The sequence below is a fragment of the Lygodium microphyllum genome, chromosome 21 (assembly GCF_053477565.2).
Source record: "Lygodium microphyllum isolate KBCC chromosome 21, Lygodium_microphyllum_v1.1.10, whole genome shotgun sequence".
NCBI lineage: Eukaryota > Viridiplantae > Streptophyta > Polypodiopsida > Schizaeales > Lygodiaceae > Lygodium > Lygodium microphyllum.
In genome coordinates, this window is record NC_141155.1 from 132,638,472 (window position 1) to 132,710,560 (window position 72,089).

Sequence of the window (72,089 nt, forward strand, 5' to 3'; positions counted from 1 at the left end):
TTTAAGCTTTAGTGATTGTGTAAAAAATTGTGAATGCAAGTGATAAGACAACGTTTCTTTTTGCATTTCTTAGCTAAGGGTGAGTGATATACCATGGAATAAGGGATGTCACATTGTTGCTACAAAGTTACCTTCAACTTCCTATAGCTCACATTCAAATTCAATAATTTTTATATATGCAATATCTACCTATGTTAGCATAGGTATGCATGTATGTGACACTTTTGGGGACCTATTAGACCTTGCAATAGGTTTAAATTGCACTATGCTTTTCTTAAAGGAAAAGGAGATAATGGATAATAAATGAACCATAGGGATATAATATCACAATATAGGTAATAAACAAGGTGCGTGTGTGCGCACACGCACGCGCGCGCGCGCGCCCACACACACACACACACACACACACACACACACACACACACACACACACACACACACACACACACACACACACACACACACACACACACACACACACACACACACACACACACACACACACACACACACACACACACACACACACACACACACACACACACACACACACACACACACACACACACACACACACACACACACACACACACACACACACACACACACACACACACACACACACACACACACACACACACACACACACACACACACACACACACACACACACACACACACACACGTAATCTAGTGGACACCTAGGTAAATTGCTCATTTAATCATAGTGCGGATCTAGGTCCAAATCTTGCTTTTTATCTCTATTTCTAAAGGATTGTACATGCGTAGAATTTGAACAAAACAACTTTCCTTCACCACATATTAAAATTACCAATTGAGCTTCTCTCTCTCTCTCTCTCTCTCTCCCTCTGCCCCTATGTTCCTCAAATCTATCTCTTTTCAAAGGGTCTCGACTTGTTCTAATTTTCTTATCTTGCATCTTGTCCTCTATTCCACTTTTTTCTACTCCATTATTCTCTCCCACTTGTTTTTCTTAAATTCTTCCACCTTTTACTTATTTTCCTCTTCCCTTACATTTGAAGGTTGAGAATCTTGTATCTTCCACCCTAGTGCCTTTTGCTAAAAAGTCAGCACTTGATTTTAAGCTTCTCTTAAATTGCAACATCAATATGCATCTTCACCCCAAGATGCTTTTCTTAGACTTTTTTTATTGACAATTGTCCTTCTCGATCTAGATACTATATTCTACCATTTACATTCAGTCTTGATATGGGATATATGTGTTGCAACTCTCTAATAACTATTGGCTTGGCTTATGGATAATAATGTGGATGCATATGTTACTAATGTACTATTGTTTGAGAGAAGCTGTATCATAGGCTATGAGGACTAATGATGAAATTCTTATCATAATCATTATGTTGTAAGAAAAAGTTTGTATGAAGTTTTCTTTATTTTGAGAAAACTCAAATAATTGTTAATAAATTAAGAATGGTTTCATTTTTTCTAGGGTATACTTTTGCCATAACAAGTCTTTGACATGTTGGTGTTTGCATGTGTGTGAGCCAATCTTGCATGTTGGACATCGATCTCTCATGCTCTCTCCATTTTTCAAACACTATTGCCTCTCAGTAAGGAAAGTATGTTTTCCATTTTCAGTTATCCCTATTAATCTATACTAGTTTGTTAAAAGGGATAGAAGGTGTTAGGCTTATTTGCCAACAAACACAATAAGGAACACTACTACAATTGGTGGCCCTAAATATGACTCTTTATAGTCTAGCCTTAAAAAGGGATAGAAGGTGTTAGGCTTATTTGCCAACAAACACAATAAGGAACACTACTACCATTGGAGGCCCTAAATATGACTCTTTATAGTCTAGCCTTAAAAAAAATGCAAAATAGGAGCTAAAATAGTATTGTAGATGTGTCTAGTGTTTGTAGCAATTTAACCCAAACATTTCTGAAAGGCAACATAATGACATGTAGACAACATTAAAAATAAGCACAATACTACAAAGCCATGCTAGTTTAACTTTATTCAATGTGAGGATTCTTGCAAGAAATTTCATTGGGACCAATTGCATTTCCATCCATGTGTAGAATGAGCACAATCTACCAAAGAATACAATCACAACACTTGTGCGAGAATTCAAGTAAGCCACATCCAATCTTGCATAAAATGATTATACCCCTCATGTTAAGTGACATGAACAAGGAGCTATGTGACAATTAGCAAGCATGCCCAGAATCATAGAGTCCCTTTCTCCTTTGTATTTCTTTGGGGCCTAGGGCTTGTACTTAGTTCATCATGAGAATTATCATCTCGATCCTTCTTATCTTTCTTTCTACATCTTCTGTGATCACCTTCAATGTCAGTCTTGGCTTGATCCTTTCCCATAGCTTTTGGTACCTTGGTGGTTAGCAATTCCTTCATCATCTCCCACATGACCTCCATTGGATTTGTGTTATCCAATGGCACAACCCCACCTTGAGGTGATGCTTCTACCTCATTGTCAGGTTCAATTGCATATCCTTCTTCCTCCTCATTTGAAGGTCTACTTGGCCCCTGTTAACCCCAACACGAAGAAAGCAAAGCAAAAGGAAATAAAAAAGACGCAGGGCAAAGGCGGAAAAAAGGTAGCCCGATTGAAGAAAGAATAGGAGAAAAGGCCAAAAGCGCAAGGGCAACCTTAAAAGTCTAAGGCAAATGCAAAAGGGGAAAGGTGCATTTTAAAATAAAAAGGCGCACCCTGAAATTTTGTAAAAGAGCGCGGGCTCTCACCCGTGCAATTTGTAAATGTAGACGGGCGGTGGAAAGGAAGCTAGGAAGATAGAAGGACAATGGGAAAAAGGGCCTAGGCTATGGCCGGCCATGTAAAAAAGGGAAAAAGGGGATGACCGCCCAAAAGGGATTTAGGGTTTTGTATATAAAGTTGAAAAGTGACTGAGAAGCTCATTCTTGTGTGTGGCCAAAAGTGGCTCTCCTCTTCTTCTTCTTCTCCTTCTTCTTGCTTGCTTGAGCTTGTGCTTGAGAGAGGGAGTGTGAGAGTGTGAGGGAGTGAGTGTGTGAGGGTGACGGACCAAGGAGGAGAAGCTCTCCATCTTCTCCTCTCTTCTTCTCTTCTCTTCTTTTCTCTTGTCTTGCTCGTGGCAATGGAGCTTGGAGCGTGGAGCTTGAGGATGGAGCTTGCTTGAAGCTTGCACTTGGATCGTGGAGCTATCGGAGTGCGCGGGAGAGGAGGTAACTCGAACGGCATGGAGGTAAGCTCACTACACCCGTAGATATGGATGGCGCGTCGGCTATGTGAGAGGTAGCCATTAGTGCTCGGCTTGGAACGCTTGAAACAATAAGCGGTCCGAGGGTCTTGGCGGTTGAGCAAAAGCTCCCACATTTTGGTTCCGTTGCCGGGACCAACGGATTGGATTCAAGCCTTGAGCGCTTGCGCGCTTCAAATGAGCATCAAAGTAAGGGGTTTCCCCTGAACCGGTGCTTGAGATAGGTAGGAAGGGAGGGTGTTGAAGATGGTATTTGATCTCCTTAGCAAGTAGGTTTTTTGCTTTCTTGAGATTTATGTTGTGGAATGAAGTAGTGTAGGTATTTACTTTGTGATTTGGATGCATTAGGGTAGGAAAAAACAAAGAAAAAAAGAATAAAAACAAGCATCAGGGTTTCTGCTATCATAACAGGGCATGAGGGTTTGATTCGTTTGTCGATTTGTATTTTGGAGTTTATTGGTTGTCCCAGGTAGATAGATCTCTTCCCCATCACTCCAGCATCATTCCTGTTGAATCTTGTAGCTTGTAATAATCAATATCTTAAGATTTTGGACGATTCCATGCTCGAAAGTGCGTTCGGGTCGGCGGGATCGGACATTCGATCCAGTGTCCGATTCCCAGAATCGGACGTCCGATTTTGACAATCGGACGCTCGGACCAACCCGTCCGACTCCCAGAATCGGACGTCCGATTTTGACAACCGGCCGATTGGACCAACCCGTCCGACTCAGACCACTCAGACTCGGACCACTCGGACCAGTCCATAATCGGATGCTCGGACAACATCGAGGACAACCGTCCGATCGGACCACTCGGACCAACCCGTCTGATTTTGGAAGTTGGACCACTCGGACACTCGGACACTTGGACAACCCAGAATTGGACCATCCAGCATCAGACCGCGTCCAGAATCGGACCACCCAGAATCGGACTAGTCCGAAATAGGACCGGACCACCCTGTCCAATCCGATTCTGACAATCGGACTCCTGAAAATCAGACATTTGAGAATTGAACAAAAAAAAAAGAAAGTCAAAATTGGACAGGAATCTAGAACACAAATTTTGACACATCTAAACCCCGAGATTGACCCCAAAGGCTACGTAGAGCTAAAGGCACATCACAGATCCATCACTGGGCTAAAATTTAGAGCACATAGTTCAAAATTTGGCTATAAATTGTCCTCCAAATTGTGCATGGCTTTTACCGTAACGGCCCTACGGGCCGGGGGGGACTGCCCCCCCGGACCCCCGCAGAGGGGGCTCTGCCCTCTCCGCACCTCCCCCGAGTAGGTTGGAGAGAAAATGCCCGCCGTGACAGGTCTTGCAAATTGGACCCTAGTGAAGTAATGGCTCTACAGGAGCATGGATTCTCACGTGCAAAAGAGCAGCCAAAAGCCCATACCCGAACAGAGACAAACAGAGACCCTAGAACCTCAACGGGCCAATCTAGCCATCAAGGGCAAAAAGGCCACATCACTAGAACATAAAGACATTGTGTTCATACCATGTCTAGTCAGAGCGAAATGCAACATCAGCAAGCTACAAATGCCAAGATGACTAGACATGACACTCTTGACGAGAGATGTACCTTGAGCAACACTGCACAGACAACCCAAGACATTGATGGAGAATTCACGTCTGGTCATGTAAGTGGGGACTCAAGGGCATCTGTTTAGAAGGCTTAAATTTACAAGCTAGGACCCGAAAGATGAAGACATAGTACCATCGGCTTATCTTAGGGTCAAACTCACCGCGAAAAGAGAGCATACTATCGATGCTCTGATTGATGAAGGAGCAGATTTCAGCATCTTGACCTATGAATCATGGACCCTACTAGGCCAACCAGAGCTCACACCGACTAGTGCAACTCTTAGCCCTTACGGGGGACAACCACAAGCACTAATAGAGAAGTGCAAAATCCTTGCGACAATTGAAACGGAAAGCTTGCCTATCCTATTTCATGTTCCTCTAAATAGTGCTAGCTACGGGAAAGAAACCCCCCTAGGAAGACCCTTCAAGAGGGCGACCAAGTGTGAGGCCGACTATGTAGCATAGAGGATACACCTGACACTACCAGGTGTGAGGATAGTTACAACCTTTAGCAAGGGTGACCTCATCAAACCTCAAGGGAAAGGCAAGGAAGGTGCTGACATAATAGTCAAGCCTACTAACGAGAGCAATGACTTGTTGGAAAAACTGATACAAGCACAGGTCGAACAACGAGAACCAGTGAGTGAGGCCAGGCCTGAAACAAGAAGGTTAAGAGACAATGCCAAGGACGGGCTTTGGACTTACAAATATCGTAGAAGACCCCAAAAGAAGCCCAAGCCTTATAGACGCAGGCATCGATGGAGGGTCAGCACAACGTCGCGATGGATATCCAAAGCGTTGCTATATGCTCAAGGGTACTACGCAGGTAACCGATGGATTTGGGTACCAAAATCCCCTGCTAAACCGCCTCTATCAACTGAAGGCTAGAGTGCATCAAAAGCAATGAAGCACAGGAGGGAATCTAAGAGAAACTCTAGGTCTCAAGGCAAGAAACCAGACATGATGGTTCGAAAGAAAGAGCCTCAGCCTAGCATGCTAAATAGACAGATGTCATATGTGGCCATTGAGCATGCACAAAAATCATTAGTGCCCAAAGAGCCTTTGATTTCCCAAGGGGAGGACAAGCACCATAGGCACAACATTGCTCAAGGCAAGGCTGATCGCTTAACAAAGCAAATGGCACAATCGCCTAATAGTCTCGAGCAAATTCTCCAGTCAGTGCCAAGCCCACGTAGGAGTCCCAAATCTCCTACATCCTCTTCACCTAAATGGACACGGGAAGCATGGCAGCAGCAGCCTTGTGCCGCTGCTCAACCTACACAAGTGAATGTGCAAAGGGCAACAAAAGGCATGACAGTTTCTGATCTGCCCAAGGACTTGATACTGCAGTGTACCAATGGTAGCCAGTCCACTAAACTAGCTACTACTACTTTCAATCAGGGACCACAGCAGTCACAGCCCTTGGCTGTGACAATGCCCCTTGTGGAATGTGTCTTTAGTAGTTTACATGTGGAGGAGGTGTTGCAACCAAATCCCTCGACAACTCCAGCACTTTCAAAGTGCCTAAAGCCTAGGCTTGAGGAGAAACCTCTCAAAGCCGAGGTCAGGGAGGTGGCGCATCGAACCACTCAACCTGGCAAGGCTATTCAGCAGGACACGGCCATGTCCCATAAGGACACACTAGAAAAAGAGAATGTTGAGGCCCAACAAGCACATCAACGGTTGACCCAGTCCAAGGTCCCGAGTCATTGAGAGATGCACCTTCACTGACCAAGAAAAAGAGGAGAAAACAACAAAGACAACATCAATCACAGGTGGTTATGGACCCCAAGAGCGATGGAGAGCTGGGGAAAAAAGCATCGAGTCCATCCACCAATGAACCCATTGATGGCTCTCCTAATAGCGATGAAACTTTAGTCACATCCGTGTGCTCTGAAAAATCAAAGCAGTCGTTGCCATCAACAGTTGCTTTCAACACTCAATCCACTGACAATGGAACTCACATCGACCAATCAAGAGTGGATACAACGTCATCACAATAGGGTGACAAATCTATACCAGTCACATCCGAGAAGAACCATGACAAAATAGCAGCAAAACCTCAGGAAAAACATGAGAACCCCAAGAGCATAAGAAATCCTAGTGTTGACCAATCTTGCTCATCTAGGCCTGAGCCCCCAGCCATGCTAAAGCCTAAGGAAACTCTTAGAACTTTGCATGAGATAGCAACCGAGCAAGCCCTCGTTGAACATAGAAGTATCACAGAATGCTTAACTGAGTTGGATGCTAAGCTCAAAGTGGTCGCACGTGTCTACGTCCTTGCGGACATGGGCACAATCCCCAAGGAGCAGCTTGGAGATTACTTACCCTTTCCTCTATCCTGGGAAGAGCAAGAACATCTTGATGAGCACTACGACAGGCTCCTGCATCAACACATGCGACTCATCTCTGACGAGGAGACTGACGAACTGCGCTTAACCGTCACGTTCAGTGAAGTGCTATGTCGATCGAATCTCGTAGACATAGAGCAACTAAAGCGACTGACAGCAGACCAGAGTCAATTCGAGCAGCGTTGGTGTGAAAGCCGCGTTGTAATGGCCGAACTAGGGGCTCAGATCATGACAGTCTCTGAGGAGCGATTGGCCAAATGGCGATCCCAAAGGGACCCAACCTATGTGGCACCAACTTCCCTTCGAGTGCTAACTGGCATTCGGGGTGCGGACTTAGCTGCAACTAGCCTAGAGAGCCCTTTGATTGATAAGGTTCTCACTGAGGAGGAGTTACACATTGCCAGTAGACTCAGACAAGGGTCCATGCTGCTCGATGTGGCAAAATATCTATCGGTAGTAAGTAAGCTGCCACGAGTGTTGGATGCGTGTGCTACGCTCCAGTACAACCCCGAGTTCTACAATTGGTTCTTGTCCTCGTGAAGTGACATGGATTTATAAATATGTATATAAATAAACAATGATTTTTGTATCACCCTGTATAGATACTATCAACACACACAAGCAATGATAGTCAAGGGCATGGAGAAGAGTTGGGTTTGACAGGCAAAGCTCCTCAGATCCTCCTCTCATCACACTTTTAAAAGTCGTGTGACCATTCCCACCTCCAAGTGAAGGGCATGCAACCCTCATTATTGCCATAGGAAGCCTTGACCAACGACTCCGATGGTGTAGATGGGGCACCGTCCCTTTCTATACACCTTTCCCCCTTTCTAATCTATCCTTCCGAGGAGGAGCCCTGCCTAAATCCATGACCGCTAGCCAATGTAACTCGGCGTAAACCAAGATCTACTAATGGCAGGAGGCTAAATATACATCACGGGGGCCATCCCTGTGCAACAAGCACTACATGCCCTACCCCTCCCCTTCTTGTCCTATGTGCTTGATAATCTGCACTATAACCCCTTACATATGAATGGCCTTATCATGTGACAAATCCTAATCCTTGATTCGCATCTTACAACCCCCCTGCAAGGAAAACATGAAGAACCAAGGGCAGTTGGCTTGCAAAGACGCTCTCTGCTACCGACGGGAACATGCAGCACACGCCCCTCCGCCGGTGCGCTACGTGCCCACCCTCAAGAGGTATGCGAAGAAGCGAGGCCCTAAGCGACACTGTCCCGGACGAAGGCCGAAGAACCCCCGGGCCAAGAAAGTCGAGACTCGAAGCAACGCGCAGCATGTGGCAATGCCAGTTGCACAGACCCCCAACGCACGCTCGGGCACCAGGTGCTCATGAAGTGACAAGGCGGCCAAGGATAGGGCAGAATTTAATGAATTGTTTAAAGACATTCTGGAAACGGTAGCGGCCCGGGACTACACCATTTATGTCCCGGCTGACATGTTCCCTGCCCAACCACACGGGAGCCCCGCACCAGCAGAGCCCCAATCGCCCGACCACCCAGACTCGCCCCGCCTCGTACAAATAGAGTAGCCCCATGTTATATGAAAGGCTTATCAAATGCTACCTGGCCATGACTTTTTATCTTTAAATGGTTAGGTCTTGACATGTTTCCCAATTGTACAAACTTTTCATATCTGTGTTTAATATGTTTCACGTCGTTAGCAAAAGAAAAAGTTAATTAACGTAGGTGATAAATATCTAAGTCAACACCATGGAATTCAGATAAGTGATGTCTCCTTGCGTTGCACTGGTTTATAATAGTTGCGGCATATACCATGCATGTACTCTCATGAAGTGACAAGTGGATGTAGGATGATACAGGTCTTTGTGTGAAAGTGTTCAATGCCCGATCACCGCACGACCACCAACCCCACAAAGAACCATTATGGAGGAACTGACAGGAATACCAAGAAACAAAAGTCATGATGGAAACGCCACTGGATGAGAACCCAAGGACACCTCTGCAGAAAAAGCACATATGACACCTGAGCATGGCCAAAGCATAATCATCGATTACCTCCTCCTTCTTGGCTAAACTCTATGTTCGGCAAGAGCCACGCTTTCAACAAGGGCAAACATCTCTTCATCATCCAGGATGTAATTCGCAAGATGCTCTGCCCTTATCCATGCACAGCTCACTCCAAGTGCTACCTCAATTGTTTGATGTCTCACATGTTACGAAGAGGTTTGCAAAATCTCAAGTGTATCTCTTCATCTCAACAACAGTTCCTCTAGCATCAAGGCTCGTGACACAATCATCTCTGTAATATCAATTCTTCATAGCCTTTGGATCCCAACATTTCTCAATCCAAATGAAAGGCTAACAGCCTCAATGTATGGCATTGATTGTATTCATTTTTTTCCACCAAAAAAAAAAGAAAGAAAGAAAGAAAAAGAAAGAAAAAAAAGAAAAAAAAAACCACACATGATCACAGCACCGCACCTAGGGGTCCTCAAATTAGGTACATCCAGTGACCTTGGTTGGCTGGCTCCGTCCCTAATCCCCTACCCCTTTGTACATCCCCCACAATTGTTCAGGGTACATTAAGGACAGGACATACCTAGGGAGCTCGCCTCGCCTATGGTTAGACCTGTCACCCTGAATCACTTGCACAATTCTTTTGCACTCATCTTAATGCCATTACAATCAACAGTGGTAAGCAAGGCATGAATGACAATGGAAAAGTACACCATACTTTTCAAGCACTACAAGTAGCCACTAGCTATCGGAGGCTAAGACATCAAAGAGCTCAATTATGCTACATTGTCATGACCAGACCATAATGATGTCTCAAGCAATCTTCAAGTGTACTCCCCGTCTTCATCGATAAATTTTTCCATCAACTTAGCCCCTTGCTTCACTGCCCATTGCTATACCAGGAACCAGGCCGACAGTCTTCTAACTAAGTAATACCTAAATATGCACGTGTACTCACTTAATATTCACACTATAACCTATACATGGTTTGGGTCCTCAAGTGCAGGACAATACTCCAGGCTTGCTTAGAGTTCGACCTGTCTCCCAAACTAATCAAAATATGTCTTGTGCACGATAAGAAGACTGGCACTACCCCTTAGGGAGAGACCACATGAGAGGTTTTCCAATTGCAGGTATTAACGACTCCAACGAAAGCACCGTCACCTCTACATCAACACTCAACTCTAAACTCTTCTCCTTTACTTCATCATGCAAGACCACCAAAAAATCATCACGAGGAGAATCCACCATGAGCATCCCAAGAACACAACACCTGTGCCAGCTATGAGTAACCATTCCCAACAAAGAGTAGCCATATCGCCACCTACAACAATCATATCACCAGCCAATCAGAACAGCCAAGTGCCACCAACGACCTTCATCTACACCAACATCAGAACTCCTCCAAGGCAAGCCACAATAGTCTCTTCCACCTATGTCTTCGGTGGAAACTCCGCATGCTACCTACGATGGTGAGTGCCATGGGACTGGCACTCGTCTAGGAGGGGGGGTAATGTTAACCCCAACACGAAGAAAGCAAAGCAAAAGGAAATAAAAAGATGCAGGGCAAAGGTGGAAAAAAGGTAGCCCGATTGAAGAAAGAATAGGAGAAAATGCCAAAAGCGCAAGGGCAACCTTAAAAGTCCAAGGCAAATGCAAAAGGGGAAAGGTGCATTTTAAAATAAAAAGGCACACCTTGAAATCTTGTAAAAGAGCACCGGGCTCTCACCCGTGCAATTTGTAAATGTAGACGGGCGGTGGAAAGGAATCTAGGAAGATAGAAGGATGATGGGAAAAAGGGCTATGACCGGCCATGTAAAAAAGGGAAAAAGGGGATGACCGCCCAAAAGGGATTTAGGGTTTTGTATATAAAGTTGAAAAGTGAATGAGAAGCTCATTCTTGTGTGTGGCCAAAAGTGGCTCTCCTCTTCTTCTTCTTCTCCTTCTTCTTGCTTGCTTGAGCTTGTGCTTGAGAGAGGGAGTGTGAGAGTGTGAGGGAGTGAGTGTATGAGGGTGAGGGACCGAGGAGGAGAAGCTCTCCATCTTCTCCTCTCTTCTTCTCTTCTCTTCTCTTCTCTTGTATTGCTCGCGGCAATGGAGCTTGGAGCATGGAGCTTGAGGATGGAGCTTGCTTGAAGCTTGCACTTGGATCGTGGAGCTACCGGAGTGCGCGGGAGAGGAGGTAACTCGAACGGCATGGAGGTAAGCTCACTACACCCGTAGATATGGATGGCGCGTCGGCTATGTGAGAGGTAGCCATTAGTGCTCGGCTTGGAATGCTTGAAAGAATAAGCGGTCCGAGGTTGGCGGTTGAGCGAAAGCTCCCACAGCCCCACTCCTTGGACCATCAAGATTTCCTCTTGGTAATCTCTATTCCCACCTTTATTCTTGTTATATCCACCCATGTTGATGGAACACAACTAGCCTTTTTTTCTGAATCATTCCCATGCTTGGAGATAGACTAGACTTTGTGTGAGGAGAGCTCTGATACCAAGTGTGATGCACTAGGAGTGCGAATCTAGGAAGTGGAGTGCTTTTCCCAACTTTTTGTGCTTCACCCACGGTTGGCACTATGATCCCCCTGAGAGCAAAAGAGAATAGCTATATTATGAAGATGCAAGGCCCAAGTGGAGGGAGGAAAACTTGGGCATTTCCAAGATGATAGTTTGTTATAATGCTTGTTTGTACACTTGACCTCACTTATACAATGTGACAATAAGATGCTCATAATCATAGAAGTCAAGATAGAATCCACATCACCACACGACTTTAAGGAAGGGTAACCTTAGGATTTTTATAATTATTCAAGATAGATTCTTATTAAACTGAGTTTTTCACACTCCTCAACCAAGATGTGTAAGCTTCATTTAGTGAAGGCTATGATGTAGAAAGGATGTCCTTTGTATAGAGAAATCTTGTGATTAAGAAAGTCTAAAATATGTCTTTCAATAAGACCAAACTAATATTCTATAGGTTTCAAGGTCATTTAGTTGTCCTTTTGTTAATTGCACCATTTAATTAGGAAAACACATCCGTCTTTCATTGTTACTATTGGGGGGTTAAAGGCCTCTTGTGCCTTGCTGCCTACATTTACATGTACTTATCACCTGCACACCTGTACATTGTGATTCTTTATTCTTATTGTGACAATAAAATAAGTGAAGGTAGGTCACACATTGTGATTGTTGGACTTCCCAAACACTCGTCTCTCTCTTCTTTGCTTGAACCTCTATAGATCTTGCTTCCTTCTTGCTTTCACTTGTCCTTCCACTTCTCCTCCACCTTTCAACTAGTATCAAAGTGGGAATTCAAGGAGCTTCATTTGTATTACATTTAGCCTAAGAAGAATAGCTTGCTTGCAGTAGCATGGCAACTCAGTCCACACACTCCCAAGGTCCTTGCATTCCATTTGCAGGTATCCTCTTGAGGATCCATTGAGCATTGATTGAGGCTCTCTTGTAGCCCATCTAACTAGCAATAGTAGTAGATAGACCATCGTCATTCATGCTAAAATCTAGTAATTTTTTTACGACCCACCTCTCTTAGATTGATGTCAATGTGGTGCTCTTGGCATCCTTGGAAACTCTTTGGCACACTCTCAAGATTCATTGGATTCAACTTGGATACTATTTGAGGAAGAACATATTAGTCATTGCCTTGGTGTTTACGATAGCTTGTTGTATACTACTTGTGGATAGCATACGCTTCACTATGTAGAGCTTCACTAATGCTAATATACCTATGTATTCATGTTGGGATCATGTTAGATCATTGTGGATGCTATTTTGGATTGATTTGAGCTTCCTTTTCTCAGTCACCTAAAGATTTTTTGCTATAATATATAGTAACCAGCAAACTTACAAGTTGCAAGCTTATGCTTTGAATGTCTTCATGGCATTTGGGAATGCTACATGCTTCTATGGATGCTTGCCCCACCACTGATTCTATGTATGGGATATGCTTACATAGAGCTTTGAGCTTCATTATCATGCTCAATTTCATACTTCTTATAGTGTCTATTGTTTCAAAGGTTTCTTTAGTGGTTTCCTAGTTACGGGGTTGAAGACTCATTTCATGTTTATGCTCTCGGATGTATTGATTTTTAAATGTCTAGTTTTATGGATAGCAATGCTGAAAATGATTTATGAGCAATTTCTTTGAGAGTAGATGCCTTGTTTGAGCACTCTAATGCCTACTATTTGTGGATAGCTATAAAATTTTTAGATCCCCACTTCTTGCCCTCACTTTTGGCTCAACTTTGGGACTATCTTGTTGTGATTACATCAGCCTATATTCTTGTAATTTGTAGTCACTTGCAGACATAATGGCAGACACTTCCAATGCATCCAATGAAAGTGCTATTTTCAACATCGAGAAGTTGGATGGTAACAATTTCTATATGGCAGGTTGTATTGGTGCAAAAGAAGTAGGTTAGGCCATTGAAAACCAAGGTCATAAAGCGAAGAAATTGGGATAGGATTGGGATGAGCTTGATGAGTTATGTAAGTCTAGTATCATATTCTCTTTGTCTAAGCAGGTGTACTTTAATGTTATTTCAACTAATGGTGGTGCATATAATTTATGGAAGAAAATATGTGATCTTTATGATAAGAAGAGTCATGCACCTCAATTGTATTAGTTGAAGAAGCTAGTGGACCTTTGCATGAAGAAGGGCACCCCTATGTCTACTCATTTGAATGAGTTTCACTCTATTTTTAGTCAACTTAGCTTGCAGGGCATTTGATTTGAGGATAATATAAAGTCTTTATTTTTGCTTGTCACATTAGCAAAGTCATGGGATACATTTTGTACTACTATGAGTGCTATTCCTCCTAGTGCTAAATATGATTTTAAATGTAGTGATGTAGAGAGTGCTTTAATTACAGAAGAAGTAAACAAGAAGAAGATGCAACATGCACTTCTCATGCAATTATATCTAGAGGTAGAAATGGTGGAAATGGGAATGGCAATCATGGTAGAGACTCACAACCCAACAGGGGCAAGTCTGCGCAATAACATAGTAAGTCATGTGGTTGTAAGTCCTCTTTAACATGTCACTATTGTGGGCATCAAGGTCACATTACGCTACAATGCCATAAAATGTGCGAAGATAGGCATAATGAAAAAGGCAGAGGGAAAGTGCAGATAATGCTAAATCTTTTGACGATAGTAGCATTGTGTTGAAGTCCAGTATGAAGATAGAGGAGATAAATGCCTCGGAGTACAATTCCAACATAATGCTTCATCACTTGATGCTACTCAATGGACTGATGATTCATCTTTTTACTCTCAGTGTTGGATTCTTGATTCTGGGGATTTATTCCATGTTACTCCATATTGTCATTAGTTTCATAGCTACCCTATTGTTATAGGTTCTATTACACTTGTGGATGACACTAAATTGTATATCATTGGCATAGGTAATGTTTGTTACTAGTGCTCCTTTTGTGCTTCATGATGTACATCATGTCTCGTCTTTGACTAAAAGCCTTATCTCACTTGGATAGTCAGATGATGAATGGCACCATGTATCTTTTGGTGATTTTGCATAGAAGATCACGCATGATAGTCTTGTTTATGATAGAGGTGCCAAGGTTAGCAGTCTATACCCTATGCTTGTATCTAGATCTATTGATCATGTCTTTTGACTAATCTTCCTCATGTATCTCTTTGGCATTGCTATCTTGGACATATGCCCCTAAAAGAAATGAAAGTACTTACTCATTTGCAATATCTTGTGCCTCTTGATTACTCATCTTTTGATTCATGTGATCATTGTCTTTATGGTAAGCAGAAATGTAACTCTCATAAAAAATTTGACTCTATGTGTATCGATGAGGGCCTTTGGATCTTGTTCATTTAGATGCTAGTGTTCCATTCCCTATCAGCCACACTAGGTGGTGCGAAGTACTTTTTTACATTCATAGATGATAATTCATGTAAGATTTGGGCCTATCTTATTAAGGAGAAATTAGATATTTTGCTTACATTTTAGTACTTTCTTATTATAGTTGAGAACTAGTTTGGGTATAGACTAAAATACCTATTGTTTGACAATGGAGGTGATTATATCTCTAAGGCTTTTGAGTAGCTTTGTGATGAAAGGGATATTAAGCATTAGTTGACAACCTTGTACACCCCACCCTAGAATGGTATTGGAGAGTGTATGAATAGGACTATTCAAGAAAGAGTCCATAATATGCTTAGTCAGGTAGACTTACCATAGTACTTTTGGACTGAGGGAGTTACTACTGTTGTGCATCTCATTGATAGATACTCATGCATTGCTCTTGCTGGTAGAGTTGCAAAGGAGATATAGTATGGTGAACCTCCCTTGTATGCACACTTGCGAGTCTTTGGATGTGAGGCTTTCTTTCATATTCTTAAAGACAAGTGTAATAAGTTGGATTGGAAATCTGTCAAATGTATGTTTCTTTGATATGGTGATGTAGATGAGATGGACCATCGCCTTTGGTATCTGCAGACTTAGAAGGTTATGTGTAGATATGATATTATATTCCAAGAGGAAAAGATGCATATGAGACTAGAGCAGGTGCTTGAGGTATGCAGGATGATATTTAACAAGGAGCCTCTTGTTACAATAGAGCTAGCCCTAGTTAGACAGTCTACTATAGCTTATGATGGTGTAGTGGCCCAAGATCTACATGTTGTGTAAGATCATGATATTTGATAGAGAGGACATGGCGTACATGCCCCACACCTAGTCTTGAGATGCTCCACTAGAGCCTCATGTCCTCTTGATGATTTTGAGCCATCTATGTAGTATATCATGGTGATAGATGCTAGTGAGCCTCTGACTTATGAGATGAGGCTATGCATGGAGGTGATAGTCATTCTTGGGAGAGGGTCATATAGTCTAAGTATGATTCACTATTAAAAAATCATACATGGGATGCTTTTCCTTTGCCCAATGGGAAACATGCATTTCCATGTAAGTGGGCATACAAGTTTAAGAGTATCCCTGGTTGCCCCAAGCCAGCATATAAGGCTAGATTGGTTGCTAAGGCTTTTAAGCAAGAAAAGGGAGTTGCTTTTGATGATGTATTCTCTATTGTGGTCACGACATCTACCATACGTTTGATATTGGCCTTGGTTGCATATATGGATCTAGGCTTATAACATATGGATATGAAAATGGCTTTCCTTCATAAGGACTTGCATGAGAAAATTTATATGTAGCAGCCTAAGGGCTTTGAGGAAAAGGGTAGGGAACACCAAGTGTGCAAGTTGAGGAAGATGCTTTATGGAATGAAGTAGTTACCTAGCAAAAGGTATCATAAGTTTGATGACTTTATGCATTCACATGCCCTAATCCCTATAAAAGAGTAAAGTACCTTCATACTTTAGCCAATATTTAGCCTATTAGGGCTAAGTATAAAAGGCTAAGTTGTAACTAGCCAAGCATATTTTTGCTCCACATGATCAATATTTTGCTAAAGATTGATCAATAGGTAGTCTATAGGTTGCTTGAGACATCAGGGATCATTCTCTCAAGGTTTCATAAAGAGATATGGCCATGGCAAGGAGATATGAGAAGAAAAACCCATGGAAGTTTTCAACAAGAAGCTTGGAAAGAGGAAAGAGAAGCTTGCTCCAAAAAGTAACCATGATTTAACCCTTCTAAACCTTGTTTAGGCTTTAAATAAGTCCATGATCCTTCAAAATGGCCCAAATTGACCTCGAATCACCAAAATGACCTTGAATATGCCATTATTACTTCATATATTCTTCAAGACCATCAAATTTAGTCATGACTTACTGAAAAGACCTTAACTAGTCATGGTTTTAACTGTGTCAAATCCAATGACTAATTCTTGTCCTCCAGTTACTCTGTGCCTAATCTTGTAACTAGATTCACCATGAAAATGACCTTCCCATTGGATCAAATATGTGCTCTAATATCGATGTAAAGAAGCTAATTCCCACAAGAAACCATTAAATCGAAAATACAAAGAAATAGACTAAAATGCCAAGAAACCATAGCCAAGGTGGCTAGGCATGAAATGATATTACCATGAATGGTTGAGAATCAAGTGATGGAGGCTACAACATGGGCCTTTTATTTCATACCTTAGCCAATATTTAGCCTATTATGTAAAAGGCTAAGTTGTAACTAGCCAAGCATCTTTTTGCCATTTTAAACATTTCATATTTGCGGTCTCAACTTCCCACCATCTAAGATGGTGCATACTCTTGGCCACCATAGCTTGGGGTGAATACCATGCTGCAACCTCTCATCACTTGATTCTCAGTCATTTATGGTAATATCATTTCATGCCTAGCCACCTTGGTTATGGTTTCTTGGCGTTTTAGTCTATTTCTTTGTATTTTTAGTTTAATAGTTTCATGTGGAAATTAGATTCTTTACACTCCTGTAGTGATATGGATCCATGTCTTTACACAAATAAGGCCCATTATGGTAGCCTTATCACTTTGGTACCATATATTGATGATATGCTGATTTTGCTGAGAGTGCTCATGATGAGCTAGATGCTTTGAATACTTAGAGCAAGAAGAGCTTTGAGATGAAGTTCATGAGACATGTCTCTCATATACTTGGTATGCACATTATGTGCAATCGCTTTAAGAGACTCCTCTCCTTGTCACAGAAGGAGTACATTCATAAAGTTCTTAAGTTGTTCCATATGCAAGGTGGTAAGCCTATTGGTTGCCCATTACCTTCTCATGTGAAAGTTAGTCAGTCATATTGTCCCTAGTCATATGATGAGATGGCCAAGATCTTGTATGCATCCATAGTGGGTAGCCTTATGTATGCAATGATAGCCACTAGGCTTGACATAAATTTGTAGTGGGAGTTGTGGCTCATTATATGGTGACACTTGGTAGGTGACATTGGGACGCTGTGAAGGGTATCATGAGATACCTTGAGAGCACTACAAATATGTGCATTTTTTATGGTGGTAAGGATACTCGAGTTGTGGGCTACACGGACTCTAATTATGCAGGACATGTAGATTGTAGGAAGTCCATCTCCAGCTATGTCTTCATCTTTGCTGGATGTATTGTTTCTTGGATGTCTAGGATGCAGAAATGTGTAGCCTTGTCTACTACTAAGGCTTACATTGTAGCCACTGAGGCTTGTAAGAAGGCCTTATGGTTATGCCATTTGGTGGCAGACCATGGTATGACTATGAGTATTGATGAGTATCAATGAGTATCAATGATCCTTTGGCTCTTGTTCATTTAGATGCTAGTGTTCCATGCCTTATTAGTCACTGGGTGTGGCGTGAAATACTTTGTTACATTCATAGATTATTATTCACATAAGATTTGGGCCTATCTTATTAAGGATAAATTAGATGTTTTGTTTACATTTTAGCGCTTTATTGCTTTGATAGATCCCCATGCACTACTCTTGGGTGGTAGAATTGCAAAGGAAGTATGGTTTGGTGAACCTCCCTTGTATGCACACTTGTGAGTCTTTGGATGTGAGGCTTTCTACCATATTTCCAAAGACAAGTGCAATAACTTGGATTCAAAGTCTACTATTGCCCTTGGGATCTGACTTAGAAGGTTATATGTAGACATGATATTATATTCCATGAGAAAAAGACGCATATGAGACCAAAGCGGGTGCTTGAGGTAGGCAGGGTGAGATTTCATGAGGAGCCTCTTGCTACAATAGAGCCACCCCTAGTTAGACAGAATACTATAGTTGTTGATGATGTAATGGCCTAGGATCTACATGTTGTGTAAGATGATGATATTGGACAGAGAGGACATGTCATACAGGCCCCATAGCTATTCTTGAGATGCTCTACTAGAGCCTCATATCCTCCTAATCATTTTGAGCTCTCTATGTATTATATCATGGTAACAGATGCTGGTGAGCCTCTCACTTATGATGAGGCTATGGGTGAAGGTGATAGTCACTCTTGAGAGAGGGCCATGCAGTCTAAGTATGATTCACTACAAAAAAATCATACATGGTATTTTTTTTCTTTTTCCAATAGGAAAAATGCATTGCTGTGCAAATGGCCATACAGGTTTAACGATACACCTTGTTGTCCCAAGCCAACATACAAGGCTAGATTGGTTGCAAAGGGTTTTAAGCCCGAAAAGGGAGTTGATTTTGATGATGTATTCTCTATTGTGGTCAAGACGTCTACCATACACTTGATATTGTCCTTGGTTGCATAGATGGATCTAGAATTATAAGATATGGATATGAAAATAGCTTTCCTTAATGGGGACTTGCATAAGGACATTTATATGTAGAAGCCTAAGGGCTTTGAGGAAAAGGGCAGAGGACACCTACTGTGCAAGTTGAGGAAGAGTCTTTATGGACTTAAGTAAGTACCTAGGGAATGGTATCATAAGTTTAATGGCTTTATACATTCACAAGATTACTACTCCCGAAGTATATAGATCCTGTCTTTACAGAATAAGGCCCATGATAGTAGCCTTATCATTTTGGTGCTATATATTGATGATATGCTGATTTTTTGAGAGTGCTCATGATGAGCTAGATGCTTTGAAGACTCGCATCATCAAGAAGAGATTTGAGATGAAGGACATGGGACACATCTCTCATATACTTGGTATGTACATTACGTGTAATCACTCTAAGAGACTCCTCTCACTACAAGATATAGACCTTATACCAATGTTTAAAGCAACGAAAATACAAACAACAAAATTTGCCCTTGTCGTCGCAAAAAGCGTCGTTATTGACGACGCCATAGAAACGTCGCTATTGGCGTCGCTATATGCGTTGCTATATGCGTCGCATATAGCGACGCCAATAGCAACGTAACCAGTAAATTTGCGACGCACATAGCGACGCCAATAGCGACGCAAGCAGTAAATTTGTGATGCAAATAGCGACGGTAATAGGGAATTTTTTTTTTGTATAGCACTGTGTGCTGTATGAGAGCCATACAAAATAGTTTCTGCACTACTGTATACAAAGCGCTTGCAAACAAAAAGAATGTATACTGAAATCATAAAACTGATACATGAAATAAATACATGATCGCATAAAAAGCGATTGGTACAATCATGACAGGATATCACTAATACATAGAAAATGTCTACATAGATCAGACGACTAAAAAATAAAGGTGTGTGAGCTCCAAGGATCCAAGGGCGAGCTACAAATCCTCGTTCCCCGAAAGCTCATCCCGCCGCAAAGGAGCATCGAATGGATTCTGCAGAAAAAGAATCGGTTGATCGATGCATTGAGACCGTGCCTCTCTGCATATCGAGTTTCAAGGCCTTGCGGATCGCGATTTGTAATGGAGTGCTGCAAAGAAAACAAAATGCTAACTGTTAGAAACATGATTGTCAGTACAAAGAATATTTCAAAAAAACAAACAAGCAAAACAAAAGAGAAACTTACAAAGTCCTCCAAATATGTCCTGTGGCCGCCACTCCCAAGATGATGGACCACCCCGGCCTCGAGTCGTGCCCTCGCCGCCTCGCGTTGCTGACTCCGACGTCCTGGCGAATCTGTAGCCTCCTCCCTCAGTCGGCGCCAATCGTCTGCATCTAACCACTCGGGCTTTGCAGCTCCACTCTTGATTGCCTTGCGTGCGTCGGATCATCTATGTGACATGTATGCACGCATGCAATCCATCATCCAGCCTGTAGAGAATCTATCTACTGCGACTGGCACCGGAAACTCCTCGTGCAAGGATGCTACTATGTAGTCCTTGCTCCCCTCCGGTATGTTCTTCCAATGATCCAGGACGTTGTGCCGAAAAACTTGTTGGCACAACTCTCTCATGCGAGCCATCACCCTCCTCCCCTCATCATTCATGATGATAGCTCCTGACCTACTATCAACCAGATATCCATAACCCCTAGGAGTCTGCCTAAGATGGGTCCTCTCCCATCTTCGTTCACGCTCCTGGGCATATCCAAGAGACCCCTCTACATCCGGTGTACCGACGGGGGTAACCTCTCTTGGAGTGGCACTCAAAGGGGTGATGGCTGCGCAAAAGCCGGAGTAACTAGAGTAGATGTTCCCACAGGTGTGACAAATCCTGGAGGTGATGCAGCTCCAGCTGAACGACGAGACGGAGACACCACATCCGTGTCTCCACAGCAACATCCCCCTGATCGCGATGTAGTCCCTCCCTCTGGTCCAAGTCGTGAGCGTTGAGATCGTCTGCTCGAAGTTGAAGCATCTGATCCCGCTGAAGCAGATCTAGTAGAGCGCCCTGACGAAGAACGAGACAGCTCCTGGTCTGCCATCTCTCTGAATCTCACGAGTTGCTCTGGAGACATGCATGCCATCATGTCCTGAAACTCCTCATCACTCATCTCTCGACTCATCCTAAAAATGTCACCTGCACAGATAAAAAATGGTGTTAGAATAATCAATTTAAACTATACGAAGCACAGTAATATAAATCATTTTTAAAAAATCCCTCTTAAAATGCATATCTTATGTACCTTTATAAGAGATCTAAACAATGAATTGAGTAAGTGGATGCTCCAAGAATGAAGTATCCTATGGTCCCATGTTAATCTCCTGACACAACTTTGCATACACTCTAAGGTCGATAGACATGTCACCACAAAAGAATGAGTCTGCCTCGTTTTCAAAAAATTCTTGGACTCCTGTATTTCCATCATTGCTAGCCGATGCGGGCTCCAAGCTTGCAACGACCCCTCTATTTGCATATTATCTTCATCTATGCCCGGAACATCGCTTTGATCATATACTCTCGCACTTTGAGGAGTTGAAGGTATAATATACCACCATCGAGGTTGTCGGGGGTTTGGATAGAAGATTACCTGTTCACAAACACGTACAAAGTGAGTTCAAACCATTGTGACATAAACCATGTCGTATTACAATTAGCAAGCAAATGACTCTATGCACCTGTTCATAATGGGCCGGCAACACAAAGGTGTCGCGCAAATCCGTCCATTTTTTTTCGGAATCTATTTCGAGAAATCTAGATGGACCTCGTCGAACTATTGCTCCAGCTCCTCCAAGTACCACTTTGAACCACTACACATCGAATAGTATCATGGAGAAGCTATGGTAATCCATCGTAATAATACTTTGCAAGTTTCCAAAATACTCCATCTTATCCACAACCGTGTTTGGATCCATTGCTCGTCGCTGGCTCTCTTGCTCAAACCTTGCCATGACACCACAGTCCATTGTGGAGCGCATTTTGTCAATACACTCCACGCGAAAATGCCGTCCGCGCGACCACGCTGCACTATATATTTTTTATTATACATTGAAACACTCAAATTAGATGTCGCATATAAAATTTAGATACGACATATTTTAAACCCCTCATCACCTTTGGACTACATCCCCTCGAGAATTCCCACTCCTCCATTGAGACCTCTGTCCCTTCGCTGGATGCTGCGGTCAAGGCTCCATGCAACCATTGTGTTGACATAAACCGTGGCATCTCCTCCATGCCTTTGGGATATCGAATCGGTCGATGATGCGTACTACGTCGGAATTCAGCTTGCGCTTCCTCTCGATCTTGCCTTGCAATCTGGTACTTGGCGAGCCACGTCTCCATGGAGGCATGGTGCAACATACAAAAGCGATTCACCTTCTCTTCCATTGAGGCATCCATTCTTTTTTCTACCCCATTTCCAACCACCATATCTTTAGTCAGTCTATCATCGTCCTTCAGTGTCCATAGCATTTCATTGTCTGGTTTCACCGTTGGTAGCCATGGTGAGATATGCACTAACGCCTCTGACACCAACCGACCTTCGGCCATGCTACCTTCTAGCCGAGCTTGTTGTCGCACAAAGCCTTTCAGGGTTTTCATGAAGCACTCCAGGAAGAATATCCATCGGGTATGGATAGGTCCAGCAATCTCCACTTCGTCCACAAGATGCACAAGAAGGTGGACTTGTATCGTGAGCATGCTAGTGGGCAGGTATTTCTCAAAGAGACAAACCGTCTCCACTACTCCCCGCCTCGGGATTCAATAGAGGACGTCTTAATCTCTTTCTGTGAGATCCATTGCACCAAAGTTGACAACTTGTAAATGGCCCCGCGAATTTCTGGAGTAAGGCATTCTGTGCCACAAATGAGAAAGCATTATGAATAATGGCCACTTTTCAAATTGCAAAATGCCCACGCTAATTACAATCCATTCTGTTCACAAACCTGACATATCTTATGCCAATCATGGGATTTTAGCCCCGACAATTGGTCATCTTTAGAAAATGCAGACCTGAGAGAACGCAACATACCCGTCGGAGTGCGGATAGACTTGATTACTTGCTTCACAATGCGCTCTTCTTTGGTGGACAAAACCCAAGGAGCGCGAGGAAGCTGCACTCCACCATCAGCACTCGACTGCGGCCAAAGCGCCTCCATCTTACCTACCTCCTTCAAATCCATTCGTGACCCTATAGTGTCTCTCTTTCTTGTGATGTGGTCCCATAGCAAGCTGCCCACATTCTTGAAAATATGCATGGGATCCAACAAGTGGTTGACCTGTAAGCGGGTCCAATATGGCAACTCGTAGAAAACAGAGAATCGTTGCATTCCATTTGGATGTGATTCCGGGTTTACCATTTTCAGCTCATACCAGCTTGCGGTGTTCATACGTGTTGGAGGTCGTCCAAGAAAACCTTCCCTGAGTTCATGATCCTCCGGCAAGAAAGCGGTGTGTCCTTGATATACCATCTTCTTCATGGTTCGTGACCTTCGGGACTCTAACTGTGGCCCACACAATGGACATGCATGATAACCTGAGGTAGCCAGACCTGTAAGGCGAGCCACGACCTAGTGAATACTTGATTGAATGAGATAAAATATAGATATTACCAGCGAGAACGGAGGTTTGCTCACCTGAGCACTCTCCCAATCCCGAAAAGTCATACATCGTCCATATGAGAATGGCTCGAATGTTGGCTGACAGCCGACCATCGCGCCTGCTCATATCTTGCACAGTGACCCCCTCCTCCCACAAAATCTTAAGCTCATCGACTAATGGACGAAGATACACGTCCATATTTTTTACTTTGTAGTGGCTTGGGACGAGCAAGCTAAGGATGAGATGTCCTTTCTTCGTAGAAAGCCATGCAGGGATGTTGTAGTTGACAAGTACTATAGGCCACACATTGTAAGAAGTTGAGTGCAGACCGAATGGGTTCACACCATCCATTGCGAGACCGAGCCGAAGATTCCTTGGCTCTCGCGCAAAGCCTGGGAAGGTAGAGTCAATGTGGCTCCATGCGCGTGAATCCGCTGATATTCATTGAACTCCATTCGTGGACCTATTCTGCACATGCCACATTGTCAAGCTTGCCATGCCGGACGTGCGAAATATGTGGTTTATGCGGGGGATGAGCGGAAAGTGTCTGAGAACTTTTTGAGGGATGGTTTGCCCTTGCAAGTCCTGTCGATACCTGTGAGCACCACACTTTGGACATGTCTCCATAGTCTCGTATTCATCTCGAAACAGTATGCATTCGTTGATACATGCATGGATGTTATTGTAGTCCATGCCAAGCTTCCGTAAAACATGTCGTGCATCATCACGAGACTGAGGCATGGTATTTGTAGGTGGTAATATATGATATTTCAATAACTTGAAAAAATCATAAAACACTTTGAAAAAGCACAAATGTTTGTAATAATAGTGTAAAAAAAAAATCAATGAAGCCTATGTGCAAGGTACCTGAACAACTCGATCACACTCTTATCGCTCCACCCGTATTTTGCTTGCACACTTAAGAGTGCAAGAAATGTTTTCAACCGAGATACTCGACACCCATCATATAATGGTATGGATGCTTCCTCTCTAAGCGGATCAGATGTCTTGACATCCATGGGAATCAATGTATCGATCATTGCCTCCATCTCAGGCTCCAAGATTTTAGGTAGGTCGGAAAGGTTGTCTGTCTCCTCTCGCATTAACGGTATAGATGGGCCTTGCGAGTGGTGGATTGGCTCCTGCAATCCATCCATCGCACGTCCACAAACTCTTCTAATTGGCCGCAAAGGGTGCACTCCCCCTTGGGTCGAGACATCACCCCCCTGGATAGAAAATTTGCCAACAAGACCCAATCTTATTGTGTATGGTTTTCAATTAGCTTGCGAGTACAATGCATGATTAATATTAACTTCAAATTACCATTTGCTGAAAATCCGCAATCGCCTAATCAATGATCTCAGATTGAAACTCGCCAAATCGTCGTACGTGTTCTATAGACAATCGACGTTTTTGTCTAATTGCCAACTTGCATTGAGAGCAAGGACATGGGACACGCTAATTAAGATACGCCTCACGATCTTGAATAATAAGACCTTCTTCGTTTTCCATCTTATTTACATTACAACAAACGAGGCTCAAATGGATAGCTTTATGGAGATGTATGTCAAGTTGCAAGTTGACCATAAATCTTGCATTGTACATAGTAGTTGAGAGATTTATTGATGTTATATCTCGGCCCTATATCATGCTCAAGGATTTGTTTGTCCCGGTAGATAATTATTCGTTATTGTAAAAAACTGCACTAGAGGGCTTTGAGTATAAGTAATCCATTTATGAGCATCATTGAGGATCTCTTAGTCTAATAATAAATCAGTCTCAACAAAAAGCATCTTAGAAATGTGGTTTTTTTGTCCTAGGATCGCGTATTAAAATTAATGCCATCTATGAAATTTATCAACTATACTAATAAAATTTGTTTCAATCAATTCTACTCATAGTCATAAGACCTGAGAGAAAATATCCTATACTCAATTTAAGGGATTCTTCTTCTATAACAATACTTTTGGGTTCATTTTGATGAAGTACTGTAATGACCATTAGCTAGCGTATCATTTTCTTTTAGTCCTTCCGTTGACTAGTTGGCATGATTTCTAATTTGTTATGCCTATAAAGTTAATAAAAAAATAATGAATTATGCATATCACAATTAGATCCCCTACTTGGACATTATTATGGACATGACCAATTTTAAGCCATCTTAAAGAGTCACCAATATACGTGGCCCATGGCAAAGCACATTGCATACCATTATCGATAAGTCTATTATCGTGCATCTTAAATCTCCTAATTAGACTTTATAAAGTGTATGACTAATTTTTAGCCCTCTTAAGGAGTCGATGTAATGGTACCCATAAAAAAAGCAAAGTGGATACCATTACCATAATCATGGATATGCTATCATTCCAATATATGTTATCTTTCTCTTTCTCTCCCTCTCTCTCCCTCTCCCTCCCTCTCTTTCTCTTTCTCTCGCATTTCCTCTCTCTCTCACAATATATCTTAACACTCTCCAAAAGCAAAAGGGAGAGGGAGAGAGAGAATGCACTCTTCCTCCCTCTCCCTCTCCCTCTCCCTCTCTTTCTCTTTCTCTCCCTCTCTCATTTCCTCCCTCTCCCTCTCCCTCTCTTTCTCTCTCTCCCTCTCCCTCTCCCTCTCCCTCTCTTTCTCTCCTTCTCTCTCATTTTCTCTCCTAAACAAGCAAAAAAGAAAGTGATTTAAACCTTTAATAAGCAAAAGGGAGAGGGAGAGAGAGAATGCACTCTCCCTCCCTCTCCCTCTCCCTCTCCCTCTCCCTCTCTTTCTCTTTCTCTCCCTCTCTCATTTCCTTCCCCTCCCTCTCCCTCTCCCTCTCCCTCTCTTTCTCTCTTTCTCTCTCATTTCCTCTCCTAAACAAGCAAAAAAGAAAGTGATTTAAACATTAAATAAGCAAAAGGGAGAGGGAGAGAGAGAATGCACTCTCCCTCCCTCTTCCTCTCCCTCTCTTTCTCTTCCTCTCCCTCTCTCATTTCCTCCCCCTCCCTCTCCCTCTCCCTCTCTTTCTCTTTATCTCCCTCTCCCTCTGTTTCTCTCTTTCTCTCACATTTCCTCTTCTAAACAAGCAAAAAAGAAAGTGATTTAAACCTTAAACAAGCAAAAGGGAGAGGGAGAGAGAGAATGCACTCTCCCTCCCTCTCCCTCTCCCTCTCCCTCTCCCTCTCTTTCTCTTTCTCTCCCTCTCCCTCTCTTTCTCTCTTATTTCCTCTCCTAAACAAGCAAAAGAGAAAGTGATTTAAACCTTAAACAAGCAAAAGAAAGAGAGAGGGAGACTCACCGATGAGATATGGCGAGTGTGGGGCAGCTCCTCTTTGCAATGAAGGCTCCTCCTCTCCTTCGCAAACAACGGCGGCGGTGGCGGCGTCGGCAAGTCTTCTTCCTCTCCTTCTCTCACGACAGTCGCTCTCCCTCTCAAAATACACAATGTGCAAACACGAAATGAAACCGCGCTCGGTTTCGGCCCACTTTTTTTCCCTGTGGAGCGCAAATAGCAACGCCAATAGCGACGCCACTACCCGCCGTCGCTAATCGGCGTCGCTACTAGCTCAAATCCTTGTAGTGTCTCCTTGTCACAAAAGAAGTACATTCATAAAGTCCTTAAGTTGTTCCATATGTAGGGTGGTAAGCTTATTGTCTACCCATTATCTTCTCATGTGAAAGTTAGTCAGTCACATTGTCCCTAGTCACATGATGAGATGGCCAAGATTCTATATGCATATGTAGTGGATAGCTTGATGTATGCCATGATAGCCACTAAACTTGACATAAAATTTGTAGTGGGAGTTGTGGCTCATTATATGCTGACACCTGGTAGGTGACATTGGGATGCCATGAAGGGTATCACAAGATACCTTAAGGGTACTATAAATATATGCATTTGTTATGGTGGCCAAGATATTGGAGTCGTGGGCTACATAGACTCTGATTATGTAGGACGACATGTAGATAATAGGAAGTTCATCTTTGGCTATGTCTTCATCTTTGCTGGATGTATTGTTTCTTAGATGTTTAGGATGTAGAAACACATAGCATTGTCTACTACTAAGGTTGAGTACATTACAACCATTGAGGCTTGCAAGAAAGCCTTATGGTTAGGCCATTTGGTGGTAGACCTTGGTATGACTATGACTCTCTTATATTGCATTTAGACTCTATGAGTGACATTTAATTTGGCTTATAATCCAATATTTCATGCAAATGCCAAGCACATTGAGGTATGTTATTACTTCATCAAAGAGGTCGTCAAGGATAAGTAGATAGAGGTTGTCAAGCTCTTGACTAACAAGAATCTAGAAAATATGTTCACTAAAAGTCTCCTAATGGAATGCTATGCTCTCCTTAGAAAGATGATGGGTGTAGGATGAGATGCTGTCTATTCCTCATCCTATTGTACTTCTATGTCTACTTTGTACTTTGTCATTTTTTCTTATTTTCTCCACAATTGGATACATTTTCCTTTAAGTGGGAGGTTATTGGGGATTAAAGGATGCTTGTACTTAGCTACCTACATTTACATGTACATCTGTATACTGTAGGTGGTGGTTGTCTATCGCTGTCACTTTATTCTTTATTCTCACTATGAGAATAGAATAAGGGAAGGCAAGTCATACATTGTGACTGTTGGAGTTTCTATACACAGGTCTCTCTCTCCGTTGGTTGAACCTCCAAAAAGCTCTTACTTTCTTCTTGCTTCCAATTCCACTCCACCTTTCACTCACCCCTTGCACAAGTGAGTGGAAATTTTTTATAGATTTTAACATATAAATTCTCATACGTGCATAAGAGAAAATTTGTTTGGAACAATCCTTAATCACATAAGAAAGAGTAGATATCACCTCCCATTGGCTATATAAAGAAGATTCTTTGGTTAAGGCCATAGCGTAGATATCACCTCCCATACCAAGTGGTTTATGAGATTAAGAGGTAATGCGGCCCCCATGATTGCAACTAGACCATTGGATATTTTGTTTACTTTTCCATCAGGAGAATCTCCACCTCCTTCACTAAGCACTCACTTTCTCTAGTATAAGCTCCTTGTTCACTATATATTCATCTTAGATATCCTTTGCCTTAGTGTCTTTCACTTACTTTGTTCAAGTTTAGCCTCAAATTTTGCAGTCAACTAAATATTTGTATTTCAGAGGTTAAGAGATTTGCTTCTATGATCGTTGAAATATGTCCTCACATAAGAAATTTGATTGTCCATTCTTTGTATGAAATAATGATAAATGAAAGTCATGCAATGGAGGTTAAGAATCATGGAAATGAAGGTTCATGAAAGTGGAAGGTAAAGGCTTAATGGAGACTCAAAGGTTGTAGTCGAAGTCACCATAATGGAAAATGATAACAAGCCTTATAAAATGGAGGTTTTAAAAGACATAATAATTGCAAGATTGGAAAATGGATATCTAAAATGACACACAATAACAATTCAATGCAAATAATAGTTTTTAATATAACTTTGTGTACAAATGAACTGAGAAATAGAGTAATTATGAGCCACTTTATGTAAAAACATGTATGCAGTAAATGTTTTTGTCACATTTACTATGTATAAACATGAAGAGCTATGCAAATGGAAGGTCAAATACTATAAACATGAAGGTTTGAACTCATAGGTTAGAATAATGCAAGTAATGATGACATGATAAATAAACATCACAATGCCTATTATTAAAGTTCTCTAAAGACATCATGTGCAATTTCAGGCATTAGGAGATCATGAAACTAATTGAGATATAAAAAGAACATTTTGATGTAAACCATAGGACAAAAAATGATCTCTAATTTCAAAACTTTAGAGATTTGAATTGATTGAGGTATAAAAGGAACATTTGGATGCAAAATCATCATGCAATATATTCATTTCTAAACAAGTAAAGGAAACATATAGTGATAGCACAATTGAGATCTTAAATTTTTTAATTGCCTCATTGCAAGAAATTTATTTTTTATTTCATAATATGATAAACTTTCTTCCAAATTATCATAAATGGAAGATGTCACACTAGATTAAAGTACTCATTATAGTGGTAGTATGTCACATGAGTGCTCATCAATGTTAAGGAAATATGTACATTTATTTTTGAAACTCTATCTTGAGTTAATGCTTAGCTTGGCGACTTTGAAGCTTGAATGCACTGTCATGCAAATATTCACTTTCAGATAACTCCTTCACCTTCACTCAAGCTTTGAACTTACCATCTACTCTTGCTTTGGCAAGCCCTTGTGACTACACTAGCTTGTGTGGAATGAGTTTGGAATGTTGATGCTTTTGCCTCTATTTGTTCTAATATCTTGTGAGGTTTCTCTATTTAAGGCATGGAATGTATGTAGGGAGTAAATATGATAATCAAGTGCATATATATTGGCTTGAAAAGCCATTGTTGTGGTCAAAATGGTTACTAGGGTCATAACTAATAACGAGTCCTTAAATTGGTGACGAATATCACTAGTATCTCTAAACCAGAACCAATTGAATTCCCAATTGCTCAATCATAGCTTCTTGGAATTACAAATATCCATTCTCTATGATGTTTAGTTTAGGTTTTGCTTGTAAGATATGTATGTCATAGTTGTCACCCTTGTTAACTAGGACAAGAACTTGTGATGATCATTAGCTATAGAACACCCGAGGAAAAGGATGTATTCTTGGCAAGGATTTCACAAGTAAATTTTTTTTCTGAGATTTGAATGTATAAGCATGTACATGAAATCAAGAAAAATGGAACGACTCCAATATCGAGTTTTTTTTTAAATAAAAAGAAGTGTTTACACAATTCAAAAAATACAATTCCGAGAGGTAGTAATACACTTGAGAGCCAGTTATATAACACCTATTAGCAAATCAAGGAGTGACACCACCTAAGCAAAAATCTTAGCACATTCCCTCTTATTTGTCACATGACTTGCCTCAAGGTGTTTGCTTTTTGACACCCGTCTCACAAGTGGGCGCCTTAGCCTACTAGCAAGTAACAAAAGGGAATCATTATGCCTTGGATCTCAATGAGCCAAACATGGCCTGTATATTTCCAAGACCGATCCTCCTCGTCTCTGTGTTATTCAATCAAAGAATGGCCAGGGATATCGAATGATCATGAAGGGTTGTGGCCCAACCAGCTTAATCAGGCGGTGCGCCTTGTTTACTTTAAAGGAAGAATGGCAGGGGATAATGTGGCTCAAGCAGCTTAATCAGGTGCAGGTGCCTTGTTGTGATGATGCCTTGATTATCTCCCAGATAAGAGCTTTCACATGATCCTGCATTGGCAGTTGGAGCTTGCTACCTCTTTATCAGCATTTGCAAAGGCTTTCCCATTGCTGCTCATTCCATCTGCGACAGCAGGCTCCTTATCGGCCTCAACCGGTGTTGGCGGCACAGTCATTGATAGATTCTTATCAATGATGATCAGTGTGCCCTTTTCGTTCTGCTGATCACCATCAACGTGTTTCTGATCTGGTCGGATCAATTTTAATTCATGTTTCTTATAACCATCTTCAGTCTTCGTCACGGATTCCTCCATATTATATCTAGCAGCCAGCTCTTCCTTATCCACAGCTAATGATGCAGCCCTGTACACAATATCATGAATTATTGAGCTACAAAAGATTATCGCATTCCTACTCTGATCTTGTGCTGAAAAGCTTTGCACGGGAGCTGATGGGCAGCAGGCCAAGCTCTCATCAGAGGCTTGATGCTGGGAATCTGCACAAATGGAATTGAAACATCTGTCAACTAGCATAATACTCTAACAGATTGCTGCCTTGCATATAAAACCGCCTACTTATATGACTTTGGCGGTTGATCAATTCTTTAACATTCAATCATCCCTCATATTCTGTAAGTGAATTGCTTGCAGTGTCTATCAAAATAATCAAAACAACGTGCTACCTCGCATATAAATTGCCTAGTTATGTATTACTATGACTTGACTCGACATCAACTCTTTGATTTCAATTACGCCTCACACTCTCTAAGTAAATTGCTTGCAATGTTTTGATGCTTTATTGATTCGGAAAGTTAGTGGAAGGCAATGCAAGCTCACCTAGCATTGTGAATAGTTTTTCATGGGGTGATGATTCAAGCTTATCCTGAGGTGAGAGAATAGCAAATTAGTAGGCAACCAACTGGTAATATGCAAACAAAGCGAATTGCTAAGAACTCCAATCAGAGCCACATACATGGGACTAACAATGTGCAGCACTCCCATGAAACACAAAGTCCGAAAGCATGTAAGGCTGGTGAGAGGATGCAAACTATTGTGAACAAACTGCAACATGAAGATGTGCAATCTTGTCAGCTGCTTCTTGAGATACCCTTTGATCTTTTGCCTTATTTTACCGTTGAAGCCTTTTATCAATCCAGAAGTCAGTACATCACCTAGTATTGTGAATTGTTCTTCATCAGATAATCATTCAAGCTGCTATTCTGAGTAGCAAATCAGTACTGGTATAGAAGGAAAGCCAATGATTAAGATTTCCAGTCAAAGCCAGATACATGGGGCAACACTGTCTTTGTGCCTACTCAGGAAACAGACAGTCCAAAACCTGTAAAGCTAACTGGCTATCAGTTGTTATCACGCTCCCCACATTCCTCCATATGCCATAATGCACAGTTGCTATGATATTAGTTGGTCACGATTCTTCAAGGTATAGAGTGTACATATTTGTCCACTGCATTCCTAATCCCTAGAGAAAGAAGTCCATAGAAATTTACCATACCAGATAATTTGATAAATGATTGGTTCTGATGGTGATTCTTTCTCTCACCTGGAACACTCTGCTGAAAATGTATGACACCTAGAGAAATTGAGACTTGAAATGCCACCTTTACTAAATTTAAGAAGCAATTACATGACCCTTTGCATTGCAGACTAAGGGTTCGCTAGTCTCATCAATCGGCCATGTCTTGGATGCAAGCTAGGAAAAAGAGTGTATCAAAGGTTGGGAAACAAAAGACAAAGAGAGTGTAGGAAAGGAGCTGCTTAGCCTATTAAATATTCCCATTCACAATCCACCTTCTCATCTCTATACTGCAGCTACTTTGGTGTCAGTTTGTCCCTTGAGACTCCGGCCTTGAGTTTTTACCTTGCTACCAGAGTGTCCATTTCATTCTTCAAAGTTCAAGCTCTCTGTCACGGATTCAATTTTTGTAATGGATATATGTTCGTGACATTAATTTAGGATAGCTTATTGGTCAATTACCTGTCATGGATTCCTGCATGCCTATCATTGTTTTATGTTTGGAAATAATGGGGAGACTATCAGGGTGGCGATTTTGGCAGATTTAGGTCAAGTTTCAGGGAAGAACTTCTCATGCAAGATTTGTGGGGTGAATTCTGGACACAAGGTTCAATCAAACCAACATAAAAAAGTAAAGATCACCTTTCACTTATACGTTTTAATCATTTCGTCAGGTATATCGATGATCCAAGATGATCCTTGCACTGCATGGCTGAGGAATAGAGCTATCAGTGGCTACTTTTATGCATTGCTCAGTAACTGTTGCTTTATGGACCTAAAAGAGACCACATCCAACCCTCCTCCATTATAGGAAACCAAACAAGCTCACTTGCAGCTAGAGCTGGGGATATGATGGGGCTATGACCAGGTGGGAATGGGTTGATGGTACATGAGTCTATGTGATTGGCCAGGTAGTGTTTGCTGAAGATCGAGTCAAGAATGCTCAAGAATGCGATTGGCCAGGATGTGTTAGCACTTGTAAACCTATGCTAGCACCCTCAAAAATGAGGGTGCCAGCAGGGACTTCCTGGGGTCAGAGAGACCCTGCAAACCCCACTCCTGCTGTGTGTGGCCACGTGTGAGGGGGGTTTGACCTACCCTCCAGCCCCCACTAAAACGCAGTGCAACATGACTCTAAGCACATGTCATGCACCAAGTCCACAAGTCAGACCCTCCAAGACCTGTTACATTTGATTTTTTTCCTTGTTTCTTTTCTCAGACTCTGTCCTCCTAGCTGATCTCCATCTAACATTAGTTTAAACATCACCAGCAAAAGAGGGGTGAATGTTACCTTCAAAATCATGCTGCTTCTGGTTCTTTCCAGGTTCATACATCCTCTCCAAACTTGAAAACGCACTGTCTGATGGAGAATAATTTTTACTTGTGCGATTCACTACTCTAATAACACTTTCTTGCTTGGAATGTGCATGCCAGCCGTCTGTTGGAGAAATGTGTGCCAGAAACTCTTTTGTCTCATCCTTAGCATCTCTGCTGCTTATTCTGTTCACTGCAATGCTATCTGATTGGATTATAGCAATGATTTTCTCTGAAACAATATCTGTGTGACTTTCAGCATTAGGGAGACTCTTGCTTTCTGATCTCGTAACAATATTACTTCTGGGTTTGACTTCTGGAATATCAATAAAATAGTCTTTGACATTCCCCTCCGAAGCTGGATCACTGATCATGATAGGATCGACTAAGTGCGATTGTTGAAGTTTAAGTGAATTGTAGAGATCACTGAAAGTTTCATGCTTCTTCAGAGTTTCCTGATCTAGAGAACACAATGATCTTGAGCCGGTGTAACCATTATCCTGATGTTGGACCTTTAATGATGCATCCAAGAGATGGGACCTGTGCATCTCGAAATGGGGGAGCTTCTGTTGCTTTTTGTCGTTGAATTGAGCAGATAGATCTTCCTGGATGTCTACAAAGATCTCATCTGATGATGTTTTATAGTGACTAGAAAACTTGCCATCTTCCCTTTCACAATTATCATGATCAATCTTTAAATATCCTTGACACACTTTGTATCCAGATTCAGGATTCTCCCTAAGCCTCGCCCGAGTTCTCTTTACCAATTCTTCTAGCAGTTGAATGTTGGCACCGACATTTTCATTTCTCTCTTTGTTAATGTAGGTCATTGCAGCACTGCTCACTGTGCTAGTAGTACTGGCCTGGGACATTGCAGTACCAGCACTGCTTTGAGGACCATCATGTGCAGTCGGCTGCAGAATATCTTCTGAACTGCCATATTTGACCTGTAAGCAGGCACATGACATTTGACTATGGATTGCCAAAATCTTAAAAAAAAAAGAAAACAGATTTGAAAAACATCAAGACATACAGCTTGTTCCATGGATAATTCCAAGGATTTCCTTGCGGTCACATTTCTGAGGGCTTCCACATGTGTAGATGTGTCAGTTGACCTTATTTGCCGTTTTAGTGGACTCTTGGTAATCCTACGCTGGAAGTTTGGAGTTGCTGTATTACGCTGACTTGCTAAATAAGAGTGGTCTACAATACTAATATCTGAAGATGAGAGGATTGAAGTTTTACTACTCCATGACTGACTGCCTGAGGAGCTAAAAACTCTAGAGCTGGACGTGGAGCTTGACAGTGTCTCTGAGGAAGTGTGCCTCCTAACTCCAGAAGCTCCATGCCTTGAGGTGACATTTATATCCTCCCTTGGGTAATTTGAAATGGAAGTACGAAGGTTAGATGGTGGCTCTGAGTTCAGATCAACTTCTGAAGACCTGTAAACTTTCCTTGGTGACAATGAAGCTCCCCGAATACGCCCTTTGGAGACCAAGTTTCCATCCAGGGATGATGACATTGCACTTGGTGGCAGATTCGATCTTTTCAATGTCGGTGTGGATGACCTCCTTGATGCTGTATGCAAGTTTCCATCCAGAGATGATGACATTGCACTTGGTGGCAGATTCGATCTTTTCAATGTCGGTGTGGATGGCCTCCTCGATGCTGTATGCAATACAGTACATGATTCTCTTGCCATTGGTTGTGAAGGTCGATGTTTAGGAGACTGACGTCTTGGCAGGTGTGCTGATGTTCTACTCTTGACATCAACATTTGTGCTATATGCAGTGCTTGATTTATGAGGGCTTGGGTTTTTGTGTGAATTTTTGTTGTGCATTTCTACTGTAGGATTGCGCATTTCCCTTGCATTAGTTCCTGGAAACTGAGCAAGCAACAGAGGAAATAACTTTTAGCCTGGGTCATGTTGCATCTAGAAAAGTGGACACATAAATGTGCACAACCAGAAAAGGTCAAAACACAATCTTATGCTGTGAAAGATAATTACTTTTGAGAGTTTCAGTATGTTGTTTTGTGTACGCCATGGTTTTTTGTTGGGGCTCTCCTTATCAAGGTTGGGGAAGAGAGGGGTGGCTGGTGGAGTCACAAGCCTGTACAGTTGCAAAGAGCTGACGGTTAGAAAATGGGTTAATTAGTGATGCAGTGCTCATTAGAGGAGAAGCCTGCTTGTCCTGTCTGACAACTGTATGATTCTCAGGTTAGTAAGTAAGTTAAGGCCCAAGTCTAACTTGGAATTGAAAGCCAATCATCATGGAAGGTGTGGCTGTGTTGCCAAATAGTGCTGGTGCTATAAAAGATCAAAACCCCCCCTTTTCATGTTATCATGCAATGAAATGGCAAGTTCATCCATCTCATGTCATACATTGTTGTAATCCTTCAACCATTCAGTGTTCAGGCTAGACTACGATAACCCCAAATTATTACTCATTAGCCCAACACTAGATTTTGTATGGCACACATTCACTGACGCTTCACAGCAGATTGAGGTTGAAGGTCCTTCTCAGGTGTTCTCAGGCACTAGATCCATGGAACACCAAATCTCCATCCTCGATCCCTGTCTCTCTTACAAACAGACATACATCCATGGTGCTGAATACACGAACTTCGACAATGGCTAGTAATAAATGGCAAAGGTTAAAACAAATATCAGTCTGAAATACAAAGTCAAAGAGCTCACTCGTCCAGAAGTCCCACACCCTTAGTTTGCCTCCTTTTGTAGATATACTTGACATGTATGTAGAGCTCTAGTTTACGAGTTCCATCAAAACAAGAACAAGTAAAATAATTACCAACTGGAATCACAGGTAAAAGTAATTACCAACTGTAATCATTTTTCTCTGGGTCCAACGCGAGGAGATCACTCCCTCTAGGTCTCCATGGGGGTGTAGATGCAGGAACCATGTGAAAACCAGTGAGGCCACCATACTTTGAAGCTGTTATCATAAACTTCTCAACTTGGTCAGATGGATTGATCAAAAGCTCAGAAACTTCTCACATATACTTTGGTGGCTGCTTAATGCATATCTGAGCACGCATACATGCTAAGACGTTCGACTATTCTATCCAAGATTATCTTTGTCTGAATATGACTGCTTCTGGCATGCTTGTGATTAGGTACTGCTAGTGAGATTCCTAGCCATATGCAAAGGTCCAAGGACAGTTCTAACTCTCATGGTGGACTGCAAAAGTTTCTAAGACCATGCATACATGGAATAAGGAATTTCTTAGGTCAATAAAACAAACTGTTGTGAGGATGATCAACTCATCTTCACACTATGAATACAATGACTCACTGCACATTAAACCAGGCATGCTGCAAGTGTAATTGAGAAGCAGTTAAAACAAATCATAATAAGCTTACACAAAGCAAGTTCGATGTCATCGTTTGACGGATGCAGGAGGAAGTTCATGCGTTGTTGACGGCGCATGTCGTGGAACAGGACAAGCTCCTCATCTGACCTGCTACATGAGTTACTGCTGTCTTCTTGCACCCAAGCCTCCGTGTGAGCAATTCGCCTGTTCACTTTCCCGTCTCCATTATTCTTCATATTGGGCCTCGGAATATAGCAGGATCCAATCCGGATGCTATGTTGCAATATGGCAATGGAGTCCGGCTGACAAGCCCTTCACGAGTGTAGTTATAACGAATAGTGTCTGCTGAGCTGGGTAGGCAATCATGGATCTTATAGAATAGATTGCATGACACGAAATCTTAAGTGGACTCCTGTGGATGTCTATCACCACTGGATGATTAAGTCATGTACACTGGGTGCCTTCATCAGACTATAGCTTAAGCTTTCGTCACACACACACACACACTCTCTCTCTCTCTCTCTCTCTCTCTCTCTCTCTCTCTCTCAGTCCAGACACAGACACAGGCGCAGAGAGAGAGAGAGAGAGACAGAGAGAGAGAGAGAGAGAGAGAGAGGGAGGGAATTTGAAATTTTCATGGACGGCTGCATGCGGCCAAAAAGGGTCGATTATTTTTAGAAGGCCGGCAAAGGCCAATTATATGCCTTCCCTTCTGTACACATTCTCATCGTGGCCCGAGAGGCAAGTATGTATGTGCATTTTCTGCGCTAAAATTTGCACCCTTTCATTTGCTTCTGCTGCAATCAAAGCTGTTCTCCTTCTTCTAATTATTCTCCTACCATTCGAGCTAGTAAGTTTACGAAGCGGGGCATCATCATCATCATCATCATCAAGCCAGCAATGGATCTCCAGTTGCCGCTTTTACAAGAGCTTCCATGATTGTTGATCTCTGCCTTACGGTTTATGGCAAACGTAGTACAGAGGCAGCGGCAGCTGCTGTTGCTTCTTAAGGCTTTAGCGAATACGGAAAGGAGCTTTGTTTGCGGAGGAAGAAAATGGCCTGACATTGCAATTTGCAAACAGACACAGACAGACAGACGCACAGAGAGAGAGAGAGAGAGAGAGAGAGAGAGAGAGAGCAGTATCGGAGATGTATCGTCATCTCCGTCACCATAATATTTGTATTCCATCAACCGGCCACGTGCTATGGAATTAGCTAATTACCCCTTATTAATGCCTAAACTCGGCCATGCAAACGTCTTAAGTATTATTATTATTATTATTATTATTTTGTTTTTTTTGGGGGGGTGATGGTGGTGGTGGGTGGGTGGGTTTGTCCAAAGATTGCTTCCAAAAATGGTAACCGGAACATCTTAGTAGACCCAACCCTTACAAGTTACAAGTAGGGATGCTTTCCCTTCCAAATACTAGTCCCTGCCTAGTATCCAGGCTTGCCGTTGCGCAGTTTGTAGAATTGCAAAGCTCATGAAGCTTCATATTGTTCGCTTTGTATTTTCGTGAGTAAAAGAAAGTGGTCGTGCTATTAGAATTACAAAATTTGGTATATTTCACGTGCAATGACATGCTTAATATATTCCTATACCTATCCTAAATGACTCTGCAAGATGTAGGAGTTGAATCCAAGACCTTCTAATCACCATGTGTTCAACTTAACCAACTGAGCTACACCGTTTGCTCTTTCTCTCTCCCCCCCCCCTCTCTCTCTCTCTCTCTCTTTGCATCTTTGCACTATTGCAATACTCTTAGTGCACCTGATCTATCTATCGATGTCAATACATCTTGCTATGTCTCACATAAGCACTTGGTCTTTAAAAACTTTCTCATGTGTGTAAAGACACATGTAACACTTCTTAGTAAGAGAAAGGGTAAGAAACAATAATGAAGCCTTTTAAAAACAATAATAGTTCTTAATGATATTTGAAGATAGTGCATGAGTCTTTATGCCGCATGAGGACATGAATCGATGCAGATGTAACTAATGCACCCTAGCCAGACATGAGACATCAAAGAACTTGTGATGCCCAAAGCACCATGGGATCCTCAAAGAATGTGTTTTTTGGAGTGAGAATTTGGCCAATGGGCCCAAAACACAAAAACATTGAGCATATATCCCATATTGTACCTCCACAAAAGCTTGTGTTGAATGATATAAAATAATAGAAATGTGGGAAGCTACTTAACAACGTGAGCAACAGTTTTCTGCATAATGGCATCTGATAAAAGGAATGTGAAGTGCTCTTGCAACACGTACAATTGGGTAGATGAACTAGGATAATACCAATAGCTCGAGGTAGACATTTGAATCATGACACTCAAACTTGAAACATAACATACAACAAAGTCCCATAATATTTTGAACAGTCATCAAAGAGCAAGTATTGTCAGATTTGAAAATCAAAAGCTAATGTACACTTTATTTATATAAGATTCACCAAGTGCTTTGGCTATTAAACACAAAATACTAATATGAGTGAAGCACTCAAAATGAGGCTATTGTAGTTGTATATGTGCAATGTCTTGAATGAGAGTACAAAAGAGTGCAAGCAATATTGAAGCAAAGAAACTTAAAATTATGCACTTCTCTTTATTAAAATATCTTTCACACACGAACTGCACAAATAATGAGAATCCCCAATTAAATGTTATGATGCCATGGAAGAATCCCAAATATTCAAGCAATAATGAAAAAATATTACAAACTTTGGTGTAATGATTTTTACTTTACACCACAATTAGAAAGAAGATGTCGACACATCTCCGCCAACAATCCATAGAACCTAGCCATATATATATTTTATGTAGAAACTTCCTTTTGCATGATGGACATTTGCTACAAAAAACAAAGAAATGATAAATGGCATTCTTCTCAAAGTTCACTTTATTTCTCTCCCTTTGGGAAACACAAACCATATGGAACACTTCTTTGACCATGGCATCCATGTATCCTCTTGTCTTGGACGTAGGTTCACATGTTCTTTTCACTTTGAGCCACAACTCACTAATGATAGTATGAAGGTTAACATGCATAGCCTATATACATCGAAGAACGTCATAAAGAGATACCATTTGAGGTCATATTTCTTTGATAAAACATTCCATGGTGGCATGAACATGATCACTAAATTTTTGGATTTCTTGCTCAATTTAGGAGGCTCCCATGACATTGAAGAAGCCTTTGCACCCTCTAAAGTCCTTGGACACTTGAGGGTGCCGGCATGTGCTTTCCTATCTATTGTTGATTTCTTTAGCACCTCCGTCATGTGACCACTTCATTTGCACCAACAACCTTAGCATTGAAAACTTAAAGACAATCACTACAAGATATAGGCCTTATACCGACGTTAAAAGCGACGAAAATGTAAATAAAGAAATTTGCCTCCGTCGTCGCAAAAAGCGCCGTTATTGGTGACGCCATAAAATACTCGGTATAAGCGTCGTTATCAACATCGCTATTTGCGTCGATATCAACGTCGCATTTGATACCGACGCAAATAGAGACGCGACACTAATAACAACGCCAATAACGACGCGTGCATGTAATTTTGCGATGCTAATAGCGACGGTAACATGGAAAAAAAAAATTGTGGCAAGGCAGCCACATATAGCACTATGTGCTTTATTTGGGCCATACAAAATAGTTTCTGCACTGTGTACAATACTTGTGTAAATAAAGACAAAGTTACTTAAATCATAACACTAATACATGAAATAAATACATGATCGCATAATGAAAGCAACTGGTACAATCATGGCAAGATATCACTACTATATTAGAAATTGTTTACACAGATCAGGCGACCAAAAAAGAATGGTGTGTGAGCTCTAGGGATCCAAGGGCGAGCTATATATCCTCGCCATCTGAAAGCTCGTCCCGCCGCAAAGGAGTATCAAATGGACTCTGCAAAAAAAGAAACAACTACACATCAGTCCACCATACAATAATGCATTCTAATTAAACATGGTAACTACAGACAAGAAATATGAGTGACTTACAGGGCCGCCACGTCTATACAATCGGTCGATCAATGCAGTGAGGCCGTGCCTCTCTGCATATTGAGTCTCAAGGCCAGTCAGATCACGATTTGTAATGGAGTGTTGTAAAGAAAACAAAATACTAACTGTTAGAAACATGATTGTCAGTACAGAGGATATTGTAAAAAAATAAGCAAGCAAAACAAAAGAAAAACTTACAAAGTCCTCCAGATATGTCCTTTGGCCGCCACTCCCAAGATAATGGACCACTCCGGCCTCTAGTCGTGCCCTTACTGCCTCCTGCTATGCTGATTCCAACATCTTGGAGAATCTGTAGTCTCCTCCCTCAGTCAGCGCCAGTTTGTTAGCGTCTAGCCACTCAGGCTTTGCAACCCCACTCTTGAGTGCCTTGCGTGTATCCGATCCTGTATGTAACATATATGCACGCATGCACTCCATCATCCAGCCCGTAGAAAATCTATCTGCTATGGCTGGAACCGGAAACTCCTGATGCCAGGATGCTACTATGTAGTCCTTGCTCCCCTCCGGTATGTTTTTCCAATGATCTAAGACGTTGTGCCGAAAAACTTGTTGGCACAACTCTCTCATGTGAGCCATCACCCTCCTCCCCTTATCATTCATGATGATGGCTCTTGACCTATCATCGATAAGATAGGCATATCCCTCTGGGGTATGCCTAAGATGGGTCCTCTCCCACCTGCGACCACCCTCCTGGGCATATCCAAGAGACCCATGTACATCTGGTGTATCAACCGGGGTAGTATCTATATGTGTAGCACCCATAGGGGTGCCACCTACAAACGGCTGAGCAAAAGCGGAGTAACTGGAGTAGATATCTCCACAGGTGTGACAAATCCTGGAGGTGACCTGAGCCATGCTCCCTAGAACCGCCATAAGAGCGAGGAGTAGCATCTGTATCCCGTGCCGACCGCGGACTCACTGCCTCTGTATCTCTGCAGCATCCCCCTGATCACCCTAAAGCACTCCCTCCCTCTGGCCCAATTTTGGAGCATCAACCTCATCTGCTCAAAGCTGAAGCATTTGATCGCGCCGAAGTAGATCTAATACAGCGGCCTGACGATGTCCCAGATAGCTCCTAGTCTGCCATATCTCTGAATCTTGCCATCTGATCTGGAGACATGTGTGTGAAGATATCCTGCAACTCCTCATCGCTCATCTCTCGACTCATCTTGATAATCTAAGTATCCAAAAAGGTCACCTGCACAGACAAAAAATGATGTTAGCATAATCAATTTAAATCATACAAAGCACGGTAATATAAATCCTTAAAAAATTATCTCACTTAAAATGCATATCTTATGTGCCCTTATAAGCGATTAGTCAATGAATTCAGTAAGTGGATGCTCCAAGTATGAAGTATCCTATGGTCCCATGTCAATCTCCTGACACAACTCCGCATACACTGGAAGGTCGATAGACATGTCAACACAAAAGAATGAGTCTACCTCGTTCTCAAAGAGTTCTTGGACTCCTGTATTTCCATCATTGTTACCCGATGCTGGTTCCTCTACATGCTCCAAGCTTTCGGTGGCCTCCACCCCTTGCAATATCGACCCCTCTATTTGCATATTGTCCTCATCTATGCTCGGAGCATCCCTTTGATCATATACTCTCGCACTTCGGGGAGCTAAGGGTATAACATACCACCATCGAGGTTGTCAGTGGTTTGGACAGAAGATTACCTATTCACAAACACATACAAGAGAGATTAAACTATTATGACATGTACCATGTCGTAATACAATTAACAAATAAATAAGTTCATGCACATGTTCACAATGGGCCGACAACACAAAGGTGTCGCGCAAATCCGTTCATTTTTTTTCAGAATCTATTTCAAGAAATCCAGATGGACCTCATCAAACTGTTGCTCCAACTCCTTCAAGTACCACTTTGAACCACTGTACATTGAATAGTATCATGGAGAAGCTACGGTAATCCACCATAACAATACTTTGCAAGTTTCCAAAATACTCCATCTCATCTATAATCGTGTTTGGATCCATTACTCGTCGTCGACTCTCTTGCTTGAACCTTGTCATGATATCATAGTCTGTTGTGGAGCGCATTTTGTCAATACGCTCCACACGAAAATGCCGTCTGCACGACCACGCTGCACTATATATTTTGTAATGTACATTGAAATACTCAAATTAGTTATCGCATATAAAATATAGATACGACAAATTCCAAACATGTCATCACCTTTGGACTACATCCCCTCGAGAATTCCCATTCCTCCATTGAGACCTCCACCCCTTTGCGAGACACTGTGGTCAAAGCTCCATGCAACCATCATGTTGACATGAACCGCGGCATCTCCTCCATGCCCTCAGGATATTAAATCGGTCGATGGCACGTACTATGTTAAAATTCAGATCGCGCTTCCTCTCGATTTTGCCTAGCTTGCTGGTACCTGGCGAGTCACTTCTCCATAAAGGCATGGTGCAACATACAAAAGCGATTCACATTCTCCTCCATTGCAGCATCCATTCTTTTTTCTACCCCATTTCCAACCACCATATCTCCGACCAGTTTATCATCGTCCTTCAGCAACCATAGCATTTTGTTGTCTGGATCCACCGTTGGTAGCCATTGTGAAATATGCACTAGTGCCTCAGATGCCAACCAACCTTCAGCCATGCTATCTTCTGACCGAGCTCATTGTCGCACAAAGCCTTTCAAAGTTTTCATGAAGTGCTCGAAGAAGAACATCCATTGCGTATGGACAAGTCCAGCAATCTCCACTTCATCTAAAGATGCACAAGAAGGTGGATTTGTATCGTGAGCATGCTGTTAGGCAAGTATTTCTCAAAGAGATAGACCGTCACTGCTCCCCGCCACGCGGATTCAATAGAGGACGTCTTAATCTCCTTCTGTGAGATCCATTGCACTAAAGTCGACAACTTGTAAATGGCCCCACGTATTTCTGGAGTAGGGCATCCTACGATCGCGATTGATAGTACAAATTGCCACGAGAAAGCATTATGAACAATGGCTACACTCCAAATAGCAAGATGTGCACGCCAATTACAATCCATTCATTGTACAAACCTGACATATCTTATGCCAGTCATGGGATTTTAACCCTGATAATTTGTCGTCTTTAGAAAATGTAGACTTGAGAAAATGCATCATACACGTCGGAGTGCAGATAGACTTGACTATTTGCTTCACAATGCGCTCTTCTTTAGTGGACAAAACCCAAGGAGCATGAGGTAGCTGCACGCGACCATCAACACTCGACTGCGGCCAAAGCGCCTCCATCTTGTCTATCTCCTTCAAATCCATTCATGCCCCTATAGTGTCTCTCTTTTCTGTGATATGGTCCCATAGCAAGCTGCCCACATTCTTGAAAATATGCATGGGATCCAATAAGTGGTTGATCTGTAAGTGGGTCCAATATGGCAACTCGTAGAAAACTAAGAACCGTCGCATTCCATTTGGATGTGACTCCGCATGGACCATTTTCAACTCGTACCAGCTTGCAGCATTCATACGCATTGGAGGTCGTCCAAGCAAACCTTCCCTGAGTTCATGACCCTTTGGCAAGAAAGCGGTGTGTCCTTGATATACCATCTTCTTCATGGTTCGTGACTTTCGGGAGTCTAACTCTGGCCCATACAATGAACATGCATGATAACCTGAGGTAACCAAACCTGTTTCAACACGTCTATCCAGTGAATACAAACTTGAACGAGCTATGATAGATATTACCAACGAGAACGGAAGCCTATTTACCTGAGCACTCTCCAAATCCCAGAAAGTCATGCATCGTCCACATGAGAATGGCTCGAATATTGGCAGATCGTTGACTATCATGCTTGCTCATATCTTGCACGGTGACCCCCTCCTCCCACAAAATTTTAAGCTCATCGACTAATGGACGAAGATACACGTCTATATTTTTTACTTTATAGTAGCTAGGGACGAGTAAGCTAAGGATGAGATGTCCTTTCTTTGTAGAAAGCCATGGAGGGATATTATAGTTGACAAGGACTATAGGCCACACACTGTAAGAAGTTAAGCGCAGACCGAATGGGTTCACGCCATCCATTGCAAGACCGAGCCGAGGATTCCTTGGCTCTCGAGCAAAGCCTGGGAAGGTAGAGTCAATGTGGCTTCATGCGTGTGAATCCGTTGATATTCATTGAACTCCATTTGTGGACCTATTCTGTGCATGCCACGTTGTCAAGCTCGCCATGCCAAACGTACGAAACATGTGGTTTATGCGGGGGATAAGTGGAAAGTGTCTAAGAACTTTTTGAGGGATGGTTTTCCCTTGTAAGTCCTGTCGATACCTGTGAGAACCACACTTTGGACATGTCTCCATAGTCTCGTATTCTCCTCGAAACAGTATGCAATCGTTGATACATGCATGGATGCTGTTGTAGTCCATGCCAAGCTTTCATAAAACATGTCGTGCATCATCACGAGACTCAGGCATGGTATTTGCAAGTGGTTATATGTGATATTTCAGTAACCTTTAAAAAATCATAAAACACGTTGAAAAAGCACAAATGTTTTTAATGATAGTGCCGAAAAGAAATCAACTCAGTGTACGTACAAGGTACTTGAACAACTCGGTCACACTCGCGTCGCTCCACCCATATTTTGCTAGCATACTTAGGAGTGCAAGCAATGTCTTCAGGCGAGATACTCAGCACCCATCATATAATGGTATGGATGCTTCCTCTCTAAGCGAATCAGAAGTCTCGACATCCATGGGAATCAATGCATCAATCATTGCCTCCATCTCAGGCTCTAAGATTGTAGGTAGGTCTGGAAGGCTGCTTGTCTCCTCTGGTATTGACAGTATAGATTGGATAGTACCTTCCAAGTGGTGGATTGGCTCAGGCACTCCATCCATTGCACGCCCACGAACTTTTCTAATTGGTCGCAAAGGGTGCACTCCTCCTTGGGACGAGATGTCACCTCCCTAGATAGAAAATTTGCCAGCCATACCCAATCTTCTTGTATATGGTATTCGATTAGCTTGCGAGTACAATGCATGAGTGATATTAACTTTTCTTACCATTTGCTGAAAATCCAAGATCGCCTAATCAATGATCTTAGATTGAAACTCGTTGAAGCGTCGTACGTTTTCTATAGACAATCGATGTTTTCGCGTCTAATTGCCAGCTTGCATTGAGAGTAAGGACATGGGATACGCTAATTAAGATATGCCTTGCGATCTTGACAACAAGACCTTCATTGTTTTCCATTTTGTCTATGTTACGACAAAAATTTTGTTTTTGTTATCATTTTTTCATTCTTTCTTAAATTGTTTGAGAAGGGATTTCTTCTCTTGTAACTCAGCAAAAATTAACGTGTGTAAAGTCTCCACCCATCCACCCATAAATTAATGTATATATGTTGGAGTGTTTCCGTCTCGTGGTGTTGCACTGGACCTCGCAACGACCATGACCACAACCACAACTACCACTATAATAAACAAGAAAAGAAGAAAAAAAACAACAACTACTACTACTACTACAATAAACAAGAAAAGAAGAAAAAATTACTACTACTACTACTACTACTACTACTACAAAATAAGAAAACTAAACAACAATAAACAAGAAAAGAAAAAAAACTACTACAACAACAACAACAACAACAATTTCCTTTTCTCTCTTCCTCTCCCTCTCTCATTTCCTCTCCCTCCCTCTCTCTCATTTCCTCTCCCTCACTCACCCTCTCCCTCTCTTTCTCTCTTTCCCTATTAGTTTTAATGTTTTTTCTCTCTTTTTCTCTCTCCTCTCCCTCTCTCATTTTTTTTCTCTATCCTCTCCCTCTGTCATTTCCTTTTCTCTCTTTCTCTCCCTCCCTCATTTCTTCTCCCTCCCTCACCCTCTCCCTCTCTTTCTCTCTTTCGCTATTATGTTTAATGTTTTTTCTCTCTCCTCTCCCTCTCTCATTTCCTCTCCCTCCCTCACCCTCTCTTTTTCTCTTTCCCTATTATGTTTAATGTTTTTTCTCTCTCCTCTCCCTCTCTCATTTCCTTTTCTCTCTTCCTCTCCCTCTCTTTCTCTCTTTCCCTATTATGTTTAATATTTTTTCTCTTTTTTCTCTCTCCTCTCCTTCTCTCATTTTTTCTCTCTCCTCTCCCTCTCTCATTTCCTTTTGCTCTCTTCCTCTCTCTCTCTCTCTCTCTCTCATTTCTTCTCCCTCCCTCACCCTCTCCCTCTCTTTCCCTATTATGTTTAATGTTTTTTCTCTCTCTTCTCCCTCTCTCATTTCCTTTTCTCTCTTCCTCTTCCTCTCTCATTTCCTCTCCCTCTCTTCCTCTCTTTCCCTATTATGTTTAATGCTTTTTCTTCTTTTTTTTCTCTGTCCTCTCCCTCTCTTATTTCTTTTTCTCTCTACTCTCCCTCTCTCATTTCCTCTCCCTCCCTCACCCTCACCCTCTCTTTCTCTCTCTTTCTCTCTTTCCCTATTATGTTTAATGTTTTTTCTTCTTTTTTTCTATGTCCTCTCCCTCTCTCATTTCTTTTTCTCTCTTCTCTCTACTCTCCCTCTCTTATTTCTTTTTCTCTCTACTCTCCCTCTCTCATTTCCTCTCCCTCCCTCATTTCTTCTCCCTCCCTCACCCTCACCCTCTCTTTCTCTCTTTCCCTATTATGTTTAATTTTTTCTCTCTCTCCCTCTCCCATTCTCTTTCCCTATTATGTTTAATGTTTCCCTCTCTTTCCTCTCCCTCCCTCTTCCTCTTCCTCTTCCTCTCCCTCCCTCTCCCTCTCGCTCTCTTTCTCCCTTTCCCTATTATGTTTAATGTTTTTTCCTTCCTCTCCCTCTCTCATTTCCTCTCCCTCCCTTTCTCTCTTTCCCTATTATGTTTAATGTTTTTTCTCTCTTCCTCTCCCGCTCTCTTTCCCTATTATGTTGAATGTTTCCCTCCCCCTCTCTTTCTCTCTCTCTCCCTCTCCCTCTCACGCTTTCTCTCTTTCCCTATTATGTTTAATGTTTCCATCTCTCCCTCTCCCTCCCTCTCCCTCTCCCTCTCTTATTTCCTCTCCCTCCCCCTCTCCCTCTCCCTCTCTTTCTCTCTCTCTCCCTCTCCCTCTCCCTCTCTCTCTTCCTCTCCCCCTCCCTCCCTCTCCCTCTCCTTCTCCCTCTCTTTCTCTCTCATTTTCTCTCCCTTTCTCAATACACATGAATTAAACCAAAAACAAGTAAAAGAGAGAGAAAACACAAAAGCAAAGCAAGAATGGACAATGCACTCACCGTAAAGGCTCGAAGAAGAGTTTGGGGCTCCTCTTCGTGACAACGGCTTCTCTTCGCCCTCCGTACACCTCCTCCTCCTCTTCGCCCTCCGTACACCTCCTCCTCTTCTTCGCGAACAGCGGCGGCGGCGGTGAGAAGCCTTCTTTCTCCCTCTTTCTCTCTTTCTCTCCCTCTCAAATGCAAGATGTTCGCTCTCCCTCTCGCTCTCTCTTTCGTGAATGCGCGCAAAATAATGCGCTCGGGTTTCGGCCTGCGTTTTTTTCGTCTGAGTACCGTCTCTATTTGTGTCGCTATACCCTCATATCCTTGTAGTAAATGAATTATATGCCATTTTTGTAGACTATCTATAACATCACTATATTTACTCTTTATCAAAAGGTTAATCCCACTATAAACGTGAAGCATGAAGAGAGCTTGATTTATAGCAAAACCAAAGTATACCTCAATACTTCTTTTGAAATGATCATTTAGAAAGCCATCCAAACGCAAACATTGATGAGTTTGTCAAGTTGTGCCCATTGAAAACATTTGAAGGAAGGCAATCAAGAAGGTCAAATTTTCCATATCCCATTGAATGACACCAAGTAGACAAGGTTCTTTGTTGTGTTGTTGCTACCTCTTCCCTCAAGTCACATGTATTCACATTAGCAAGTAAGGTAGGAAGCACTAAATTTGAAATGATCTTTGCAACATCAAGAATAGAGGTCATTGGCCAATTCCATGTAGGTTTCTCAAAGAATGATGAGACACATGCCAGTTTATAACATGCACACATAATTACAAACATAATTATGAGGCACTTGCAAATTTATAAGTCTTATTGGAATACGTAGGTAGAGAGAGTGTGTGATTAAGTGTGTGTAATGAAACACATGAACATCAAGAGATAGACCTATTGATAATGATCTGGCATACATACACAGTCACAATTGAAATACATTCACATCCACATAGAATTATAAAAATTTTATCATCAAAGACATGATTGAACACACACACACACACACACACACACACACACACACACACACACACACACACACACACTGTGTGTGTGTGTGAAACATATGAACACTAGGAGATACAATTATTGATAACAATTTGATGTACACACACAATTACGATTGAAATTCACACACATCCACATACTATTGTGAGTTTTGCTATCAAAGATACTATGAGAGAGAGAGAGAGAGAGAGAGAGAGAGAGAGAGAGAGAGAGAGAGAGAGAGAGAGAGAGAGAGAGAGAGAGAGAGAGAATACACAAACACAAAAAGATAGAGCTATCGATCATAATTTGACATACATGCACTATCACAATTGAAATACCCACACATCCTGATACAATTGTGAAGGTTTTGCTATCGAAGAAACTATTGAAGACACATACACGTACATGCATGTATACACGTATGTATGTGCACGCGCACATGCGTGCACACACACACACACACACACACACACACACACACACACAGATGTTGGGGGTAAGGGTGCCTATGCCTACGTTGCTATGATTTACTTCAGTTGTTTTAGGGGTAAAGGCATCTGTACCTATGCCACCTTGCATTTACTTCACACACCATGACTGCACACTTGTGCACTATAGGTGGCAGGTGCCCATCATAGTCATTTTATCTTTATTCTTTTAGTGACTATTGAATAAGGGAAGACCGGTCACACATTGTGACTATTGGAGTTCCCACATACAACGTCTCTCTCTCTTATAATTTTCATGCTATCCTTTATAGTTGGTGGATAGCTCTATACTTTGGCCCTTTTCTATTCATATAAAGGGGTTACTTTCTATATAAGTTACTTTGGCCCTTTTCTATTCATATGAAGTCTCTCAATAAAATACAACCCTTTTCTATTTAATCTGCAAGTAACCCCTTTATATGACACCCTTCTGTATGTAAAAAATGTATAAAAATTGTGTTTAAAAAACCCCTTATTTTGAACTCATGTTATATATACATATATTCACGAGTGATCCCCCCCTCCCCCAGAGCTTTGGCCTTCCCTCTTATTTTGCCTTTGTTGTGTGGCCAAGTTTTGGGAGTTGATTCAAAGTCATTTACAATATCCAATTCTCTTAGATTTTACATTGGTATATTGTCATTATGGCCAATTCTTCAAATGATAGTGCTGTTTTTAATATTGGAAAGCTTGATGGTACAAACTTCACCTATTGAAAGACACAAATATTGTAAGTATTGGTTCAAAAGAAGCATGCCACTATTATTTTCTCATTGTCAAAACATGTTTATTTCAATGCTGTGAAACATGAGCATAATGCTTAGCAGTTATGGGGGAAGATAACAAATCCTTATCATAAGCAAAGTTTTACTTTATAGATATATTGGTTGAAATAGTTCATGGACCTTTGCATAAAGGAAGGTACTAGTGTGTTCATAGATTTGAATGAGTTTCACTCGATTTTCAACTAGTTGACTTCATAGGGCATTGAGTTTAAGAATAATATTCCTTCCTTATTCTTGCGTATGACACTTCTCGAGTCATGGGACAAATTCCGTACTGCCATATGTGCTAATATAGCTAAGGATAGTTTGAAAGCCCAAGATGTTTAGGATGCCTTAAGTGTAAGGAAAACGGCAAGCGCAAAGTGCAAAATACGTTTAATGATCACAGTATTGTTCATAGTAACTCCAGCATGAAAATTGAGGAGATAAATGTATTGGAGCTTGAGTTTGATGATGATTACATCTTGGAAACTTCTTCTCTTGATGTAGTCAGTTGGCTAAAACCTCATCCACTTTTTCTTTGTGTTGGATGCTTAATTTAGGGGCTTTTTTTCATGTTACCTCATATAAGGATTGGTTTGATTCCTATCGTAGCATGATAGGTTCGATGAGACTAGGAAATGACTTGATATTAGATATTATTGGCATTAATGATGTTAGATCACAATTTGCTCTAGGCAGCACTTTTGTTTTGCATGATGTATACAATATTTTTGCTTTGATCAAAAGTCTGCTCTCTATTGGATAGTTGGACGATGCACAATATTATGTATCTTTTGATGATTCCATATGGAAGATTACTTGTGAAAATCTTTCCTTTACTCAAGGTGCCAAGGCTGACAGCCTTTATTGCTTGTATCTAAATCCATTGACCATGTTTTGGCTATGATTGGCATATCACATGTATATTTATGGCATCGTTGCCTTGGATAGAGGTCCTTAAAAGGAATGAAAAAGCTTTCTCATTTGCAATTGTTAGAGGTAAAGATGCATATGCCTAGTCGCTAGTGTATTACTACACTAAAAATACCTACACATGCACATTGCAAGCGGCGGGCGCCCATCACTATCACTTCATTCTTTCAGTGACATTTGAATAAAGGGAGGGCTAGTCATACATTGTGACTTTTGGAGTTTCCACATCTTGAGTCTCTCTCTCTCTTGCTCTCTTGCTCCATCTAGCATAGCTCACACCTCTCTTGCTTCTGCTTGCTCGTGCTTCCACTTGGACTTATCCCTTCAATTGGTATCAAAGCCTTCTTCTCAATGAGCTCGAGCTCAATTTGGCATTGCTTCAACTCTCATTCGAATTACCTATAGCATGGTTTCATCGTTTGCAGCCATAACTCCATCTTTTGAGGTTCATATTGAGCTCTCATTGTTATAGGACTTCTCAAAACCTATTGGGGTTGTCTCAAGGCATTCTTGAGCCTACATTGAGCTTATTTCAGGGAGTACTCAGCTCAATATTCAGGGCTGAAAATACAGACACGTTTTTTCAACTGTCGCTATTTTAAAGCACTTGTACTTGCTCAACCACTCCCTCGCATTAGACAAAGGCTTTAACATTGTTTACCACTCCACATGGCATTGACCATTAACATTAAGCATTGGTTTTGATTCATTGAGCTTCAACTATTAACTATGCAAACATGGTAGCATACTGTCATAAAATAGGGACAACCATATCTTCAATGTTTGGAGCTTGCATATGCTTCTCGGGATGCCTATATACCTATGTTTTGTTGTCAGATATTTGGGAAACATATGCCATTGGTTTGAGATGCTATTGGACTGATTTGAGCACTCTTTTAGTTCAATTTTCTCATAGATATCAGTGATGTCATAACATGGCTGAATGCTATTTGTCTGAAAAATGTCATGCTCTTGGCTTATGTGATGCTTTCGAGATGCTCATTTGATACTGAACACTAAAATCATGTAGATTTACTCACAAAAAGTCTCTCAATAGAGTGTTTTGCCTTCCTTAGGAAGTTGATGAGCATTGGATGAGATGAGGTCTATTCCTCATCCTATTGTACTCTATGTATACATTATACTTTGTCACTTTTTTCTTGTTTCCTCTTCACTCGAGACACGTTCGTCTTTAAGTGGGAGGTTATTGGGGGTAAAGGCACTTGTGCCTAGCCATCCGTGTATTATTACACTAATAGTATCTACACCTGCACATTACAGGCGACTGGGTGCCCATCACTGTCACTTCATTCTTTATTCTTTCAGTGAAATTTGAATAAAGTGAAGGTGTCTCTCTTGTTCTCTTGCTCCATCCATCATAGCTCACACCTCCTTGCTTTCGCTTGCTTGTGCTTTCACTTGGGCTTCTCCCTTTAGCAGTATCTTTCTCCCCTTGACTACAAATGTCTTAATTCATGTGATCATTGTCTTTATGGCAAGTAGACATGCAGTTCTCATTAGAATTTTGGCATTATACACATGGATGAGCCTTTATCTCTTGTTCATTTTGATGTATGTGATCCCATGCCTTCACTAGGTGGACTGAACTACTTTGTGACTTTCATTGATGATTATTTACATAAGATCTAGGCATAGTCCATAAAGCAAAAATCGGATGTATTGGCTATCTTTCAGTGTTGTTGACTTGCTCTTGTTAATAATTAGTCTAGGTATAGGCTGAAATGCCTAAGGTCGAATAATGGGGGTGAATGTGTCTCTAAAGCATTTGAGCAATTTTGCAATGAGCAGGGTATTTAGCGTCAATTGACTACCCCTTATACCTCACCCCAAAATGATATTACAAAGTGCATGAATAGGATGATTCAAGAGAGAGTTCATAGTACGCTTCACCAAGCAGGATTACTATCACATTTTTGGGTTGAGGCAATACACTTGATAAATAGATCTCCATGCAATATTGTTGGTTGTCAAGTTGTAGAGGAGGTATGGTCTAGAAAACCTCCATCATATGCTCACTCATGTATCTTTGGATGTGAGGAATTTTACCATATTCCCTAGGACAAACATAATAAGCTAGATCCTAAATTAGTAAAATGCATATTTCTTGGTTATGAGGATGCAAGTGAGATTTTGGATATTGCCTATGGGATTCGCAAGCTAGGAAGGTCATCCATAGCCATGGATAAGCACCTTGAGCAAGTAGTTGAGGTACACATAATGATATTTCAAGAGGAGCCTCCTGTTACCATACAATCGGCTAGAAAGCCTTCAATTGATGTTCTAGTGGCCCATGATCATCATGTTGGAGAGGATGTCCAGGCCCCACAACCTATTTTCTAATGATATACTACAGACAGACATTAGCTTGATCGATTTGCACCCTCCATGGACTATGTTATGGTGATAGATGTGAGTCTCTAAACTATGATAAGGCGATGGAAAGAGGTGATAGTCACTCTTAGGAGAGGGCCATGTGATTAAAATATGACTCACTATAGAAAAATCATACGTCGGATTTGGTATCCCTTTCCTAGTGGAAAGTGTGCTTTGCCATGCAAGTGGGTATACAAGTTGAAGAGTACCCTTGGATAGCCCAAGCCAGCATATAAGGCCAGATTGGTTGCAAAGGGTTTTAAGTAGGAGCATGGTGTGTTGACTTTGATGAGGTATTCTCTCTTGTCGTCAAGATGACTACACTATGCTTAGTACTAGCTTTGATTGCGCAGTTAGATTTGAACCTTTTTCAGATGGACATAAAGATAGCTTTCTTACACAAGGACCCTCATGATGAGATTTTTATGCAACAATCTAAGGGCTTTGAGAAAAAAGGCAAAGAACACCTAGTATTATGCAAGTTGAGAAATAGCCTTTATGGCCTTGAGCAGGAACCCAGGGAATGGTACCACAAGTTTAATGCTTTTATGCATTCACATGGATATACACATAGTGATATGGATCCATGTCTCTACACGAAGAAGGCACTTATGGTAGCCTTATTATCTTGGTACTTTATGTGGATGATATGTTAATTGCTGGGAGAGCTCATGATGAGTTGGATGCCTTGACAAGTTAGCTCAAGAAAAGCTTTGAGATGAAGGACATGGAACATGCCTCATATACTCTTGGATTGCGCATCACATGCAATCGCTCTAAGGGACTTCTTTACTTGTCATAGAAGGACTATATACAAAAATCCTTGATCACATCCTTATGCATGATGTTAAGTCTATTGGTTGTCATTTCATGTAAAGATCAATCAGGTTGTAGATTGTCCCTAATAGATGAGTAGAAGGATGAGATGGCCAAGATCCCATAGGCATTCACAATGGGGGTAGTTTGATATATACGGTGATAGTCATTCATCCAAACATAACATTTGTAGTGGGATTTGTGACACGCTATATGGCTACACCTAGCCGACGGCGTTGGGACACTGTGAAGGGTATCAAAAGGTAGTTGAAAGGCATCGTAGATATGAGCATTTGCTATGATGGTTAGGATACTACAGTTGTGGGTTATACTAACTGTGACTATGCAAGACATGGAGATAGTAGCAAGTCCACTTATGGATATGTCTTCATTTTTGTTGGAGGTGTTGTTTCTTGATGTCTAGAGTGTAAAAATGCATGCCCTTATCTACTATTGAGGAAGAGCATGTTGTATCTATAAAGATTTGCAAAGAGGCTCTATGGTTAGGTTATCTGGTGATAGACCTTAGTATTATATGGTTACTCCTTTAGTGCATTCAAATTCTATGAGTGTTATTCAATTAGCCAAGAATCTTGTCTTCCATGCAAAGACAAAGCACATTGAGATGCACTATCACTTCATTATGGAGGTGGTAAAAGGAAGTCTATTGAGCTTGTCAAGATCTTAACTAACGAGAATCTTGTAGATCTACTCATTAAAAGTCTCTTAGCAGAACATTTTTCCTTCTTTAGGAAGATGATGGCCATTGAATGAGATAACATCTATTCCTCATCCTTTTGTATATTATGTACATTTGTACTTTGTTACTTTTCTTGTTCTCTCCTCACTATAGGCACATTCCCCTTTAAGTGGGAGGTTTCTAGGGATAAAGGCATCTGTGCCTGCACCACCATGTATTTACTTCAGTTGTTGGAATAAAGGTGTCTACACCTATGCTACCTTGTATTTACTTCATACACCATGACTGCACACCTTTGCATTGTAGGTGGTGGGCCGCCCATGACAATCACTTTATTCTTTATTCTTTTAGTGAATATTGAAAAAGGGAATGTCGGTCACAAATTGTGACTATTGGAGTTCCCACATTGTGACATCTGTGTGTGTGTGTGTGTGTGTGTGTGTGTGTGTGTGTGTGTGTGAGATTCTGTGTGTGTATATGTGTGTTTGATGGAATACATAAACACCTTCACATTGTATGATCACAATTGGGATATCCACATATCTCTGTACAATTGTGGAATTTTTGCTATTGAAGAAATGATCAAAGGTATACGCATGTCACATACACACACATGCACAGAGAACTAAATAAATTCATGCATTTTTCAATGCGACTTAAAACCAATTAATTTATGCAAGAAAACATAACATATAGGAGAAAATTACACAAAATTGTCAAAGAAATAGTTCTACATAGAGGAGTTACACTCTCCAAAAATTCATAATCCACATGTGGCTAAAGTGTGTTGCCTCTAACCCTAGAAGGCCCAACATTTGTATTGACACCACTAAAGGGATACACACCACCTATCATAATAGGGGAGACATGGATACTTGTTCTACCACATACTTCACTACTTAGCCTAATAGTCACTACATTAAGATGACCAAGTTGCACCTTGAAGTTCATAGCTTCCACCTCAATCCTATCAATTCAAGGCTTCAAGCTCTATAGCATTGATCCTTCTTTCCCACCCCACAACATCCTTCACATCTCTCTCTATATAATCCACTTGTGTCTCTATCTATGCTTGAAGTGATGTTTAGTAGTCCTTTGAGAGATATGTCAAGTCCAATTTTCTATGCAATGCACTGCTGCATTGTGGTCTATATCCGTTACTGTAAGACTTGGAGCTCCTGCTCGACCTTGGTCTTCCTAGCAATATATTATTGCATTTCACATGCAAATTGTTGATGCAAGCACTATAGCTTTAAGAAAAGTGAACCATCAAGACCATTATTAGAGTTTTTCTTGTTTCATGCAGCTATATCAATGCTCGTTTAGTGGCTTTACCCTTGGCCATTTTCTTTGCCTTCCTCACATTCATGTGACTTTGCATAGTAATGCAATCAGCTTTGGAATGTTGCTATTGAAGGTCTCAATCGTGGCATTATGATTGTGTGCCTTCATACAACCAAAAAATAGCATTGAATTCAAAGTTTGGAAAAATAGATATAAAGATATACATACTTTATAGACTCCAAGGGCAGGCTTAGAGTGAAGCCTTGCTATTTCCAAGGTTAAAAAGTAATCTATGGATTTACAAAAACACATTGCAAGCCTCACATAGTTTGTAGCACAATTAGCCTACTATTGCAATGTGATCGAAACATCGTGAAAAGCTTTTAACCAAATGGTTTTAGTATTCACCTGCTAGAATTTTGTTGAACATCATTCACGAGGTTGTGGAATCCTTCTTTAAGGATATTATACTTCATTAAAATGTGCAAATAATGTACCCTTAAAGCCATAATCTATCCATCAATGGTGACTTTGGCCAATGAAAGATATAACTTGATATGACTTTGATCCCATTCTTAAAAAAAGTTTTGATCTTGGGTGGCAAGAGGTGGATAAATGAGATAATTTAAGAATGGAAACACCATAAATCAGTACACTTAAGAAATACAAAATTAATGTGAAATCAACCATTTAAGAATATTTTTAGTAATCTTGGAATCTGCAATGTCCTTTTTGCATTTCAATGTAAGTATTTGCACTAAGAAGCAAAGGTTTTAAGGATACATATCTGTATATAAAAGTATATGTCAATGTCTAGTTTCCAAAAGTCTAGAATGTCCTTCTTCCATTTCAATAAAAGTATTTGCACTGTATATCAAGGTGTACTTGCCAATGGCGATCTCATACACGAATTGAAACTTAGGTTTAGTATAAAATATGACTATCTCTGCAACCTTTTAGTTGAAATTATATGTGAATTGTATGTTGACTGTACTTCTCAAAGCATAAGATCAAATTATATGTAAATTTTATGTTGAGTTCTACTTGCACAAGCATAGAGGTCAAATTATATGTAAATTGTATGTTGAGATCTATTTAGCAGAGCAAGAAATATAATCTTTGAGCTCAAGATAATTATATAAAGAAGTTATTTCAAAAACAATAATAATAATAAACCATAAGCCCATATGTAACAAATTACATTTCATTGGACTTGGAATCAAAATGTGTGACATGATAGGTAGTGAATGTGAAAGATGATAAATAGTGACATATTTGTCATCTCATACATGTCACTACCCTATCATCTCACACAAGTGACAATCACACATCATATATACATACATATATATATATATATATATATATATATATATATATATATATATATATATATATATATATATATATATATATATATGTATATGTATATATGTATATATATATATATATATATATATATATGTATATGTATATATGTATATATATATATATATATATATATATACATATATACATATACATATATATATATATATATATATATATATATATATATATATATATATATAATGTGTGTGTGTGTGTGTCTCTGTCTCTCTCATAGAATATCATCTAATCAGTACACACTATAATTGGGTTATTGAATGGTGATGATCAATCCATGCCACCTCCTTATAGTCCTCTTTCTCTGAAGCATCATTGCTATTATAAGCATGGTGGATATCACAACAATGATCTCACATTCTTTGCCTTTGGGTAACACACACACACACACACACACACACACACTCTCTCTCTCTCTCTCTCTCTCTCTCTCTCTCTCTCTCTCTCTCTCTCTCTCTCTCTCTCTCTCTCTCTCTCTCTCTCTCTCTCTCTCTCTCTCTCTCTCTCTCTCTCTCTCTCTCTCTCTCTCTCTCTCTTACGAGCGTATCAAGAAAAACATCAAAGCAAGGGATCAAATGGCAAACTTGCTTTTTACAATATGCATATCTATCCTTCATGTTGGGAATCCTACATGTATGCAAAGGCGCACATGTAGCCATACATAGCCAACTCGCTCTCAGTGGTATTTAGATGGAGTATTGCATGATTTTGAACTTGATCACACACTTTATTGATCGAGACATGTGTATGGAGTGGACAAGCAAGAGAGATGAGGTTATGCAAGCTGTGTGGACTACAGAGTGTAGAATCAGAGGAGCACATGATTATGAAATGCCCAGCATATGTACACATACAGGCCGACTTTGATATCCCTTTAGAGGGGCCACTTCATTAGTTTTTGACCACTACTCCTATATCAAAGTTAGGGGCTCTCATCACCCACATGTTACGCTTTCGAGAGAACCACACTATATAGATCGTTCTTTCACTGTAGCTACCCCTTTCCTACCATGGGGAAGGAGAATCATTGTATGTCTGGAAAGGCCCCATGGGCATAATTTGGCCTTCCACGGATGATAATAAACTACTCTACTCTCTCTCTAATTAGTTGTAATCTCTAGGATATGATCAAGTCAATTGATGCCATCTCCTCCAACTCCTCTCTTTCTACAACATCATTGTTATTATAAGCATGATATGTATCACAACAATGCTCTCTCATGCTTTGCCTTTGGATAAGACTCTCTCTCTCATCATTTGTAATTTCTTGTAGATCATCACTCGATCACTGTGCATGTGGTCTCATCCATATCACATCCTCCAACCCATCTACCAACCATGAACAAGTGCATCCCTAGTGAACAAGTACATCCTCCAACCCATCTACCAACCATGAACAAGTACATCCCTAGTGTCTTGATTTTGAACTGATGAATTACTATTTGCATCTTGTCTACTTAAGTGTAACCATGCATAGGAAATATTAACATGACTCAATCCCCCTTTTATATGTTGTGTCATCATTAGTACATTTGTGCAAGTCATGAAGCAGACTAGCCTTGTGTTTGATAAAAAAGGAGCCTGGTAAAGTCATGATACGCTCTTTGCTAAGTACTCATCTATGCTTGAAGCCATATCAATATCAATAGAGGTGCATCATAAATATCATATTTTCTAGAATATGTTGGGGCATATCCATCTTTTTTTACATTTTTAACATTATAATTAAAGATTGATCCTTTGTAATACGAGTCTTGTCACTTACTTATAGGTTGCCTAGCTAAGTCAACCATTGTGATTGTCGAGGCTGATGTCTCAATAGGTCGAGGGGTGGTGCAACAAAAGCACGAGAGAGAGAGAGAGAGAGAGAGAGAGAGAGAGAGAGAGAGAGAGAGAGAGAGAGAGTTTTGATAATAGCACATTCTCTTACTTTTGTTTTTAAATTTATCTTATTTTATTTTTCTATGAGGATTCAAGAATAACATACATGAAATAAATTACATTTCAATATTCTAACTTGTCACGTACATTATGGTTTTTACACAAGAGATTTTGAATGAAGACCCCACTCGCAAAATGGTGGATTGGTCGATTAGAGATTTCTCAAAAAAAATGTGTAGCATGTAATCCAATGTAGCATAAAGTCAAACATTAGCAACTTTCATAACCATGAAATCAAACCTGAGCATGAAGCTTCAAAGTAAGGCAAAAACCTAGCAAGATGGGGATGAATACCAAAAATCTTGAAAGGGAGAAATGTTGTGGTTTTGTACCATCCATGATGTGAGATACCTATCCACATGTTGAATTTCATGTTATTGTTTGATGACCTCTATTTTCGGTCAAGTCTCATTGCTTGTAAAGAAAAGTTTTAAAATCAATTTTAAAAATGCATCCAGTTTCTCTCTCAATATGTGTAAATGCCTCTATTTGGTGTATTAAGAAAAAGTGTCCCTTTACCCCCCCATTTTGGAAGAGAGCTATATTTGTTATTGTTGTAATATAAAAAATTGAATAAAAACATCTTTTTGTAATTTTAAAAATACTATTTTTAGGCATGCCATTAATCTGCCTTGTCTTTACTTTTAGGGTTTTCTTTTAGGGTATCAAGTTTTCAAGTACTCTTTCCAATTTCCACATAGGATAGGCAAGAGGTTATGTCTCTACAACCTTTAAGGTGAAATGATATGTAGATTGTATGTTGAGGTCTACTTGTCAAAGCATAAGGCCAAATTATATGTACATTGTATGTTGAGTTCTACTTGCCAAACCATAGAGGCCAATTTATAAGTAAATTGTATGTTGGGGTCAATTTTCCAAAGGAATCAATATAACTTTGATCTCAAGGTCATTGTACATAGTAGCTGGCTCAAAAACAATAATAGAGGATCATAAACCCATATGTAAAACATTTATACTCCATTGGAACTTGGAAGCAAAATGTGCAAGATGATAGGTGGTGACATGTGAGAAATAATGACATGTCTGCCATCTCACATATGTCGCTGGTCTATCATCTCACACATATGATAGTCACATATGACATATGTGAGTGTGTGTGTGTTTGTGTTTTTTTTTTTGCCAAACTATGTTCTTTAGAAGAAGATGAGGACCTCAAGGTTTTCTCATGCTTATCATTTTTCCTACTACTTCTCTTCTTCCTTTTGCACCTTAGCAAACAACCTCCTCCTCCTCCTCCTCCTCCTCCTCCTATGTTTGCTCCCTATGCTATTGTTGAATAGGCAAGTCTTCCCCTTATGCTCTTGCTTGCACAAGTGTAGGAGGCCTCTCTCTCTCATACACACAAAATATCATCTAATTAGTATTGTAATTGAGTTATTGAATGGCAATGATCATCTCATACTTTGTTCTCTTTGCAACATCAACGCTATTATAAGCATGATGCATATCACAAAAACAGTCTCTTAATCTTTGCCTTTGGTTAAGAGACTCTCTCTTTCCACACACACACACACACACACACACACACACACACACACAGGGCTATAATTTCTACCAAATGATCAACTTAGTCGATGTCATCTCATCAATCTTTCTCCACAACATCATTGCTATTATAAGCACGATGCATATCCCAATAATGCTTGGTCTTTGCCTTTGGATAAGACTCTCTCTCTCTCTCTCTCTCTCTCTCTCTCTCTCTCTCTCTCTCTCTCTCTCTAAACGTTTATAATTTCTAGTGGATGATCATGTGATCAGTGCTTGTGGTCTCATCTATATCACATCTTCCAACCCTTCTATTAACCATGAATAACTACAATTGTTAGTCCTCTCTAGGAAAGCAAGGATGAAGGTGAGATACACAAGGAGAATTGCAAAATGTTTGGAAAGAAAATGTGGAAAAGAGAAGTTTCACCAAGTGCTTGTACTTTAATTTTAACAAGAAAATTATTTTGTACATTATTCAAGAGAGCCAAGCTCACTCCCATGTGAATTGTAATAATATTATAGAAAGGATTTGTAACCAATGGAGGATGCATAAAGTGTACAATGGTTATGTCAAAGGAAGCAATAGCCACATTTTCTCGAAGCACTTGAAACAATAAGTGTTCCATCTAGTCCATCATTCATATCTTGTGAGAGCAATGAGATTTTAGTTCCATTGTCATGACCAATGCAATCGAGCATTAGGTGCATACTCTCTACCCAGACTAGTAGAATAAGAGCTTTCAATCCAAATACTTTTTCATTTACCATGTGCTAAAGTCATGTGGAGTCCATTTCCAATTAATATTTCCAAGGCATAGTGACCTAGTTAAGTCCAATAAGAGGTAGACTTCACTTATAAGACTTGTGTAAACTTTTAGGATTTTTCTTAGGTGGCTCCATTGCCTAGATATTTTGAAGGAAAATCCCATGGATAACCCTCAAGATGATCCAAGTTCCCAAAAAAAGTTTTGTACACGATTTAATTCTAGAAGGTATGTGGCGCGAACTTGGTTACATAACCAATCCATGTCTTTATGGCTTGATGCTTTCAAATTTCTTGATGGCACTATCTTGAGGGTATTTTCCTTCACACCTATGGTTTTCTCCTCTTGAATTTGACTATCTTTGTGGACTCTAGTTTTCATTTTTGGATTTTGGGAATGAGGCCAGGAAACATATTCCACGGTGGATTCCGCGAGGTTTTGCGGTGGATTCCGTAAGATTTTATTACCGAGGCTCATACACAAAGTGGATTCTTTGTGCGAGAAGTCGATGGGGATGCCTATCCTTTTCGGGCATTTTGTTAATTTTATGTGTACATGGGTGATTCCATAGCGGGTGATTCCATAAAATACATATTTAAATTAATAAATATTTATGATTTTAGAGTGCACACGTGATAAATTAAGGTTAGGATTGATTTCTAACCTATTTATTTATGTAGCTGAAGACTGCTAGGTATTCACTTTTGCCGGTTTAATTGTATTATTTTTCTAACAATTGTGAATGCTTCAGTTGATGTGTAGAGCGAGCAGCGGTGGCATTGGAAAGCATTGGAGGATAGCGTGTATTCAAATTATCGTCAATATTTTGATGGGCACGTATCTTAGGCATGGCGCCTATATTTTGTCGCACTTATTTATCAAAACGCTTGACATTTACTTATTATTTTTGTATACGCATGGGCGCACGATTTAAATATTTGTATTAGACATTGTATTTGGGTATGTCTGACTTCTTGGGCGCCCATTAGCTTTAATTCTTTATTGGCACAAAAGCAAACTCAAAAGCTAAAGCATGCTATTTTGTAATTTGGGCTATTATTTGAGCTTGAAGATGAATAATATATGAAATACATACTTTGTGGAGCGCTCACACAAGGCATGGGGGGAGATTGCACCCAATTGGTCTCTTGTTCATGTCATGCAAGCTTTCTACATTTATTTGTGTGCAAAAATTAGAGTTCTTTTGTTCTTGGGGACCTTCTGACGCTCACTACGCGCGCATATGGCGACCGATCTGTGCACCAATGGTATCAGAGTGAAGCTGAGATCGAGAGCTTCCAATCGCTTACCAACTTGCGCGAAGGCGGAGCTCCTAGAACGATCGAGCTCTACAGTCAGTTTCGTCATGAACGGTCGATACCAGTGTGTTCCTGGTGGTCAAGAACCCCCTTCTGCACTCTTTGATCGCGAAGGACCAGCCTGTGTAGGCGGAGGACCACGTGGATATCTCCTTCTTCAAGTCGTCTGTATACATTAAGCTTCCATAGACAAAAAGCTTTAAAGCTTTAACTTAAAGCTTATTAAGCTTAATAGTAAGCTTTAAAAAGCTTCAATCAACAAATTTTCAAATCGGCGGCAAGAGTATGTTCTGGGCGGCGTCAAAACAGCTGCAACATCCTTAGATACACGAAAATCACGCAGGCTACATAAAGCTTAAAGCTTTAAAATCTTCCAAGTCTTCCAAGTCTCCTTAATACTACAAGTCACAAGGCCACAAAAGACTTACTCAACAACTCTCAAAGGGGAAGTTCACACACAGAAGCTAACGGACTAGTCAATTGCTCTCTGGTAGACTCTGTTTCACACTTGCAGACTTGCTGAACCAGTTTCAGCAAGAACAGAAGTTCATACGCAGACTATACGCAGTTTCTACGCAACATTATTCTCTTGGACGACGGTTGTGACAACGAATACCGCAATCGCAAAGGAGAAAGACCATAAAAGCCAAACAAAATATACAAGCCTTGTATACCCGCCTTTGAGCTATGCTCACCTCACTAATCAGATTTCGAGAGTGTGAGGTCTTTTGGATTTTATAGGATGACTGAACAAAACATGGACGATTTTATGGTTGAAGGTGATTTACCTGAACCAACGATGGAGCAAAAGTTGGATTTGATTATGATGCAGCTTGATGAAGAATGAAGAGCTCGACAAGCTTTACAAGTTCAATTGGCCAATTTGCAAGGATCTACCACCGACCAAGATGGACCGCAACCCGAAGATCTTATACGACGTACCATCGATGTGACACTAGAAGCCCAATCCATTTGCAAAGAAACAAAGATAAGTAAAAGAAACTTCAAATTTCATACTTTCAATGGATCTCAAGATGGAAAGACTGTACTTGCTTTTATCAGTCAATTTGATGATTACTTCCATGAAGAAACATATGCTGAGAAAGACAAAATTAAATGTGTCACTAACCACTTAGTTGATCGAGCATCCTTATGGTGGACTGTGGTCCGCAAGAGCATTGATTGTCCCACTACCTGGGAGACTTTCCAAAAGAAATTTTTGCAGAATTTCCTTCCTCCTCAATTCCATGAAAAAGCCATCAAGCAATGGGATCTTCTACAGCAAAGAGATCGCGAACCTATTTCCCAATACATTGAACGTTTTTGGAATGCCCTACTGCAACTACGCATGCTCGAAGATGTACCTGAAGCAACTCACAAACGCAAGTTTATGTCTGGCCTACTTGGACATTACTATGCAGAAGTCAATATGTTCAAGCCAACAACCCTTAAAGATGCAATTTCCTTGGCTCATGACACTGAAGACAAGATTTGCGGAAGAGACAAGCAACCACAACAATTTCCAACTAATGGTAACTATGGTTCCAAACAATTCAATTCAAATTTTTTAAGATTCAATCAATGTCGTCTTCTTCCATCTTCATTGCGTAAATCTTGGACACGACCACCTGCTTTGCCATCAAACACCAATCCAAACCCTAAGCCATCCTCATAGTCAAATCCCAACATTCCTAAACTTCCTGCCATTACTAATAATGTATCTAAAGCCAAACCCATTGGCTGGTGCATTAGTTAAACCAAAAGGCATGACTAGAAATTCATAGTGTCCAAATTGTATTCTAAATGCAGTTTTGAATATATCAGATTTATCCAATCTTACTAAATGATAACCAGATTTAAGATCTATCTTACTGAATATGGCAGATCCTTGTAATTTATCCATAATATCATCTACCCTAGGAATCGAATATATATTCTTAACAGTAATTTTATTTAGGGCACGATAATCAATGCACATGCTTTAAGTATTATTATTCTTCTTCACTAATAAAACAAGTGCGCCAAATGGAGAACTACTAGGTCTAATTAATCCTCAGTTAAGCAATTCTTCTATTTGATTTTGAATTTCTTTCTGTTCAATTTGGTTATGTCTATATGGTGCTTTACATGGTGGTTGTGTTCCAGGAATTAAATCTATTTTGTGATCTTCAGGATGTGAAGGTGGTAGTCCAAGTGGTAAATCAACAGCAAAATAATCTTGAAATTGGGCAAGAAATTGTGTATGCCTAGGATGCATTTGTTTTTCTTTAGCTTGAAGTTCATTTACCCATATTAAATAAGATTTGCTACTTTTACGTAATGCACGTTTAGCCTGAGTATGAGTAAGTAGGGAAAAATTATTGGAGGCGTGCATACCATGTAATGTGATTTGTTTTCCTTGAAAATAAATTTTAATTGAATGCATAGAATAATCTATGTCAGGATTATGCTGATGACACCAAGGCATTCCTAAGATAATGTCACTAGACTGCAAAGGTACAACTAGGAAATTTCTTCGTTCAGTGTATTCACCAATTTTAATTTCTAAATTATGCACCTCTTGTGTTCCATTATATCTTGTTCCTAGGAATGCAGCTTTGATGCGATAGTGTGTAGAAACAGTTTGTAAATTCAATTCTTTCACTAACTTTGCAAAAATAAAATCATGTGTGCTCCCATCATAATGTAAAATAGTCTTTTCTTTACCATGCACAAAACATTTCATTGTTAACAAAGAATGGGCAGTTGGCATACCTGGCAAAGTATCCGAAGTAGTACCAATGTCGTCATCATCTTCCGTAAAGTCAGGCATTTCCTCACGTTCTTCTTCTTCGATTACTCCAAGATAATTGATATGGACAGGTGTTTTTTTGGTTTGACAATTGGCTGCTAGAAACAAAATCAATGACAATGCATTTAAACTAAAACTACCACAACATTGGAAAATCCACAACACATTCCATATCAGTTTATTATGACATTTTAGAGACCAATTACCTGTATACCCTGTTTATGAAAACCCTCCTTTACTAGATGATGAAACTGAAATCCTTGAGCCTGAAACTATTATAGATACTGATTTTATGACCATTAGAACTGACCGTAGATATTCTAGATATTTGGTTAAGTTTAAAAACCATCCTGTTGAAGAGGCCCAATGGATGCACGCTAGAGACTTAAATGCTTTCCCCACTCTGTTAGCTCCACATTGAGATAATAGCAATTGAGGACAATTGTTATCCCACCTCGGGGGTATGATGCCAGGAGGGATATTCCACAGTGGATTCCGTGCCACGGTGGATTCCGTGAGGTTTTGCGGTGGATTCCGTAAGATTTTATTACCGGGGCTCATACACAAAGTGGATTCTTTGTGCGAGAAGTCGATGGGGACGCCTATCCTTTTCGGGCATTTTGTTAATTTTATGTGTACATGGGTGATTCCATAGTGGGCGATTCCGCAAAATACATATTTAAATTAATAAATGTTTATGAGTTTAGAGTGCGCACTCGTGATAAATTAAGGTTAGGATTGATTTCTAACCTATTTATTTATGCTAGCTGAAGACTGCTAGGTATTATTTTTCTAACAATTGTGAATGCTTCAGTTGATGTGTAGAGCGAGCAACGGTGGCATTGGGAAGAATTGGAGGATAGCGTGTATTCAAATTATCATCAATATTTTGATGGGCGTGTATCTTAGGCATGGCGCCTATATTTTATCGTGCTTATTTATCAAAGCGCTTGATATTTATTTATTATTTTTGTATACGCATGGGCGCACGATTTAAATATTTGTATTAGACATTGTATTTAGGTACGCCTGACTTCTTGGGTGCCCATTAGCTTTAATTCTTTATTGGCACAAAAGCAAACTCAAAAGCTAAAGCATGCTATTTTATAATTTGGGTATTTATTTGAGCTTGAAGATGAATAATATATTAAATACATGCTTTGTGGAGCACTCACACAAGGCATGGGGGGAGATTGCACCCAATTGGTCTCTTGTTCATGTCGTGCAAGCTTTCTACATTGATTTGTGTGCAAAAAGTAGAGTTCTTTTGTTCTTGGGGACCTTCTGACACTCACTACTTGCGCATACGGCGGCCGATCTGTGCACCAGGGAAGAACTAGGACCTAAGAGAATTCCACAAAGTAGTAAGCAATGAATTGTCTTGATGGGCTTAGCACCACATGCTCTCATTAAGCCTTCTTAAAGGGAAAAAAAATGATTTTAGTGTTTTACTCAATGATTTAAAGTCAAAAACTTTCCCTGCATGTGGTTATGGTTTTTTTGGTGTACCAAGTTGTAGGGCATTGCATGCTTAAGATTGTGAATCATAGATCCTTAGTCAGATTGAATGTGTGCCCAAGTGTTAAGGTTGCTCTAGGCCTAAGTCTTGTGGTACTACCAATCATCCCTTGTGGTACTATCAATCATCTCTTGTATCATTTTCTAGCATGTCATGGTATCCATCATGGTTTCATAGCCAAAGTTGGTTGGGTACTCTCTCCTAATTCGAGCCACCTTAGCTCATGATATTGTACCTTTTGGAGTCTATGTGCCCCATCATGTGACAATTTATGAGTGACCTACATGGGATGTTCACCATCCTAAAATGACTTTCTCGATTAGCTGAAGGTCACATGTGCCATGTGGAAATGCCCACAACCTAGGTGGGATGATAAAATCTAGAGCCTATACGAATCATGTGTAAGGAATCAAAAACCTAAGACTAACTTGTTAAGTTGATCACGCTACAAGCTAGATCAAGGGGTTCAATCCTTTAGGAAAAATCAAGCCCAACAATGCCCCAAGTATGATTCACACCAATAAGTCAAAAGATTATAATGGTTAAGATGTAGAAGGCTTGAGAGGAAACCCTAAGGCCTAGAACATAATTGCTATAGGTCCAAGATGCCCAAGATCAATACTTAACATGCCCTGAATCAAGCATAGTAGCTAAATGTGGGTCATTACAGCCTTCTTCACATGTTCTAAGGTCCACTTGCCTTTGTTGTTGTGCCACCTATGGCCTTATGACCTATAGTTGCCCCAAGTAGCCTTATGATGGTGGCCAAAGTATGGCCTTTAAAGGGGTCAATTTTGATTGAATGATGGCCACCTTCATATAATAAGGCCTAATGGATGAATGATTATTTCTATGATTTACTTTCATTTTTTAAATTTAATAAGTTAATGTCTGTACAACCTTTTTAGACCGCTTGTCAATTGAATAATCTAAGTCAAGGCCTCATGGCCTTATCACACTGTGCATCAAAAAATTAGCCTTTTACTAAGGTCCTATAGCCTTTTTAGAATCTGTATCTTATTGATCGAGTAGGCTAAGTCAAGGCCTTATGGCCTTAATTAGGCCACATATTAGCCAATTATGTTTATATTAAGGTCTTATAGCCTTTCTAGAACTTGTATCAGCACTCAACTGACTATGCCTAAGTCAAGGCCTTATGGCCTTTATTGGCTACTTATCACCCTATGTCAAAGCCTTATAGCCTTTATCAGTCACTTAGCAACTAAGCAAGCCTATGTTATGGCCTTATGGCCTTTATCAACCATTTGTGGTTGAATAGGCCTATGTTAAGGTGTTATGGTGTTTTAGAATTTTGTATAAAACAAAATGAAATTTGTTAAGGCCTTATGGCCTTATGAAATACAATTTGTATCACACTATTAAATGACCTATGTCAAGGCCTTATGGCCTTCTAAAATCAAAAGGCACATGTGGTCTTATGATTACCTTTAGAAAAATAAGGCATTGTGGCCTTGGAAAAGTTGTAATTTTCTATCCTAGGATAAAATAGGCATATTAACCTTAATAAGGTCTTATAGGCTTAATGGCCTTGTAAGAGGGTTTTATCAACCATTTCAGTGACCTTATGAGGCTTTTATCAACCATTTCTTTTATGTCTATGCCTAGTGGCTTATGAGCCTTTTATCAACTACTTTTTTGTTTTTGGAAAATAGAATAGGCCTATGATCTTAGAATGAGTCCTTATTGGCCAAAGCCATAAGGCCTTATGGCCCTTGTAAACCCTTATTTGACTATCAACAAGATGAAGGGGCATTAGTCGACTAAGAAGATATAATGTCGTATGGCCTTGTGGCCTTATGGCGTTAGCTGACTAAGAAGATATTAGGCTTTATGGCCTTGTATGAACCTATTGATATGTTGCCTTCTCCTCTTCTTGTATAGATAGAAGTAACCAAGATTGGATGTCACAACAAAGTCTCTAGGGAGGTGACATCGAAGATGGAAGGCAAGAGGAAATATCCAAGAATTTGAAGAGTATGGACCACAAACAATAAGAAGCCATGAAATCCATACCTATAAGTTCTTGCCTTGGATGAGGTTGGGAATATCCCTTGTCACAATCAAGTCTTGTGTTATCTCCCTTGCATTCATTTGCTACACACACTCCAACTTGTAGTCTCCCTTCTCTTGCTTTGCACAATACTTCAAGCAATTTATTAACATGGATGAAGGTTTTTCAATATGTTAAATGGATGCTCTTTGTTCTAATGAGGAGGGGAATATATGTCTAAGGAATTTAATGTATATTTGGCTAAACATGGGATAAAACACCAATATATAAGGCTATATATACCACAATAAAATGGTATAATTGAGAGGAAAAACAATCACTCATGGAGATGGCAAGACGCATGATTAAGAGTCAAGCATTGCCACATAGTTTCTAGCTTGAAGTTGTTTTATATGCAACCTATGTATCTAAGACGTGTCCCACTAAGGCTCTAGAGTCTATCAGTTTGTATGAGGCTTGGCATAGTAAAAAGTTATCTATTGCTTGCATACTTTTGGTTGCTTGGCTTATGCTTCGATATCCATATAACAATGCAATAAATTGGATGGACAAATTGTAAAATGCATTTTTTTTGTACAATAATAAAAGCAAAGGTTATAAGTTATACCATCCACAAAGTAAGCATATCTTGGTAAACCATAATATTGTCTTTGTGGAAGATACTATTCAGCCTTTACTTTCATGTACAAAAGAGATAGATGTACGCTCACATGATATCTATGGCACTTTGTTTCCTCTTTTTAGTAGTGTGTAGCTATCTACAATGCTAAATGAGACCACTTTTCAGCCTACACTTGTTTCTCATGATAATATAGATAGGCTTGATGCATATATGAATTTAAATACACTTCTTGATAAGAGAGTAGAGATTGAGTAGTTTAGGACTATGCTTAAATAGTTGGTGCAAACATTACAGGATAGTAAGTTGGATGCACAATTGGCTAGTTGTTTGGGCTCTGATAGTGGCTATTATCCATCAAATTGTTATGCATTGATTGTTTCTCGTTTTTGTGATGAGGATGAGCTTGTGTATTTTAAAGATGCACAATATTTAGAAACTAGAATGATATATGATATTTAAAGTATAATGCTATTATAAACAATGGTACTTTGTTCTTATGTGATTTTCCTAGAGTAAGAAGGAAACTAGCACCAAGTGGGTTAATAAGTTAAAGCACAAGCTAAATAATAGTGTTGATCACTATAAAGATGGATTTATGGTAAAGAGTTATGCTCAATAGAAGGGCAATGATTTTGATGAGACCTTTGCTCCCACTGGCCATATGACAACTATTTGTAGTATTTTCACATTAGTAGCTCATGAGTTTAACTTTAAACCTGGTATATTATAACCAAGCAAAGGTAGAAGTCGAGCTATTTTGGGAAAATTTGAAGATTGTCAATATATAGATGGATGAATTTAGTGGTATCAAAACAAACAAAGCCAAATATAAGGTCCACTTAGTATGTGCTAGAAAAACACAACATGGAATTAATATATGTTGTTTATTGCAAAGATTACTACATATCAACTGAAAGATGCAATCCAACTTACTATAAGATGCCTTCCTTTAGTAGCACACTAACGAGAGGAAGACTTCTTGCTCTCATCGTCAATATACTTTTGGCCTAGCTTGTGTCTTCTTTTAGTCCTCGATTGAATTGCATCATAACATATATCCATGCTTATGATAGTCATCACTATCTCCACATAGCAAGGCAATGCACTATAAGGATATTGGCAAAGTGTACAAGTTATAAACCTTAGGTAGAGATGCAAAAGTAAATTTATTGTTGTGAAATTAGCAACCATGATGATGCATCAACGAAT

General features: G+C 40.5%; 1 protein-coding gene across 3 annotated transcripts; it reads right to left on the reverse strand.

Annotated features, from left to right (window-relative positions):
* Window positions 1-30,715: 30,715 nt before the first annotated feature.
* LOC148018572 (uncharacterized) lies at window positions 30,716-38,102 on the reverse strand. 3 transcript variants are annotated; one of them, XM_087662225.1, is made up of 7 exons: window positions 37,412-38,102; window positions 36,869-36,983; window positions 36,038-36,140; window positions 35,063-35,914; window positions 34,007-34,976; window positions 32,019-32,064; window positions 31,593-31,678 (listed from the first exon to the last, which is right to left on the reverse strand). In XM_087662225.1, the coding sequence occupies exons 1-6, from the start codon at window positions 37,596-37,598 to the stop codon at window positions 32,060-32,062; spliced, it is 2,232 nt and encodes a 743-aa protein (XP_087518351.1). In that variant the 5' UTR covers window positions 37,599-38,102; the 3' UTR covers window positions 31,593-31,678; window positions 32,019-32,059. The 3 variants fall into 3 exon arrangements, with proteins under 3 accessions (XP_087518348.1, XP_087518349.1, XP_087518351.1); XM_087662222.1 differs by lacking the exon at window positions 32,019-32,064 and having other exon boundaries at window positions 30,716-31,678; XM_087662223.1 differs by lacking the exons at window positions 31,593-31,678; window positions 32,019-32,064 and adding an exon at window positions 31,393-31,545.
* Between the last annotated feature and the right edge of the window lie 33,987 nt (window positions 38,103-72,089).

What these genes read in the sequence shown, in the direction of transcription:
- LOC148018572 (XM_087662222.1), bottom strand. Translation starts at nt 37,598, where the DNA reads ATGAAGAATAATGGAGACGGGAAAGTGAACAGGCGAATTGCTCACACG. An exon ending in ACATACTGAAACTCTCAAAA is followed by an intron (nt 35,915 to 36,037) that starts GTAATTATCTTT and finishes TTGCTTGCTCAG; the next exon opens with TTTCCAGGAACTAATGCAAG. An exon ending in GAAGCAGCATGATTTTGAAG is followed by an intron (nt 31,679 to 34,006) that starts GTAACATTCACC and finishes CCATTTGTGCAG; the next exon opens with ATTCCCAGCATCAAGCCTCT.